This window comes from Myxocyprinus asiaticus, chromosome 5, assembly GCF_019703515.2.
Source record: "Myxocyprinus asiaticus isolate MX2 ecotype Aquarium Trade chromosome 5, UBuf_Myxa_2, whole genome shotgun sequence".
In the NCBI taxonomy this organism is placed as follows: Eukaryota; Metazoa; Chordata; class Actinopteri; order Cypriniformes; family Catostomidae; genus Myxocyprinus; species Myxocyprinus asiaticus.
In genome coordinates this window covers 21,730,076-21,802,164 of record NC_059348.1, presented here as the reverse complement: position 1 = coordinate 21,802,164, position 72,089 = coordinate 21,730,076, and the positions used below count along the sequence as shown (strand labels likewise).

At 38.4% G+C, this 72,089-nt stretch overlaps 3 protein-coding genes across 9 annotated transcripts in view; 2 read left to right on the top strand and 1 right to left on the bottom strand.

Annotated features, from left to right (window-relative positions):
* LOC127441404 (CMP-N-acetylneuraminate-beta-1,4-galactoside alpha-2,3-sialyltransferase-like) overlaps window positions 1-4,449 on the top strand; it is an 80,777-nt gene extending 76,328 nt beyond the window's left edge. For 3 of the 7 annotated variants that reach the window (XM_051698797.1, XM_051698796.1, XM_051698795.1), the window contains 2 exons: window positions 1-89; window positions 2,861-4,447. The exon at window positions 1-89 is cut by the window's left edge and continues 58 nt beyond it. In XM_051698797.1, the coding sequence (XP_051554757.1) occupies window positions 1-89; window positions 2,861-2,950 (179 nt within the window). In that variant the 3' untranslated portion in view covers window positions 2,951-4,447. Of the gene's footprint in view, window positions 90-2,860 lie in introns of all 7 variants that reach the window. The other 4 variants (XM_051698790.1, XM_051698791.1, XM_051698793.1 and 1 more) reach the window with 2 other exon arrangements.
* A 13,044-nt stretch (window positions 4,450-17,493) lies between these two features.
* Window positions 17,494-38,928, top strand: LOC127441144 (glial cell line-derived neurotrophic factor-like). The gene is made up of 5 exons (XM_051698356.1): window positions 17,494-17,524; window positions 19,136-19,279; window positions 36,047-36,135; window positions 36,270-36,456; window positions 36,586-38,928. Exons 1-5 carry the CDS (start codon window positions 17,494-17,496, stop codon window positions 37,056-37,058), a joined length of 924 nt encoding a protein of 307 aa, XP_051554316.1. The 3' UTR covers window positions 37,059-38,928.
* Window positions 38,929-48,729: 9,801 nt separating this feature from the next.
* Window positions 48,730-52,400, bottom strand: ptger4c (prostaglandin E receptor 4 (subtype EP4) c). Its single transcript, XM_051698786.1, has 2 exons — window positions 51,561-52,400; window positions 48,730-49,329 (listed from the first exon to the last, which is right to left on the bottom strand). Exons 1-2 carry the CDS (start codon window positions 52,398-52,400, stop codon window positions 48,730-48,732), a joined length of 1,440 nt encoding a protein of 479 aa, XP_051554746.1.
* Between the last annotated feature and the right edge of the window lie 19,689 nt (window positions 52,401-72,089).

Here is a 72,089-nt window from a genome sequence, read left to right as displayed (position 1 = left end):
TCGCTGTTGCTGGATTTGGCTATGACATGAACACGCCTCATGCACCCTTGCACTACTACGAAACAGTCAAAATGTCTGCCATTAAAGAGGTATAAGTTTTATATGTTTGCTTGTTGTTTGTTTGTTTGTGTCAGTTGAATTTCAAGATAGAAATGTTCATGAGCTTCTTGGAAGACTAATGTAAACTAATGTATTTTTTTTATGTTAAATTTTAAAGCAAGGACAAATAATTGTGTGCTACTGTATAAACAACTGGGAGCTCATTTCTCAGACCTGTTTGACCTATGTCTGTTTGTTTGTTCAATTTATGGAAAATTACAATGGCACAATATCATAAGCAGAATGTCCTGGGCTACTCGCTGTCCTGTTTTTTGTTCAGTCCTCTTGAAGATAACTTTGTTGTTATGTTTTTGAATGACTCTCTGCCTACATTTACCATGGCTGTAAAAGCACAATCATAAAGCAGAGCTGTTAATGCACAGTTAGCTCCTGAATGCTCTGGTACCCATCCATGTCAAATCACAGTCAGGTACTGTTGATGCACTACACAGTCACTTCCTCCTGACTAAGACCTGTGCGTTGTGTAATGTTGTTTTAACCGAATGGGATTTAAGCTGTTGGGCTTGTACAGTGAGTGGTTTACACGTACTGTAACAGAATAGGCTATTTATCTGAAGATTTTGACAGGAGTACACAGTCTTCAGCCCAATTGTGATGTGAGGGATTCATTCAAACGGCAGTTACAAGAGTAGATTGACTATACGGCTTTAAGTGGTAAATGCCAGGATTAGAGTAATAGGTTGTTCTACCAGCTTGTTGAGGAAAAATGGCTTGTTGGAAATTATTATATAGGTCATTTGAAGACCTTTCTAACACCCTTCTTAGTAGTTTTTTATATATTTTGTATGTAGATCACTCAATCACGTCTCCATGGCCTTGCGGTTGGTGCATATGCTCTGACAATTGAGCCATGGTGAGCATTGCATGCCGCTCAAGTTTGAGTTTGGTACGCAACAGTTTACCAGTCCCCGTTCTGCCCCTTAGAGCTGGGTATCGATGCAGATTTCCAGATTCCATTCGATTTCAGTTCACAAGCTCTCGATTTAATTAGATAATTTGATGTAATTAATTAAAACAAGTACACGTTCAGTAATAAATTGTGAACCAAGAAACAAATTACAAGCAATAGAACAAATGAAAACAAAAGAACAAAGATACTAAATTAAGAAAACTGTACTTCAAGTAAAGGTTAAGAAATAATAATTAAAAAAAAGTAATGTTACAACAATTCTTAAATTACTTGTTTTCACTGTATGATTATAAAAAATTAATACTTTTTAAATCTTCTCAAGTTATTAAGAGCAGTGAGTGGTTTTCTCCTTGTTGTTTAATTAATATTCACGACATGCTAGAAAACGAGGCATTTTTATGGAATTTTAAGGTGTATTTGTGTATTTTATTGCATTACCGCAACCCCGCGAGCAATCTCAGGGCACACTCGCACATAAGTCGCCTGTCAGTATGTCAAACAGTGCAGGAGTTACTGAAATTATGTCTTTAAGATTCTCAGTATTTATGTAGTTTCTCTCTCTACTCTCTTTTCATTTTGGCCTATTAACAAGATTAACCAATGGTTGTCTTGTTCAGTGCAATGAGCCCTGCTGGAATAGAGTAAAAGGTCAATCTTGTAATATAAAGAATCAATATTTGGATCATTCAAACGAAGATCACGATTAATCAGGAAAAAGGACTTTTACCAAGTCCTACTGTCCTAATTACCCCATAATTTCCTGTCCACTTATCTCTATTCTATTACTAAATGTGAAGGCAGAAACAAAAAAATACGAAAAAATAAATACATTTGTTTCATAGGTACTGTATTTAGCCTCACTGTTTCTGCTCATTTTCCCCTCCATGTGAAGAACTGTTTCTCTAAGCATAGAAACATAAGGAAGAGATTGTTTCAGGTCTTCTCTCCCTAAGGCAGATAGGCCCGAGGAGACTCTTAACCCACCATTCATTCTGGCCTGTGCCCTTTTCTCTCTTATGAAAACTGAAACCTTACTCCTGGATCTGCTGGACTGTTTGTGAATGTGATCTGTCACACAGGCTGACCAGGCTGAAGCAGACAGCTCAGAGACTCAGGCAAGAGGCTTGGCCCAGTATCCTGGCCTCAGCGGGCCCAGAACCTTCTGTCAGGGAACCACCCATTCAGACCCAGGGCCTCTCACAGGAACCTGAAGCTCTGGTTTCATCCAGCATTACCAGTCCCGTAGTTCCTCTGTGGTGAAGTTCAGCAAGGCACTTGGGCTGTATCTGAAAATCACATTGAAGAAAAATAGTATATTAAAAGAAAGCTGGAAAGGATGGTTTTCACAGGAGTCGGTAGAGTTCCAGCTCTCTGATCCCAGACCACACTCGGATCCGTCTCTTGTGAATCTGTGCTCTCAGTTATTGTTGTAATAAAATATAGTAGTAGATTCGAAGTGCTGTAGATGTAAGAATTAATGTAGCTTCACTCATTTTGAGCTCTTTGTGCTCCCTCATGGTGAATATTGGCATAAAATAAGAAAGATTGCCATAGCTTGCTTTGGAGAACCAGCAGATGTTTTGTGCATGGAAGGAGACTAAACAGCTTTTGAATGTACCCCAAATGTGTCCTGAAATGAACTGGTTCTCTGTGACTTCATGCTGTTTATGTTCATCAGTAATACATCACATCAATCACATTGTGTCAAACATATGCCAAAAAATCAGAATTGTAGAGCTTTAGCTGGCAGTGTAAACATAATTGTAAATGCAACATTAGCCCAATTCTACTGGAAATGACAGTTTTCTATTTATGTCCCCCCCCCTACAGTCATGGACTCACAACATCTCAAAGGAGAAGGAGTTTCTTCGCAAGTTGGTGAAGTCCAACGTCATCACAGACTTGACAAATGGGATTTGAACCTCCCTTTGAGGGTGACTTTCCCAGAGGACTAGATACAGAAAAGTCTTGGAAGACCCAACATGAGGACCAGGGTGGAAGCGATGCCTCAGTTATGATGCACATGTGCCTTCTAACCGGCAGGCTTCCTCTTAGCGGCACACTGAAGGGTTCTTGAATGTCTCAGGAGACAATCCTTGTTCCAGTCTGTCCCGTTCACGAACGGAAGATATCAAAGACGTTGAGGTGACAAACAGCACTTGAGGAACGAATCGCAACATTAACTGATTGTGCCAAATGTACCTCTAGAGGAGGAGATGACTCTTCTTTCCTGCCTGAATGTATTAATGGTGTAAATATCAAAGATTTTTACAGTGCATTTTAATGAAGTGCAATGACCCCCAGGGGTTCTGCCTTCACATGTGATTTTCCGTCCAGGTCACTCATTGCATATCCAGCCCCTGTGTTTGGAGGGGCAGAAGCATGTCTTAAATTCAGCCCTTCTCCTAAGCACAGGAGGCTTTTTATCTCCTGAATGTCAGGTTATTACGTTACAGCTTCTTTTATGTTGGAAAAGAGCTAAATCTCTTTAATTATGTTGGTACACAGTTGAAGGCCTTTGTTTCTTCGGAAACATTTTCACCCCCTTCCCAAACTGCTTGTGTTATAAATCCACACCACAATTTACTTTAGTAAAGATGGGAGACTGAGTACCTTTTCAGACAGGCCTCAAAATCACCTGACATTGTGGTACACTGCCATTCTGTATCCTGCCTCTGTACTTTTAGAGGCAGCATTTTGAGACATTTACACCAAGCAGAAATATTTTTACCTCTGTTACTTTTACAAGTTTAGCAAGATTACCTTTATTTCCAAAAATGAATTGAGTTTGTTTTGTACATTTTTTAGGAGGTACCGGTAAATTTAAGGAGTGCTTGTTTTAGTTCATAATATGTGAGCTTTCAGAGAAAAGCTGCTACATTGCCCTGACTCAGTCAAAGGTAAGGGTACTGGAAACATACCATTGCACTATCCATCTTGTGTTAAACATATTACTCTTCACAACAGAGATGTTTACTACACCAGGTACTCAGCTCATCAGATTACCAACACAGGAAGCAGTCATCATCCTGATTAATTGAAATGCAAAAATAAAAATACATTTGAAAAAAAAGTAATTTGCCTTCACAGAATGGTGCAATTATACTGTGCAGTATACCACCAATCAGCATTATTATGATGATCATTTGAATTAGAAGAAAATAAAGTATTATTGTTTCTTTATTTATATATATATATATATATATATATATATATATATATATATATATATATATATATATATATCTTAAAGTTGTAATAAAATAAATGTGTTGGGCAGTTTTGCCTAAATTGAAATCCTGCGTGTCTGATCTTTATCTCTTTACTGTACTCGAGAACAGGACACTGAATCCTGTTTTGAAGGTCTGTGTCCCATTTTCAGGAAGCAGTGATTTTGTACTTTAGCATAAAAAAAAATTAAAAAAAACTTACAATGATGTCATTGTTATTGTTTCATTTAAAAAAGTTTTTGTTGGACTTTCAAGAAATTAGAGTTTCCCATTTTCAGGGCAGAAACCTCCGAAGACGTTGAGGGGGACATATCCTCCAATTTTCAGATTAGAGTCCAATTAATATGGGGTTTTCAAAGGATGACTCTTAAATTATTACATTTGCTCTCAGCCAATGTCAAGACATGCAAATTGGCTGGTGTTAAGTGAAACAAACACTTGAAAATAAATGTAATGTTTATTTATTTGCATCACACACTAAACAGAGTTAAATCTGTGAAGTAAAGTGCAGTGTCTGATTTGTATTTATTTTTATTTTCCTTTTCTTGTTATCATTAGTGAGTCATGGGGATTCAAAGGGGGCAATATTTCCTGAGAATCTGCCTAGTATCTTGGTACGAGTATCTTCTGCTTGTGCTAAAGGTGCTCTCTACACATTTTTTGGCCGTCTAGTTGAACGCAACCCTCCCAATATATATAAACTCAGCAAAAAAAAAATGTCCTCATTTTCAACTGCTTTTATTTTCAGCAAACCTGTGTAAATATTTGTATGAACATAAAAAGATTCAACAACTAAGAAAACAAAATTAGAACAAGGAGGAGGGGAGGGGAGGGGGGGTCAAAATCAAAAGTTGTGGCCACCAGCTGCATTAAGTACTGCAGTGCATCTCCTCCTCATGGACTGCACCAGATTTGCCAGTTCTTGCTGTGAGATGTTACCCCACTCTTCCACCAAGGCACTTGCAAGTTCCTGGACATTTCTGGGGGGAATGGCCCTAGCCCTCCAGTCCAACAGGTCCCAGACGTGCTCAATGGGATTGAGATCCTGGCTTTTCGCTGGCCATGGCAGAACACTGACATTTCTGTCTTGCAGGAAATCACGCACAGAACGAGCAGTATGGCTGGTGGCATTGTCATGCTGGAGGGTCATGTCAGGATGAGCCTGCAGGAAGGGTATCACATGAGGGAGGAGTGACACACCGCCCCAGACCATGACGGACCCTCCACCTCCAAATCGATCCCACTCCAGAGTACAGGCCTCAGTGTAACGCTCATTCTTTCGACGATATCTTTCCCCTAGTGAGACAAAACCACGACTTATCAGTGAAGAGCACTATTTGCCAGTCCTGTCTGGTCCAGTGAAGGTGGGTTTGTGCCCATAGGCGACGTTGTTGCCGGTGATGTCTGGTAACGACCTGCCTTACAACAGGCCTACAAACCCTCAGTCCAGCTTCTCTCAGTGTACTGCAGACAGTCTAAGCACTGATGGAGGGATTGTGCATTTCTGGTGTAACTCGGGCAGTTGTTGTTGCCATCCTGTACATGTCCCGCAGGTGTTATATTCGAATGTACCGATCCTGTGCAGATGTTGTTACACGTGGTCTGCCACTGCGAAGACGATCAGCTGTCCTTCCTGTCTCCCTGTAGCACTGTCTTAGGCGTCTCACAGTACGGACATTGCAGTTTATTGCCCTGGCCACATCTGCAGTCCTCATGCCTCCATGCAGCATGCCTAAGGCACATTCATGCAGATGAGCAGGGACCATGGGCATATTTATTTTGGTGTTTTCAGAGTCAGTAGAAAGGTCTCTTTAGTGTCCTAAGTATTTATAACTGTGACCTTAATTGCCTACCGTCTGTAAGCTGTTAGTGTCTTAACGACTGTTCCACAGGTGCATGTTCATTCATTGTTTATGGTTCATTGAACAAGCATGGAAAACAAAGGGATGTTTCTTTTTTGCTGAGTTTATATATACAGTTGAAGTCAGAAGTTTTCGAACACCTTAGCCAAATACATTTAAACTCAGTTTTTCACAATTTCTGACATTTAATCATAGAAAACATTCCCTGTCTTAGGTCAGTTAGGATCACTATTTGAAGAATGTGAAATGTCAGAATAATAGTAGAGAGAATTATTTATTTAAGCTTGTCTTTCTTTCATCACATTCCCAGTGGGTCAGAAGTTTACATACACTTTGTTAGTATTTTGTAGCATTGCCTTTAAATTGTTTAACTTGGGTCAAATGTTTTGGGTAGCCTTCTACAAGCTTCTCACAATAAGTTGCTGGAATTTTGGCCCATTCCTCTAGACAGAACTGGTGTATCCGAGTCAGGTTTGTAGGCCTCCTTGCTGGCACATGCTTTTTCAGTTCTGCCCACAAATTTTCTATCGGATTGAGGTCAGAGCTTTGTGATGGCCACTCCAATACCTTGACTTTGTTGTCCTTAAGCCATTTTGCCACAACTTTGGAGGTATGCATGTGGTTATTGTCCATTTGGAAGACCCATTTGTGACTGAGCTTTAACTTCCTGGCTGATGTCTTGAGATATTGCTTCAATATATCCACAAGTTTCCTTCCTCATGATGCCATCTATTTTGTGAAGTGCACCAGTACCTCCTGCAGCAAAGCCCCCCACAACATGATGCTGCCACCCCCATGCTTCACGGTATGGATGGTGTTCTTTGGCTTGCAAGCCTCACCCTTTTTCCTTCAAACATAATGATGGTCATTATGGCCAAAAATTTCAATTTTTTTTGCATCAGACCAGAGGACATTTCTCCAAAAAGTTATATCTTTGTCCCCATGTGTACTTGCAAACTGTAGTCAGGCTTTTTAAGGAGCAGTGCCATCTTCCTTGCTGAGCGGCCTTTCAGGTTATGTCGATATAAGAATCGTTTTACTGTGGATATAGATACTTGTCCACTTGTTTCCTCCAGCATCTTCACAAGGTCCTTTGCTGTTGTTCTGGGATTGATTTGCACTTTCCGCACCAAACTATGTTCATCTCTAGGAGACAGAATGCGTCTCTTTCCTGAGCAGTATGATGACTGCGTGGTCCCATGGTGTTTATACTTGCATGCTATTGTTTATACAGATGAACGTGGTACCTTCAGGCATTTGGAAATTGCTCCCAAGGATGAACCACACTTGTGGAGGTCTACAGTTTTTTTTTCTGAGGTCTTGGCTGATTTCTTTTGGTTTTCCCATGATGTCAAGCAAAGAGGCGCTAAGTTTGAAGGTAGGCCTTAAAATACATCCACAGGTATTGTCTAAAGGCTTGACATAATTTTCTGGAATTTTCCAAGCTGCTTAAAGGTACAGTTAACTTAGTGCATGTAAACTTCTGACCCACTAGAATTGTGATATAGTCAATTAAAAGTGAAACAATCTATCTGTAAACAATTGTTGGAAAAATTACTTATGTCATGCACAAAGTAGATCCCCTAAACGACTTGCCAAAACTATAGTTTGCTAATATTAAATCTGTGGAGTGGTTAAAAAATTAGTTTTAATGACTTCAACCTAAGTGTATGTAAACTTCTGACTTCAACTGTATATATATATTTAACAGTGATTAATCACTGTATTATTTGTAGTGACTGCTATGTTGACATGTGTCTTTGGTGGTTAGTAGCCCTTATGATGATGGATTGGGATTTTCCAGAGGGAATGTAGATGTCCAGAGCTCAGCGTAGCATCATGAAGCAGCTGCACTTAGTGACCTGCTGTCAAAACCACAGCCAGATCACCAGTCAACCAGTATGCATACAGTGTTGTCTGATCTTATTCATAATTGTTTTCGCAAGCTTAGTACTGAAAACTAAATTTTTTATTCTGAATCAAGTTTGGGCTAACCTGTTTTGGAAGTAAGAAAAACATTCAGTCATCAAAGATTCAGATTCCTAGCATCATATCATAAAAAAATTTGGACCTTAAGAAACCTTAGGACTGTAGAAAGCTATACTTAATTGTGTTAGCATTCTAGTTACTGAATAAGTTGGCATACGTGTGATTTGATTATAGCTGAATTTATGTAAAATTGTGATCCAAAAGATGATCATGAGAGACCCAAAATAAATCAGAATTGGAAACTTATGTGCAATGATCTAAACCAGGGGTGGGGAATGTCAGGCCTCGGGGCCAGATAAGGCCCTCGAGACCATTTCAGAAATAATGTGAAAACCCAAAAAAATTCAATGAACTGTGTAAAAAAAAAAAAACAAAAAAAAAAACACAATTAGAATAATGATTAGAAATCATTTTAAATTATAACAACATAACATATTGTATAATAGACAGACCTTTCAGTGTTTTTGCTTGGTGCGTGAGCATGTAACGGAAAGCGCACTAATTTTAACCTACTATCAGAAATTGCAAGCAATTGTATGGCCCGCAAATAATTTTGTAAATACTCAAATGGCCCTTAACTGGAAAAAGGTTCCTCACCCCTGATCTAAACCCAAGATTTAGGCCTCTTAATTATATTTAGTTGATCATTGTCCAGGTCAGTCTTCTAAAAGTCTCTATTTTTAATTGATCATTACTCTTTTTTTTTTTTTTTTTACAAATTAATTCAGTTAAAATTCAGATCCATCAGGGCCTTCTGGAAATGGCAACCAGGAGGATATTCAATCAGTTCTTCCTTATCCTACCCGCAGAGAGGGACTGTGTGAAAGTAAAAAGAATGAAAAAAAGAAATAAGAAAAAAAAAAAAATATATATATATATATATATATATAATTATTTATTTTTTCTTGTAATACTCAAGTTGAATTTTGACAAGAATCTCATTTCATTTGAGTGGCTCTGGAAGCCCCCGCTGAAACAGTGGGACATGCTCGCAGCTGGGCTTGAGGCAGGAAGAGCACAGCAGCACAGCTGCTGGATGTTATAACTGTATTCTGATTGGGTGACACTCAGGCCCTTTAAAGTGGCTGCGGTAACGCCTGTCCTGCTGTAAATATGTATGCCAGTAATATAACCTTACACATTTTGGCATCAAAACTCAGTCTTGTTGTATTTTGGCAGCTCTGCTTGAGATGACTTAACAGTCCCATTGCAATCGTAAAGTATTGAATACAATACATATTCACACACATTTGTCCACATTTGGAAGTCTTTGTCCCAAGACTCACTGTTGGAGCTCAATAGCTCACTCAGATATTGCTTTTAAACTGTGAGCCACCCTAGAGAACATACTCCCATGATTTGATGGTGTGTTTATTGGTGTGGACAGACATAGTGTTCCTTCTTAGATAAGGAATCCTACCCATGATCTTCTGGCTGATACCTCACTGCCTCATAAACTCAGAAAGGTGAGAGATACAGCCCATAAATGTTCCACCCAAAATCACGTCAAGCAAAGAACGTCATCTGATCGGCAATTACATTGACTGAAGGGTCCGTTCGTTTAACATGACACATGAGAGTAGTGTAAATTGCTTGTCAGCCCAAAATCACTCATCTTGAATGTGTTCAGAGTCAAGAAAACACTAGCTGGAGTTATGGTGACCTCTTTCTAAATTTCCGAATTATCGTGCTGCAGTCTAAGCACAAACCTTGTGGGCACTCTGAAAGGATTAAACGCACTGTGAATTCGTCAACAGTAGGTCAAAGTTCTGCTGCTGAAATCGGTCTTTGCTCATTGAAATTTGAATCACTGCCCCACTGTGGCTGAAGCTGAAAGTTGTTAAACATACAGTTGTGCTCAAAATTTTGCATACCCTTGGAGAATTGGTAGTATATGTACCATTTTTAAAGAAAACATGAATGAGCAGGCAAAACACATTTCTTTTATTTCTAATGGGATTCATATTCAACTGTAGATTATAACAGAATGGCACAATCATAAAACAAAACATGGCAATAAAGCAAAAAATGAAATGACCCCTGTTCAAAAGTCTGCATACCCTTAGTTCTTAATAATGTGTATTGCCCCCTTTAGCATCAATGACAGCGTGCAGTCTTTTGTAATAGTTGTCTATGAGGCCCCAAATTCTTGCAGGTGGTATAGCTGCGCAATCATCTTGGCAAAATGCCTCCAGGTCATGCAAAGTCTTTGGTCGTCTTGCATGAACCGCACGTATGAGATCTCCCCAGAGTGGCTCGATGATATTAAGGTCAGGAGACTGTGGTGGCCACTCCAGAACCTTCACCTTTTTCTGCTGTAACCACTGGAGGGTCAACTTGGCCTTGTGCTTAGGGTCATTGTCATGTTGGAAAGCCCAAGAGTGTCCCATGCGCAGCTTTCGTGCAGAATAATGCAAATTGTCTGCCAGTATTTTCTGATAACATGCTGCATTCATCTTGCCATCAATTTTCACAAGATTCCCCATGCCTTCAGAGCTAACACACCCCCAAAACATCAGTGAGCCACCACCATGCTTCTCAGTGGGGATGGTATTCTTTTCACTATAGGACTTGCGTTACTTGGTTGTGACCATAAAGCTCTATTTTGGTCTCATCACACCAAATTACAGTGTGCCAGAACCAGTGAGGTGTGTCAAGGTGTTGTCGGGCACATCGCAACCGGGCTTTTTTGTGGCATTGGTGCAGTAAAGGCTTCTTTCTGGCAACTCGACCATGCAGCTCATTTTTTTTTTGTAGTATTGTGCTCCTTGAAACAACCACACCATCTTTTTCCAGAGCAGCCTGTATTTCTCCTGAGGTTACCTGTGGGTTTTTCTTTGAAACCTGAACAATTCTTCTGGCAGTTGTGGCTGAAATCTTTCTTTGTCTACCTGACCTTGGCTTGGAATGAAGAGATCCCTGAATTTTCCACTTCTTAATAAGTGATTGAACAGTACTGACTAGCATTTTCAAGGCTTTGGATATCTTTTTATATCCTTTACCATCTTTATAAAGTTCCATTACCTTGTTACGCAGGTTTATGACAGTTCTTTTCTGCTCCCCATGGCTCAATATCTAACCTGTTCAGTGCATCCACGTAAGAGCTAACATATTCTTTGACTATTTATACACATACACTAATTGCAATTTAAAAAGCCACAAGTGTGGGAAATTAACCTTTAATTGCCATTTAAACCTGTGTGTGTCACCTTGTGTGTCTGTAACAAGGCCAAACATTCAAGGGTATGTAAACTTTTGATCAGGGCCATTTGGGTGATTTCTGTTATCATTATGATTTAAAAAGGAGCCAAACAACTATGTGATAATAAATGGCCTCATGTGATCACTATCCTTAAAAGACAGTTTTTTTGCATGATCAGTCATATTTTCAAAATCAATGCCTAAATTTCTGCCAGGGTATGCAAACTTTTGAGCACAACTCTGTGCATGTGTGCTCTAGTTTCCAGGTGAAATGTCCACAGAGATACGCCAAAAACAAGTTGTATTTGTAGTTCTAATGATGTAATACATTCAATCAGAATGCATATTTTTTTTAACCATACCACCTAACCCAAACACCAACCTTAAACCGAACTGTCAGTGAAGTACAAATTATATTTTAGAGCAAATATAAAACTTATGAATCACGCTCACCAATGTTTCTTTGAATGTGATTACTTCCTGGATTCAACGTGTCTCGTCTAGGAGGTTGCTTGCGCAATGCGCTATCAGTAGTGCTGGGGGAAATCACATCACATTTGAACTGATGCAAAAATGGCGCTCGTCAGTAATTTGGCAGAATTTATGTGAATTTGGCCATTTATTATCACATAGTTGTTTGGCTCCTTTTTAAATCATAATAATAACAGAAATCACCCAAATGGCCCTGATCAAAAGTTTACATACCATTGAATGTTTGGCCTTGTTACAGACACACAAGGTGACACACACAGGTTTAAATGGCAATTTTAAGGTCTCGTCTAGGAGGTTGCTTGCGCAATGCGCTATCAGTAGTGCTGGGGGAAATAAGATCACATTTGAACTTATGCAAAAATGGCGCTCGTCAGTAATTTGGCAGAATGGGGTCGAATTCAGGGTACATGAACTTTTTTGGAAGCAACATGTTGATTTCCGTGTGATCATGTTGCTTTGAAGCAATACAGGGTCCTTCCTCTGGATAGCAAGAAAGCAACCTCATTCAGAGCTTTCTGCAGTTCACAATCAAATGTTCATGCTGCTGTTCTTATAATCTCCTTATATGACTCATTGCTCTTTTTATTGGAAATTGTTACCTTTTTAGTATGTCAAATTCCTTTTGGTTTTTGTGTCTCAGTAGTCAGCAAAAAAGTAAAAAATACGTTTTTAGTTTGTCTGCACCCAGTGAGCGAGTGTGTAAAGAAGAGGAGATCAGGACATAAACCAAGATGCTTATGAAATACTTTTAGCTGACCTACACATCTAGAATCATGTTCCTTGTACCATGCTCTTGAGAATTAGCTAAACAACTTCTGTGATAAATTGGAATAATCCTAATGGTTCATATTGTTAAAGGGTTTCTTTTACTGCTGGAATAAAAACTTAAAGAATAATAATACCCAGACATGCAAGTGATGATAAGCATTTTATAACTGGCGGATTAGCTAAGCTATCCTTTTCTCCCACTTTTAATGTGACTTTTTTAATGTGAATTTTTTGTTTATCTTGTTTTTAAAACATAATTAGAATAATCATGGTGCGGTTGAGTAAATAGATGGGTTAAAAAAAAGTTTTATGGTTAGAAAGCCCCATGTGCTCACCACTGTTGTGGACACATGCTTGCTGCTCCATTTGTTTTGCTTTGGGTATGCTTCTTCTGTTAGATGTGGCTATAAACAACTCCTGAGTTTAAATGTCTTCATGACATTTAAAACTTCAAATTGGGACTGCATGTTCTTACAATGCTTTGAGGGCTTAACACAAATTTACATAAACAAGGGAAGACTGAGAGAATCAATGCATTTTTGTCTCCTATTCTGTATTTCTCACACACATTGTTGATCAAGGGCTAAAAACTAGGTGTTTTTCATTTTAGTTCATTCTGAGCTGAAACTATTTTTATTTATTTTTTTGTTCTGGTTCTGGCATTCTGCTGACTCGTTTCCTATTGGTAACTGGTTAGAATGAAATTAGTCTGGAAACAAGCTCAAAATAAGGGATTTTCCTTAACCAAAATTAGTGGAAATAAGCAGTTCAATTTGTTTTCCATGTGGGGGAATTATCAGCATAGAAGTCAAAACTAGCCAAGTATACAGTAGCCTATATAAAATATAACGTCTGTTCAGTTAATTTATTCTTGATATTAAATATATCTCCAAATATATTTTGTAAAAAATTAAATGACATCTGGCCATTTTAAATAAATCAATAGCCAAAATCTCTCTCTCTTGCATGCATGCACAAACTGCTTGGGAGAGTTTGGACTCGTCATCTTATGCGGGCCAAATTATTTTATTTTAAACTTTTAATAACTATTTAATTTATTTTAATTATTTGTTTTAATGGGGGGCCTGGGTAGCTCAGCGAGTACTGACGCCGACTACCGCCACTGGAGTCGCGAGTTCGAATCCAGGGCGTGCTGAGTGACTCCAGCCAGGTGTCCTAAGCAACCAAATTGGCCCGGTTGCTAGGGAGGGTTGAGACACATGGGGTAACCTCCTCGTGGTCGCGATTAGGGGTTCTCGCTCTCAATGGGGTATGTGGTAAATTGTGCGTGGATTGCGGAGAGTAGCATGAGCCTCCATGTGCTATGAGTCTCCGCGGTGTCATGCACAGCGAGCCACGTGATAAGATGTGTGGATTGACGGTCTCAGAAGTGGAGGCAACTGAGACTTGTCCTCCGCCACCCGAATTGAGGTGAGTAACCGCGCCACCACGAGGATCTACTAAGTAGTGGGAATTGGGCATTCCAAACTGGGAGAAAAGGGGATAAAAAAAATTATTTGTTTTAATTACAGATCTGCTTCTCGGTCGGAACCCGGCAGCATGAAATCTGTGTTATTGCTGAGAAATGTACATTTTACCTCAATATTTTCTCTTGTATCTGGATTAAACGTGCTAGTATACATAGTAAATATATACAGTATAGTTGTCTAAAAGGTTTTCAGCATGTCACAGAAGGCTACATCCACAACGTACATCATGACAAAGAAATGTGTTATCCAGCGATGTGATTTTCTACTAAAAAGATAGAAGCCTAATTTTAACAGGAAGTGGTGTAATTCTGAAAATTTACTATGATAAAACCTTTAGACTTTGGTTTCATTAAAAAAGTTATCTAAACAAAATGAATTGGTTATTAACCAGTTCCCAACATTTAAAATAACGTTTTCACTCCGGAACAATTGAAAGGGACTTTGTTCCCATTTTTGGTTACGTTTTGCACGGTTTACAGTTTTACATTTTTCAGTTCTTGGGACCCTCTTTATATTAGGTGGCCTTAACCACTATGTACTTAACCATTTAATACAATGTACTTATTATGTACATACATGTTGTTGCATTGTAATTACATTTAAAGTACTTGCATTTAATTACATTTGTAGTTACACTTTTAACTTTACCCCTAACCCAACCTTTACCCCAAAACCTAACTCTTACCCCTAATCCTAACCCTAACCCTACCCTTACTCCTAATTTAGGTTTAGGGTTTGGATAAGGGGTTAAACTTTGTTGATTTTAGTCTTTGGTAGTAAAAGTCGTACATTTCTCACAATTTTGCCATCTTGTTGTAATTATTATGACTTTTCGTGAGACCGGGTTAAAAGCTAGTAAACCTGGTCATTTTTACATCTGCACAAGGATAACAGAAAGGGAAGTGGCATACAGTACCTGTAACATACAGTTTGCATGGAGCAAACTCCATTCACAGGAATTCCACCAGTAACGCATATCTTTAAGTTAATCCACAAAATAGTAGTCCCACCACTAAAAGGGTGATTTAGACAACTTTGCTGCTCAAACAAGAAAGAAGAATTAATTAAAAGTATTTTAACAAAAATAAGAGTTGCACATTTTTACTTTTAAAGCCACCGGAATGTCTTGCTGTATAGATTTCCATTGTGACTTCCAAAGTGTGTTACTGTAAACATGATTTTTGTTTGTTTTAACAAACTGAGGTACAATTCAAAATTTTTGTCTATGGTAATCATCGGCATGCCTCAGATGCTGTCAGTTAATTTGGTTTCAACCCAAAGCATTCCTTTGATATTTAATATAAAATTAGTTGATGTAGATTGGTTTGTTGAGATTTTTTTTTTTTAAGTGGCTTGCAGGTATGCTTCAAGAGGAAGTTTGGTAGGTGAACCTTCCAGTGTGGTGTTTTGACAGTGTAGTGATCCAAGTGCTAAAAACTGTGAGGTAAACAAACTGCAAGGGTTACTTGCAGAGCATTGACACTGTTGGGAGGGGATGCATGACAAGTGTCTGTTGTATTTGTCATGTATTAATCTCCCTTGATGGTGTTTGAGCTCTTTGTTTACTGGGTGCCTGTAACTGTTGTTCATGTGCTCACAGGCTTAGCCAAGAGTACACACTGGACGTGTTCTTCAACACTGCACAATAGTGCAAGTATACATTCATCACTTAAGTCGACAGCCACATATTATGTCAGAGAATGTGTATGGTTATGGCTCTTCTTATGAAAATCAATAAGCAATTTAGCTATATTATTTTATAGAGGTATTTTTAACTTTTTCATTCCCAGTTGCAAATTTGAGGGCTCACATTATGTGCGTGTTTTCTTTTATCAAGATATCTTGACATTTGGTGTACTGAAGCTATTTAACAGCTGATCACCCCTGTAATCAGCTATTAAAGTATATAAGATTGTCAATAAGAAATCTTTAAAATCCAAAGACTAAACAACAGCTGAGCCTGTGCTCAGGACATTAGCAAAACATAAATATTCTAGCTTGGAAAATACCTAGAGTGCACCTGGTTGGTGATACCCTGTGTGGGACATGCTGTGATGCTCCTGAAAAGGAGCTTGAAAATCATGACGGCTATATGTGATTTTATCTGTTTAAATCAAATTGTGATCCATTGTGGCTTAAGCAGGGTTACCTAAGGAGAAAGGCTGGTCACAATGAAAGATTTCCCAATCAATCTTTTTGATCTTGAACTTTACACTTTGTTTATGGATCCTCTGTAGTACCAGTGGTGAAGCTTGATTCACAATCCTCCATCCCTCACTCACTTGCATGTTTTGTTGGTTTGATCTATAAATAGGGCTCAGGGGAGCCTCCCAGAATTTCACTTTGTGTTTTGTGAAAGCCCAAAGTGAGCAAGGCCCTGTTTGCTCAGTCTTTGTGCTTCAAGCCCGGTTTTTGTCGTGGAAGGCGTGCCAAAGTTAGCGCATGTCTGTGGGAGTAGGGAACTCCACTGAAGAGTAAATGGAAGTTTGGGGAGGAGAGGGCAGACAAAAGAGATTAGTAGAACAAGGGCCAGGGCATTCTTCGTCTCAGAAGAATATTCTGTGAAAAACTGGAAGTCATTGGGGAACGCCATCTATGCAGACATACTAACTGTCAACAGCAGCAGAGTCTGCTTTTAGAAACGTGTTTTAGTTAAACTTGTGTATGCTTGAGTATGACTATGAAATTTTGTTTAAATAGTTAATAAGCACATGAAACACATACTGTAGGTATTAAGCCTTGGTTGCATTCAGCCTTGCACTGCAAATTTCGGCAAGAGAAGAAGAGTGTGTGTGAACCCGCACAAACTAAAAAGAAGCCCCTTTTTTATGCTCTTTTCTGCTTTATACCCTGGGAGAGTGAAGTAAAGAAACATGTCACTAACATGATTTCCTCACCCATTGTGAATATTCAGCATAGCTATGTGTGAAGCACTGCCCACACAGAGGTCAATGCCAAACCAAGCAACTTCTTATTGGTCAACACTGCAAATTTGCATGTTGATGTAAACCAGGCTTAAACCCCACACAAAATTTGCTTAGGGAAATTACCAGAACCCTTCTACCAATAGGATTAAGCGATGCATAACGTGGCGGTCCCATAGACATTCTACTGTATGGGCGGTACACTGGTGAGGAGACAAAAGGCCCTTTTTTTTAATGGATGTATATGGAGGAGATGCTTCAGTGTGCTGAATAAACTGCTTTTGTGAGAAAACAGCTCATCACTTAATGAACTGACCGCCGGTCCAGTAATCTTCAACATGTTGTACACTAAACAATCCTTTTGGAATGTACTATGTGTGGAGTTTACTATGATAAAATTGCTGTTTTATAAGCGAAGACACTGACAGTTTTGCGACAGGTAGGTGTCAGTTTACGGATCTCCATTAATTTGTATGGTGTCCGCAAATGGTTACTTACTGCCGTAACATGCTAACTGACCATTACGCTCTTTCCTACAGTAAAAGCATGGAGGTTATCTCAGTATAGAAGATTTCTGAAATTACTTCGCCACCGGAAGTCCATCAGGCACAATTCCTGAGCCTTAAAAGTGCACTCAGTAATTTTTTGTTCGTGTCATCTTGGACTTACAGTGACACCTAGTGGTGTGGAAGCAGCAACATTTAAAATAGTTTCAGTTACAGATGTCATTGTAGAAATTCACTGTTCACAATCAGCCATGATTAATCCAAGAGTGAAAGTGTCCAATAATGGTGTGGCTACTGAGATTAAGCAAGTAGTATTCAATTGGTCATGTGATTCTAAAATGGCAGCTCCCATGAGGGCGCCCCTGCCCCATGTAAAATAAAACAGCTTTTATAAGGCTACTGATATGACTAGAGTTCTCAACTCATGTGAGTGCTCGTGATTTTATACATATGTCTCGAAATTACAATTCATTTCTTTAGGAGTAAATCTTTTTTAATGGGGAAAAAATGACTGAGTGCACCTTTAATCAGACCTTAAAATTTAGCAATTTATTTTAAATGTTCCAAATAATAGTAATAATAATAGTATACACTAAAACATTTCAATTTAAATAAAAGATTGAAATTAAAAAACGTTTTTTTTGTTTTTGTTTTTAGTTTTACCGGAGAACGTCAGAACCTGGCTATTAAGTACCTGTTCAGTAGTTACATATGCCTTTTTGGTTTGAATGTCATGGAGTTGTGTTCGCGTTGTTATTATGAGTTTTGATTATTTATCTAATCTCATATTTGGCGAGAAACGTTTTAATGACTTTCCAGCGATTATGGGATGTTCTATGTCTCGTTAATAAATGGCATAATTTGGGTAAAAAAAAAAAAAAAAAAAAAAAGCTTTTCGGATACATTGTGCCACACTGATCACAGACGCAGAGCAAAAAAGTGTCGAAGTGCCGATGTAATGAAAGCAGGATGAAGAGGAGCCCGCTCACATCTCACATTCACTCTGAGTTTCTCTCTACAGAAGCATGAATACAGCACCAGATATAAAGCAATTGTGATTAAAACATAATCCCACTGAGGCTTTATTTTCCGACGGAACCACAGCACCATTTGGTGTGGTTTTTGTTGTCATTATAATAATTTTTAAATGGGAAATGGGCGTTTAATTTTTCCACTTTTGTTCTTTACGGTAAGTCAACAAAGACGGAGTTGAATTCATTGGCTGGCAAATGGAAAGTTAGTGTTCAATCCAGTATTTCGATTTTTTTCTATGGTATTACAGTATTTAATAGGGAGATTATTGCTGTGAATCGATATTTAAACTGTATGGCTTAACGAAACCTGCGTCTCTATATGTTTTAAATGTATATGTGTGTTTACAATTATAATGATCTGTGTAAAATGTATTATTGTTATCGCTGTTGTTGCCATTATTATTTTCATAATTGTCATTATTATTACTACCTCAGGTGGTAAGCCAGTTATAGTCAATGACTTTGATTTTCATTCCTCTCAGGATAATGTAACGAGGTGCACGCAAAATGAAGAAGAGAAAGGCTTGGCCACAGAGGGAGGCGCCTCTCCGTCTTTCTCGCCTTTGAAGAGTTTGTTCTCTCACTTTCAGAAGAGGACATACGCGTGAGAAAGTCAATTGCTCGAGAATTATGCTGCTTTAAAGAAGCGCGTGTGGATTTTACCCGCCAATACTCTCTCAGCTACCTACGTGAAGCGCGAGACGGTGAGGATTTGGCGCGCTCACACTCAACCAGTCGACCAGGGAACGTACGGTAAGGCGCGTAACATATTGAGATGTTGTCAGCTGAGTTTGAATTGATAGATTTCTAGAATGGTTCAACGGCTTTTGTTTCTAATTCAGACCTCTACAATATGTACCCCCTCAGGCAATAAATATTAGACGGTTGGTGTGTAATTGAAACTTTTACGGGGCTTGTGCCATCAGGTGTGATCGGTGGAGACAGTGTAACCTACCTGTCATTCTGTTCTCACAACAAAGATTAGCATAGTGAAATGCAGAGCCTGCTGAAGGTATTCTCGCAAATAAACACCGTTTAGTTTATCCATTGGTCATTTAGTGTGGAAATGGATAAGAAAAAGGGGTCAATTATTGTAAATGGAGAAGTCGAATTTGGATATTCTTGCCAACCCCATTATACCGTAACTTTAATGAAATCGTTCTGGTTTAAGTGAAAGTTGTCTTCATTCTAAGGCTGTTTTGAGCGTTAACTGTGTTTAAAGTAAAGCAAGCACCACTGCCTGAGCACAGACACTCAAACTGTGTCAATATTTTAGTTTTTCCTAAACATGGATGAGAATATATATATATGAATGAGAAAATAATTGGTATTAAAAACCCTTAACAAACATAAACATATCCATGTTGATGCTGCTGATGATTTGAGCTCATAAACTTACACACGCATAGTTTAACAGATTTTTTTATTTTATATTATTTTACGATTAACGTCAGAAAAGCTTGAAGTACAGTGAAACACTTGTTCCACATGTGAACTCAGTTTATTTAAATTTTTGCAAATTTCAGATTCCACTGAGGGCTTGATTTCATTTCTATTTGTCTTGATTTCCATTTTTAGGGTTGGCATTCTGGACGCTTTGCTTTCTTATAAGCCCTAGAGTCTTGTTGGACTACCACAGTTATTGACACCTACCACAATTACACATCTATGTGTGTGTGTGTTTTTACATGCTTACACTTTTTTTTTTCTCCCAGTTTGCTTCACAATAACATTGGCAATCAAAAGAGAAGCATACTTTCATCTGTTCTTACAGACAATACTATGGGTGACTTGAGGGACAGGATTTTCTTTTTCTTTCAAATTCTTTTTATGCGAACAGGTCAGTCTTGTGCTAGCTGACCTGGCTCTCATCTCTCAGGGCTTTTAAACCCTCTGTGTGAATGTAGATGTGGCTCTTTCAGCCTTCTGTTTTCATGTGCTCATTCCAGGTGAATGATAGGGCTTAAATGAAGAATTCACACACATGACAGTGCTACTGGCCTCCAGCACATGATCAAACCAATCAAAAGCAAAGATATTTAATTGGCATGTACAGTGAACCAGATGGGTTTAGAAAGTGTGTTGGCATGTATGTGGAGGACAGAGCTGAGATATCTCACAGTGTCCTGCAAATCCATCACAGGGTCCACTTCCCTTGCCCTTAACTGCCCTGAACTCCATTCTCTCTAAGGGTCAGTGCAACTATCTATACTCCATCTGAATTGGGCCTCTGTGTCACTTTCTTGAAAATGCAGAATGGTGCCAACAGGTCTGCTGTACTACACTGCACTAGACTGTCATCGATGTGATTATTGCTGTTGCAAAATATCAACAACTGTTTTTTGTATGCTGACTCTTAGCCTGGTCTAAGGGGGCTCTAGGGTAGGCATTGCCCTCCTTGATTTTCCTTGAGCCAGCTTTACCCAACATTCTGGAACGCCTTCCACACATTTTACTCCTTACAAAATAATAGATTTGACTTCCCCTTGTTGTTACCAAAATAATTAGCAAAACCCACGTTTTTTGATATAGCCCTCTCCATTTTTGCTTTCCTCATACATACTCTGCATTTTATAATCTATATCCATAAATTGTGTTTTTAATTATATCCTTTAGACAGAGCTTGTTAATTGGCCTTGATTGTGGCAATGAAAAATGCAGACCTTGTGATTGTTTAAATTTTGACCCAAGAACTCTGGTTAGTTAGATGTTTTTTCATTCAGTAATTCCGAATTTACAAATGCATGCGTGCATTTTTATTTTTTATTATTTTATTTTTTTACCAAGATTGACCCATGGTTGCATGTACACTTGGCTTTCACTTAATTGTTGGTGTTAGTTGTTTTGCCAGATTAAATCCATGTACGCTCAAGAGCATTCCTACTTCGCAAGAGGTTCATGACACTGATGAAGGACATTACCTTTTTCTCTTTATCTGAACATCTCTTACCAAACTTTTGATAGCAAAGAATGTTAAATGGACTTATTGTACACCCATGTTTGTGGCTGGAAGCAGTCTTTAATACAATAAGCTGTATTCTCCCGAAATTGCCAGGTCAGATACATTAATCATGGTGGCGTCGGTGCCTTTGAAAGAGCAGGCCAGGTCATTACTTGAAGCCTGTCTGGGGCTGAACTGGGCGACATGGAAACGCTTTGAATGTCGTTAGTTCATCCAGACACACTAATGGCTTGTTTTCCCCCCCTCCGTAAGCTTAATTTGAACAAATGAGACGTGAGCTACAGTATAAAGGCCTGTGAGGATGGACTGGCCTCTGCCTGAGTGCTGCCCCGATTGAAATAATTACCTGAGGATTCATTTGGAAACTGGGAAGATGTGAAAGCAACATGAACACACAAGAAATCGACATGTTGCTTCCGAAAGTTCATGTACACTTAAATCAACTCCTGAACAACTGACAAGCGCCATCCCCCATCAGACATTTTTGCATCAATTCAAGAATGAATACTTTCCCCTTTAGCACTACTGAGACACAGGTTCTGGTTCTATGGAAACCATGAAATAGTCACAAATAAACAATGGTGAGTGTGTTTCAGAGGTCTCATTTTCACTCTAAAATAAAAAATTAAAAAAATAGTCCACTGAAGGTTAGGTTAGGGTTTAGGTTAGGGGGTAGAGTTAATACAATATGCATTCCTGTTGACTGTATTATCATTTCAAACTAAAAATACAACTTGCTTTTGCCACCACTCTGGCTCCATTTATACCTTGCATTAAAATGTTTTTTTTTTTTTTTTTCGGTGATCAGATCGCTATTGCATAGTACTTGACCACATTCAATGACAGGTGTAAAAGCACCCAAGACACATTGTGATCGGATCATGATCGGATCATTGAATCCACATTCGGAGGTGGTCAGGAACAGATTCCTACCACATTCAAAGAAAGTGTAAATGTGAATGTGTTTTCATTATTCGGATACAACTGCGTAAGTAATTAATTATGTGATGAGGTTACATTACAGTTATCCTATGTTAAAGCGCTGTGCTGCTGTTTCTTGTCTTTTTCTGTTTATTCTGCCATCGCAATGTGAAGAACATATCAGAGAGCTAAACAATGAACAAAATCCCATGAATTATTCCATTGGAATACACTTGGAATATCTCGTCTCTCTCCTCAACTCCCTACCCGCTCTCATCTCTCTCCTGTTTACTAATCACTATTCAGCTCGCGTAATGCTCACGTGAAACCAGACTTCACTCATGCGTTTCAGATGAGAAGCATATTTAGCACCTACAAAGTGCCAAACGTGAGACGAATATCATTAAATACGCTACGGCAACCCAAAATGTAGCTTTGGCTGTCGGCAAAAAATGTTCAATGAAGGAAAAACCCTGACTGTCAAAGCGATGGAAAACATTTGAATTATCCATTAATGTTTTTAAAATTCACTAAAAGACTGTGAATTTTCAGTAAGCACAGCCTCTGGGCTAATTTGTAAGTAGCGTTTTACATTTTGCCCGGCTAACTTTGATTGGATCTCTATCTGAGACGTATTTGACTACAAGGTGTAAATGCAATCCAGCTATAGAATATCCAGATATTATCCGGATATGAACTGCATGTTAATGCAAGGTGTAAATGGGGCCTCTGTGGAAATTTTCATTCAGAAACTGGAGCGCACACATGCCCATACGTTCAACAGACTTCCGTTTTCAGACACTTGGGGGCAGTTATTTACATTTTAGTAAGCACAGACTGTTTTCAGCAGCACAACTTTCAAACAACTGTTGCCAAATGCACAGTGCGATCAGTCTGGTGAAAGTGGGTTTAACTTGATCCTTTGCCCTGGTGAACGGTTTAATACTAGACTATAGAGTGTCCTGGTCTTCCTCAGTGCAGAGCGCATGGGGTAGCTGAAGACTACCTGGTTTTTATGTGAAAGCAGTTTCAGTAATGAAGCTTCTCTGTTTTCAGCCACCAACTCTTATCTCAGTGTAACTCCTCTGGCTTCCTTTTATAGAATATTTGGTAGCTTAATGCATCTCTGTCTTTCTCTCTCTCTCTTTAGAGGTTGCTGTGACTATTCAGGCTATTCCTAAGGAGTGAAATATTATCTTCACCATTACCCTCATACCTAATTTATTCCCATTTAAGGACATGTTCATCCAAGTGTTCTTTCTCTCTCATTCCGTTTTAAAATGTATTTAATCTTTCTGTATTTGGTTAAAGCAAAAGGCAAGACATTTTAATGAAGAGGAGAGAAGGTAAAGCTGTTTGTCCAGGATGGAATTTGGAGAGGAAAGGACATTAACTACAGAGTCTGAATTACTCAACAAAGAGTTTAGCTTACATGAATCTGTAAGACTATACACTGTAAAGTATATAGTCTAAATCGTACAGCTCAAATGGATGTATTAGTGCCACTGTAAGCTGTCTACTTTAAGCATTTTCAGAGTTTCCTAATGCTGAACCTTTGTTAGACTGGTCCCTTGTGTTTTCACAAAAATCTGGCAGTTGGCAATGTTTTCCTGGTGAATGAATGGATTTTTCTTTAGATCAAGAGAAACATGAATAACATTTTTAGGTAATTTGTAAAGGGAATGGAGTGCGAGAGTGAATGTGGAAGACCGCTGATTATAAAACTGATTATAATGACGAAAACAGACACTAATCTTCATTGAGAAAGACATATTATTTCTGATCATCAATGTGAGGAAAACTGACTTAATACATTGCTAATCTTCTTTGAGGAAATGTTCAATCATCACTAATCATAAATTAGGAAAATAGATTATTTATTATTACTGATTATTAATGAGGCAAACAGATACTATCACAGATCATTACCCCAAAGTGGGTACGTACACTTTCACTTCACCTTCACACAAATTCCTCTAATTTATTTTGCAAAATATTCAAATAATTAAATAGAAGCTTCAAAGAAAGATGTAATAATTTGAGAGCAGGAATTTATTGCAAAGTTCAAGAGTCCCCATCAAACTACATGAGAGTGTTGGTAGTAAGAGGCCGAATGAGTTTATCAGTGAGGCATAAATGTAGTACATCCCCACCAGGTTTTCAAATAAGTTTTTGTTATTTGAAGTGGTACAATAAAGATAAAAAATAATTGAAATAGGCTTAATCTCAGCTTCACATTGCGTAATGAAGGATATGAGTGTGTGTGTGTGTGTGTGTGTGTGTGTGAATGTGCATGTATTCGCGCACAATTGTCATGCGCAAGCTGTTTGTGTGGTCCATGCCTGTGACTCAGTTGAGGGTATGGAATAGAAGGGAAGTGCTCTCGTGCTCTGTCCGACAGGCTCGTGAGGCAGCCATGTGGTGTGGAATGCAAACAGTGGCCACTGCATTTGCGTAGCAAAAATAAAGCCTGCCAGCCAACGTGCCTCTTTGGTCAAGGCTCACAGCCTCTAACCTGAACACAGCTGATTTCATTCCTGATGTACCGTGAACTCAGGCTTTTACTCCCGTAAGAAGTCAAAATGGAATGATCCAGGACGTGGGCACATCAGTGATGTTGATTTGACTGCGTCATTAGTGTTGACAAATCCTCTTATTTCAGATGGACCTGATTACATGAGAAGCAACAAACAGTATCAGTATTTTCTGACCTACTGATTGAATATGTTGGGGGCAATCCGTATGGAGGTACCCATATTGGGCCTCAGTTTTTTAATGTATTACATGCATCTTCTGTATTTGCTGCTCAGGTTTGTACTTTAAGGACATGCAACAGTCTATAACTATGAATTATTTCTAGGAACATCAGGGTCTAATTAACTTCTTTTTTTTTATTATTCTTAGAGAGAGATTGAAACCAGCAAAAACCTGAATTGGATGGATCTTTGCAATTAATGAGAAGTTGTTTTTGCTATCATATCCACTCAATGACATGAATGGTGGTCTGAAAACCACAACATGTGTTCACAATCCAATAATCAGCACTTTTTCTTCTTGGAAACTGTAGCAAAAGAGTCAGTTTCAAACTGTTAATACTGGTTTTCTTGGCAGAATACACTCTCTCTTCACCTCTTCAGTGGCTGGACTCTGACAGTAATGAGAACGTGGCTTTTGCCAGAGAAGGATTATTGAATTATATGCTTGGATGTCACACTCAGACATGCTGCTATTGAACTCAAGTTCTGGAGCATAAGCACATTAAACTTTAATAAAACCAGTGTCTTGAATGTCTGCAAATAGCTGAAATGTACATTGTGTAAGTTTCAGTAAGTTACAGTATATACCAGTGCAGAAATACCTAAAAACCTGAAGGGCATGCACAGTTCTTGAGGAGACAGGCTTTGTTCTTTGCATGTGCCAATTGTGGTTTGGAGGTTGAGGGTGAAGAAGTTTAGAAAGCTAGAAGAAACACTGATAGATATATTACATGCACATTACGGCTGAAGTTCACACCCCCATATAAAAGCATGTCTGGCAGTGATCAAGCAGGCCAGGCTGGTGGAGTGTACTTTGCATCTCCACTTTCGCCAGGTGTCTTTTATTGGCTGGCTGATTTAGTGTGGCCTATCCCACACCACTGCACCTCATCATTAATGACAGGTAGACCTGGCACATCAAACACCTCTAATGGTTCTGTCTGAGATGGAAGGGGGTAACAACCTGTGAGGAATGGGCGCTGAAATAACACAGGGGTCTCTCTTGAGAGTTATGCTTGATGTGGCATGTCTACTCCAGTACAGATAGGTTAATGTTGGACCTCCAACCATTATCAAACCTGTTGAAGAAATAAGCTTATATTTTGGATGCTGGTGTTCTGGTGTCCCTACCAGACTTAGTAACAAGCTTAAACAGCAAACTGGTCTTTTTTATTACCTGATCTCATAGAATCACGTTCCTATACCTACATTATTGCAAAATTATTTTTACATTGCTTGTTGTATTTATCATGGCAATTTCCTAGTGAAATGAACACGAGTCATTAAAACAACTTTTATTCCCTTTCAAACAAATCATGAGTGCAATGGCTGATTATCAGTTCATAAAGATGTACTTTTTGCACTGTTTCTCACAAAATGCTATCTAAAAGAGTTGGGGTACTCAAGTTCGAGTCCGGTCTCATCACAGACTCGGATTAATTTTTTATTTGGACTTGACTCGGACTCAAACCTTTGGAACTTGAAAAATCATGGAGTTCATGGCATTTGTGACACATTTAAAAAGAATATAAGCAAAAATAAAATAACGAAAACCAGAAAATAATAAACGCATCTCTGTCTGCATGCACCCCCTGATGTCGTAGCCTGAATTTGTTTCACCGTGTTAAGCACGCAGCACACTCATCAGTCAGCCAATATGCTTGAATAGCTAACTAGGGAGAATAATGCATAACATCGATTACGAGGTGGCTGGCACAACTGCTAGTGTATATCAAAATGTGGAAAGAAAACATAATGTAGCCCATCATATTATAAATTAAAATGCAGTATCTCACAGGACCCAACAAGTGGTAAAATCGCACACAGCTACTGCCTTCCCCTTTGGTACAAGCGTTTGTGCAGTCAAATCGATGTTCGCATTTCAGGACCGGAAGGTGTCATTGTTACAATCAAGAGCTTCACTGAGCCAAGTCACACACATGTCTCTCAATATTTACAGGACAACAAAGCCTATCGCAAAATAAAAATAGCAAAAAATGGTATTCATATTAGGCTATTAAGTCTTTAGATGGAATGTACACACACCTGTAGACTTATATTATTTTTAAGTCACTTTTGGTCCACGCAATGTTGCCAGCTTGAACTTGAAGCCCATCTCGGAGGTCCATAATCTTAAAGGGATATTCCAGGTTCAGTTCAAGTTAAGCTTAATTAACAGCATTTGTGGCATAATGTTGATTACCACAAAAATGTATTTCAAATTGTCCCTCCTTTTCTTAAAAAAAGCAAAAATATGGGTTACAGTGAGGCACTTACAATGGAAGTGAATGGGGCCAATCCTTAAAAGTTAATATACTCACTGTTTCAGAAGTATAGCCACAAGACTTAATATGCATGTTAACATGATTTTAGTGTGATAAAATTGCTTACTAACCTTTTCTGTGTAAAGTTAAATCCAATTTTACAACTTTGTTGCCATGACGATGTAACACCAGAAACCATTTAATCCTGGTAAATGACCGTTTAAACAACTTTACAGCTCAAACAACACAACTTTTAACAGAGAAATTAATGTAAGCTCTTTTAGAAAATTATCAGCTTCACATTTCTGCCTTTAAATACTCCAAAAAATTGGCCCCATTCACTTCCATTGCAAGTGCCTCACTGTAACCTTGATTTTTTATTTTTGTTTTAATATGGAATGCCCAATTCCCAATGTGCTCTAGGTCCTCATGGTGGCGTAGTGACCCGCCTCAATCCGGGTGGCAGAGGACAAATCTCAGTTGCCTCTGCATCTGAGACCATCAATCCGTGCATTTTATCATGTGGCTTGTTGAGCACATTACCGCGGAGATGTAGTGCGTGTGGAGGCTCATGCTATTCTCCGCGGCATCCACGCACAACTCACCACGCGCCCCACTGAGAGCGAGAACCATATTAGTGACCACGAGGAGGTTAACCCAACATGACTCTACCCACCCTAGCAACCGGGCCAATTGGTTGCTTAGGAAGCGTGACTGGAGACACTCAGCATGCCCTGGATTCGAACTTGTGACTCCAGGTGTGGTAGTCAGCATCTTTACTTGCTGAGCTACCCAGGCCCCCTTTATTTTAATTTTTTAAAGAAAAGAGGGATGAGTCGAACTTATTTTTGTGGTAATCAATATTATGCCACAAATGCTGTCGACTGAGCTTAACTTGTATTGAGCCTGGAATATTCCTTTAATGGACTTTTTAAATAGTCTATAAATCATTATTGCTAAAGCAGACAACAGCTCTAAACTGATTAAATAAAAAGCAGCACCTATTTATTATTGATTGACTATATCTTCAACGCATTGATGAGCTGCTTAAAATAAGTCCTATTCCAGCATTTTTCCACTATTCATTCAACCATGTACAATAAAATATAAAAATTTATGGTGGACCGAAATGTTGTATTTTTAAATTAATTATAGACTATGAAATGTATTATTCAATGGCAGAGGATGTGTATGAAGCTAAACTTCATGTAACGAGTTGCATTTAATTGGTTGGGCCTTTTTTTCTTCATTTTATTTATTTTAAAATGGGGGGGGGGGGGTGTTTAAGTTTATGGTTTATGGTTGGGATGTAGGTTTTGTTGATTTAAAACTCAATAGAGCATTAACCTTAACCACATCTGTTTGGGAGAAAATGTAACTTGCTTTTAGCTCCACAAGAGTAGAAGGAAGCAAGTTTTGTTCCAGGATAACATTGTACATGGCTTGATGTACCCCCAGATCATCACCGATCCTCCACCAAATTTCACAGTGGGTGCGAGATACTATGGCTTGAAGGCCTCTCCAGGTCTTCGTCTAACCATTAGATGACCAGGTGGAGGATCAGTGATGATCTGGGGGTGCTTCAGCAAGGCTGGAATTGGGCAGATTTGTCTTAGTGAAGGATGCATGAATCAAGCCATGTACAAGGTTATCCTGGAAGAAAACTTGTACCTTGGAACTGCCGTGATATGTGAAAGGAACCATGTAGTATAATTTACAAAAATGTTGCCACAGTACAGTCACAACTTTTTAACAGGGATGGCTCACCATGAAACTCACCATTAGAATAAACACACCCTCTATTTTTGTATTGTGTCATTTTGTGGCAGATTTCCCACCAAATATGACAAGAAAATCAATACACTCACACCCTTGACAGTGCACAATAACAGCCGGTCCCTCATTTGCATTCACTGTCATGACTGAATAGGTTGCATCCATGTTATTCACAATGACACCACTGTGATACTCTCCTATTCTTTAATGGTGGCATGTATGTGCCTGAGGGCAGGTTGCTCTGCTTTTGAAGCATGCCTTTAATCAATGAGTCCCAGCACTGAGGTCGTCAGCACCGCTCTGCCTCTTGCTCTGCAGTTCCTCAAGAGTGCAGCCGCATGGTTCTGTCCCTCAGGCACCCTCAGCTTGCATGTTAACAGCCATGTTGCAGGACACGCAGAGTGACTGGCCAACACAGACACTGCTCAGGGCACTTAAACACAACCAGCTGCACCACTGGAGGTGAACAAGAGAAAAATGTGAGACTTGATACCATATTTGTATGCGGGCTGTATGTGGTTTGTGTTGTGGACTTTTTACTTTCTCTCCACACTCCTCTGCTCTTTTTATTGACGGGGTATCACTGTGGCTTCCCCGTGTGTGCTTCCTCACAGGACTTGCTCGACCCTGTGACCAGACAGAGTTCATGTGGTTCCAGGAACGTGTGGGTTTCCCTACCCAAATATGAAACCAAATGAAGAGGGTTCTCATGTTTCAGTTGCATTTAGGTAAATTTAAGTTAGCCTTTAAGCAAATCAGATTCTCTGGTTGAGGCCATTTTATTTAGAAATAAAGGCTGCTAATTACATTCACTGATTTGTTTTTTTTTTTTTTTTTTTTTTTTTTTCATAGATTGTTTCCAGAGTGTATGCAAAGCCAGTCTTACGATTGATCTGTTCACTGATCTGGGATGAAGAACATTTCCAAGAAAGGTTTTTTTTTTTTTTGAAGAAAATTTGAGTGGTGCTTGCTCATGCAGAACTCACTTCCACAATGCTAGGATGATCTGGGTGGTTCTGGGTGGTTGCTAAGGTGTTCATTTCATACAACTTTATTATCACCGCAGGGGCAATTCAGTTTGGGCACAAAACAAAAACAACAGACAATCCAAACAATAACAACGATATAATTTAGTGATGTGATTATGTGACAATTTGTACTTAAAAATTATAATAATTTCTATATTAAGGATCTATGTAATGGGTAAGATGGATAAAAAATCAAAAACAAATTGTAAATACGTGACCTTTCCAAAATAACACAGTTCTCAATTCCACATGGCTATTTTTAATAAACGGATAGCCCCCAGAACAAAAGATGCTCTATACTGGTACCCGTATCTTGGTACCCGTAGCCTATGCTTAAGAGGAAGCAACTAAAACTGGTGATAGAAAACCATAAAATACTCTCGATATAGGAACTATAAAATTACACCAAACTAATTCAGTTTCCTTAAGAAATATTGTCATTGATGTTCTTTATTAATATTGGCTTCTGTATTCTGCTCAAATTTCAGTGAATCATCAAAAATGGTACTTAAATATTTGTCCTGGTCTACAATCTCCACCACCTCACTATGGATACTCGTGGGATAATTCAACGGAGTCTTTCTTCTAATATCTAAAATCTACTTCGTCTTGGAGATGTTCAGTTCCAGCTGTTCACTATCACACCTCTCAATGAACCTATGAAGAGCAAGGCCATGCTCTTGCTCAGACTCTGACTCTGAGAGGGTTGTTAATGATATGCTTTGTGGTTGCTAGGGTGTTTTGGATGGCTGCTAGGTGGTTGCTTCCTGCAAAACTCACTGCCACAGTGTTAGGGTGGTCCGGGTGGTTGCCAGGGCATTGCTATACAGTTGCTATGGGGTTCTGAGTGGTTGTTTATGAGTTGCTTGCTATGCCTTTGCTAAGGTGTTCTGTGTGGCTGCTAGATGATTGATTCCAGAATCCAGGCCCAGTTCAAAACAGACGAACAAGTCACTATGATATTCTGGTTCCTTCTTCAAAATCTATTGGATTTTATTTTTTTATTTTTTTTTTGCCATTTTAATGTTGGGCAGGTGTGAATCTGATCACTTAGAACAGTAATAGCACACCTCTCCTCAACAGAGCGCAATACTCTGGTTCTCGAAGTAAAAACCCATTCATTTTCTCCATAGACAAATAGATTTTTTAACAAAAGCTTATACATCTTTAATGACCAACCTACTGTGAGCTCTGATGTTCTTTATTGGTCAGTGCTACTGTTGAAAGCCATCAGTCTGTTATTTCAACTTAATTTTTAAAATATGTGTTTAAAAGCAGAGAATGATCCACAAATCAAAGAATCATGGCAAACAAAGCAAAAGAGCTCTGCTGCGACCGCCCATTCCCATGACACATGGGAATGCTGCAGTCGAGTCGGTCTCCCTACACTCAAACTATTTATATATTATAAATGGTAGGCGTATATGGTAGGCGGAAGGTTGTTGGTTCAATCCCCACAGCCACCACCATTGTGTCCTTGAGCAAGGCACTTAACTCCAGGGGGATTGTCCCTGTAATAAGGGCACTGTAAGTTGCTTTGGATAAAAGCGTCTGCCAAATGCACAAATGTAAATGTAAATATTAGTATATATCTGAATATTTTGCAATACATTTATAACATATTTTTTATACTTATAATCAACATAGTCAATAGTTTTATATTTTTCCATTTTTTTTTAATTGTTCCATTTGATTATGTCATTCGCAGTGCTTTATGGGATTGTATTTCATTTTCTCATTAAAGACGTAAAGTACATAGTCTTGTACCTTTGACTTTTTGTCCGATTTTCAAATACTTCCCCACTCCCTGTTCAAAGTTTGTAAAGTTGTGATTCATCTCAGAGCTGACTGGCTTGGTTCATGGCTTAGAAGTCTTTTATGAAGGATTTTATGAAATCTCTATGGAAAAATACTTTCAGAAGCAAGACCGCTAAAAAAAGTGGGCGGGCACTGTTACGCTCCCTAAGCTGCATGATTTTAGGTATTATTCATGTCTGTAGCACAAATGGTGTGGTATAGGTTATTTTTTTAAATAAATTTAGAACAAACCCCTAACCCCATATATGAGCAATAGTAGTAGTGATTGTTGCATTACAAGCATCCCTAATTAATAATTCACTTAATAAGTGTGAAATATTGTATTATAAACCATTTTGATAGCTGATAACATTCTTACAGCCTGCTGTGTGTTTAAGAGGCAGGTAGTGCTCTTATCATAACCTCTGGCCTGAACCCCCAGCATGCCAGCTCAGCTTACAGGAAGCAGTGAGGTGGGGGGTCGTCAGGGAACGAGAGGCCAAAGGGCTTATTTAGAAGCTGACAGCACGAAATTAGTTGCACAGAGTCCAAATGCTGGCCAACCTATTAGCCAGATTGCACTTCCATAGCCTATAATAGTTTTCCACATTCTTGTGGTGGAGCTGGTTTTGTTTTTCAGTTGGTGTCTGATATTGATTTGTTTCGTACGGTCAGTCTGGTTTTTCTGCAATAGGTTTATACATTCTGCTGGATAGGAGCTGAAGAGTGAATGAGGGCATCCGGCCAGACTGTAAGAATGATTCTTGTGGTCAGGAACACAGATGTGTACAGTCCCAGCCATAACACGGATACACATGCACAACTTATAAACAAACAATCACACATATGCAGCTCAGGGCGTATGCTTTTATGTCACCCATGATCAAAGCAATTATGGAAGTTTAGATTAAGTGCCACATATTTAAAAAAATTCAGAAATGTGTACAATTAGAATTAGAAAATCATCAGAATGCAATAAATCTTTGCAGATAAACATTTCAATTTTAATGCAACACATGCAAAAGTTGTAGGGTGGAAGACACATTTAAATAGGACTCCATGCTGTAAACCCTCTTCACAGAATGTCCACATTCATCTCTGGTCATATGTGGTCTCTGTCAGCTGAACCCATCCTCCAGAGATGCCATAAATATGTCTTGAAGCTGCTGAAACCAGGCTCACATTTATTTGGCTGGATTTAGCAGACATAAATTCTAATTTTGCCTTAAGCAGCCAATAAACCAAGATGACTGAAGATCTTAAGGTCCAGCATTAGACATTTTTAATGCTCCTGAGGAGTACATGAGATACTTTTTTTTTTTTGTTTTTTTTGTTTTTGACCGTAAAAATTATTCAGCATATCGTTCAAGTGTGCTCGAGTCTGGTGAACTTAAGAATAGATCAGGAGTTGTGGCCCAGTGGTGTTGGATCCATCATCTGACACCTCCTACTGCATGAGCAAAGCATAGCTAAACATCCTTGACCCTTAAAAATTTCCTTGATTACAAGAGTTGATCCAGAATGAAAAGAGCAGGAAAAGTGGGTTATCAGTCTCCAACTAAAAGGCAACTAAATACAAATGTAATTAAAAAAAAAAAAAAAAAACTCAAAACTAAAGTGTGAATTATGGAGGTCTGAACTAGAGGTCGACCGTTGTATCATTTTGTTTATTAATCGTCACTTATAGCAGCTTTTGGAACAGTCGGTTATTGGGAAAAATGAGGGATGATAGTTTTTTCAGCAGTGCTGGAGGGTTCTGAAGTACGACTGCAGCAGTTGGAGGTGAAGTAAGAATCACTGACTATTTGTGGGGATTTGCTGTGTCTAAATGCACTTATTGAGCACTTAATTAGGAACACTATGGTCCTAATAAAGTGCCTGACGTGTTCTGCTGTTGTAGCCCTTCCGCCTCAAGGTTCAACGTATTGTGCATTCTGAGATGCTATAACTGTGGCTCACTGGATGAGTAAACTCGAGATTGTTGTGTGTGAAAATCCAGGAGATCAGCAGTTACAGAAATACTCAAACCAGCGCGTCTTGCAATGGTGCACGTCACTGAGACTACATTTTTTTTCCCCATTCTGATGGTTGATGTGAACATTAACTGAAGCTCCTGACCCGTATCTGTATGATTTTATGCATTGCACTGCTGCCATACAATTGGCTGATTAGATAATCGCATGAATAAGTTGGTGTAGAGGTGTTCCTAATAAACTGCTCGTTGAGTGTATGTTGTCTTCATTGACAACATATCCATATTTTTATTCTCATTTTATTGCATATTTTGTTATTGTGATTAGATAATCTTGAAGTGTTCCTTTTTCTTAGGCCCATTTGCACCTGGTATGGATCTTATTCACAGAAGCAACATATTTGATTTTTGAGGTGAATGAAAACAAGGCTGTGAGGGACAGACTTACAATCTCTTCAATTGTATCCACAGTTACTCCCGGTCCGACGCCCCTGGATATTTGTTCACTGCGACCACATTCACAGAGAATATTGTAAAAGTGTAGTGTAAAAGCTCATCCGTTCAAATGCATTCGAACAGCAGTGAAGCACCACCTACTCACCTGTCTATCAATCACTGCACTAAAACAAGACTTTTAAACTTGCCGGTTATGTGTGCTTTTGAAAGGAAATACCCGTCTAATCTAAACAAAATTTAAAAAGCTCATACATATACATGCATAAGAATTTTATGTAGCTGGACACAGATGAGAAACACAATCTCAAGCATGATTAAAACAGATATTCCACTTAAATAACAGAATTCTGCTGGAATTGTTGCATTTGAGCTTAGATTAAATATAATACAATAACAATTTAGTAAAATGAGGAGGAATAGTGCACCAGTTTTTTCATACTTTTTCTTCTTTCATTTGTGCTTTAATATTGTTCAGTAACACACTCACAGAGTGACTGGTGTGTGCTCTCCCTCAACATTTGAACACAAATGGACAGAAGAGACACATTTAGATGTATATTACGACCAGGTGTATATGGTGATGTCTCGTTTGTCCACTTGTGATCAGATCGCCCAAAACGCAGTTTAAAACCAGATAAAAACAGGGCCTTAGAAACTAATTTCAGGTTTGTTTAAAAAAAAAAGAAAAAAGAAAATCAAATCGCTAAGATGAACATGTGCCTAACAACATCCCGTAACCATGCTAAAATCACTGTAATGCACAGTCTCTTGTAGCTTAGGCTTTTATTTTCACCTATTTTGAGTTAATTCTTGTGAATTAGATAAATTGAGTGTGCCATCGAGTTCAGTTTCTTTTGAAACAGACCTCTCAGAGGTGAGCAAGAGAAAGGATTCCATCCTCAGTCAATTCCACACAACTGGAACACAATAAAACGATGTCTAAATACAGAAACGGCACGATCCGCTGTGTTGCTTGCTATTCCTTCTCCCCTAGCAAATAAATGGCCTGTCCTCATCAATCATTTTTGCATTGCCATGTTTGACTGAGTCCTGCTGTTTGAATGGTGTTAACTGAGACACGGTGCCCCGTTCCTGACCCTGATATAAATCAGAGCCCCCAGCACAGGTTACACAGTCACAAACTGCAATGAGTCAATAAACATCTGCGTTGCTCAGAGCCCTTATCACCCTCTCTGTATCTCCGTGGCTTGTAAGACCCCTTGAGAGCAACAAAGCTTCTTCTACACATTCTAATCTAACCACGTCAAGAATGCTTTTCACAGTGTTTACTTCAAGGCTGTTTATTTGATGGACAACGGCTCTTTTTAACACTGTAGCTTTGTCCGCCGGCAAGTCAGCACCGGCCATGCTCAGAGATTGCACTAGTCTCTGCCTCTGACATCAATAAGCATGATTTCAAAAGGCATTATGCCCATGATGAATGGGACACCTTTGATTATAAGTTTGTATGTATGTGTACGTGTCACCCGCATGTTGCTCCCTCGAGTTTACATTACCTGCCTTGGTATGTTCTTGTAAGACTGTAAGTCGGTGTATAATAGAGCCATCCCTTGTTCTTTTTATGCAGGTGGGAGTTGGTGGCCAAGGAATCGGTTCAGAGCAATGTCTGCTATGCCATCAGTCACCGATGCACCATGTCACAGGAAAAGCTGGCAGGTGTGTAGAAATGGGCAAATTCTTTGCTTGGACATCTGTTGATTCAAGTAACTAGCTGTCTGGAGATGCTCTAATTACTGTGAAAAACTGTCCTTACATTCATTTACCCATCAACCTCTGTTTTGTTTGCTCAGGTGTGTGTATGGGTTGTGATGTCTCTGCTGCCACTTGTGGCAGGAGGCAGGTCAGGTTTCCGAGCAGAATCCGAAACTGCAGTGGGACTACTTAGTGCTGGAATGGAGGAGCCGCCTTTAGAGACTCTTCCAGACATTGAGGAGGAGATAGAAGAGGGCAGTGACTCTCCATGGCATGATCTGTTTGGTAAGTAGGGTGCCTGGAAATGATTTCTCAATGAATGAATCAACAATGAATTATTCAACCCTGAAAAGAAGAAAGGTGGTAGGTCTTACTCACTCCATTTCTCTGCGTCCATTTCCGTCCCTCCTGTAGAACCATCTGTGTTTGTTGAGGAGGACCAGCAGCCAGCACGATGGGAACGTTCACCCCGCTCACCAGACACCACTGACATACAGACCAAAGGAGCTCGCAAGAAAAAGAAGAAAAAAGATAAGGAAGAAAAGAAAAAGAAAGACAAGAATAGCAGGCGACGGCACAGCAGCCGGGATTGCCGTGTGGAAAAACAGGAGATGCGCGTTCGAGACCTGGGCATGGGCTTTGACTCAGATGAGATCGTCCTCTTCAAGTTCTGTGTCGGTTCCTGCCAAAGGTCACGTGAAAACTACGACTTAGCTCTGCGCGTTCTGCTGGCAAATGGCAGCCTGCCCAAGCGCACTGCCAGAAAGATTAGCGCACACCCTTGCTGCCGCCCCACGAGTTATGAACCAGTTTCCTTCATGGATGCTACCACAACCTGGAGAACCATCAAGTCCCTCTCAGCCGCAGACTGTGAGTGCATAGGATGAGGCTGGAAGAGGGAGCATGACCTAAAGAAAAGGTGCAACGGTCAAAGAAAGGAGGAAGCGGGAAGCCTCCTGGGCCATGGCTACAAAACAAGGTCAGGCAGTGTTGGCCCTGTTTGAAAAGCTGTGAGGGAATTTGGTTGGTCTTTGGGGGTTGTGGGTGATTCATAAGAACAGCCTATGTATACAAACTTTTATCACACCAAACCTCAGCAGAAAGAATTGGATGCGATTAGACCAAGTCAGAGAAGAGGAGAGACTCTGGAGCAACATCACTGAGGATGCAAGAACAGCTACTTTGTATTGTCCAATTGAGATGCTCTATAAACAGAAAACTAAATGTATAACTTGACGAGCGTTTGCTTACCAGGAGTTTCATCGGACATGGATACAGCACGAAATCCTGATTGATTCGTTAGACTCATTTGTTGATCCTGGATGTCAGTGCCCTTTTTCCTGGCCTTCCATCTGGCATGTAATATTTCAGCCAGAATAGCAAAGTTTGGATCACTCATTATTAACAGCACATTATTGTTGTAATTACAATGTAATTGCACAATCATATGTGCAGTATTATTAAAAGTTTAGCCCATAGAAAACACATAGGCCAGTTAGTATTACCCTTTTAGCTGGAAGCGCTGAAGGTTGATTGTATTTGCCACAGGTCTTTCATTTCTCAGGATTTTACCAGACTGATATAAACAGTTTTTCTGGTACATTTTAATGCTTATTAAAACTTATCCCGTTCCATGAGGTCGGTTTTTAAGATTAAAATTGTATAGTAAGTTGATGACATATATATAAGTGAAAATAGGTAAATATATAACAAAAAACTAGTATTTGATGCTTTACTGTCTAGAGCCGGTTATAGGACGATGCAATATCTTTCCTTTGAATTAATTGATGCTGGTGCATCAAATATTAATATACAAAGTACATATAATGTTAAAAAATATTAACAAATACATTAGGTAAGCATTATATATGTCTAAATTAAATTAAACTATTCTTAGAAGTTTGAAGCAGTGAGAAGCTAGTTGGTTTTAGCAACATACCAAACTAAAAGTCAAGCCCTGGTTCATCTTGCTTGACATTCTAAAATTGTTCATGTATTACTTTAGTAATAAAAAATTTGCAAGTGATAGAGGTTGCACCCTAGTTTTTCATTTGTACAGGGTTTTCCCCATTATAATTTTATAAATATAGCATAATTTAATCGGGTCCAACTGACAGTGCTTATCCAGACCCATTAGTGTTTTCTTTTTTCAACACAGATGACGACCACAATGCATTTGTCATTGTTTATCTTATTGTTACCAGATGGATGCCATGCATCCCTTAACACTTACTGTACACCTAACAGATATCATATTTATTTTTTTCATTTAAGTTATTTATTTATTGCTATGTCTACAGATGTCTTTTGGATGTTTATATTTATTCTTGTTAGTACCTTGGCCTCTGTTCTGCAATCCCTGTCATCTCATAATGAACCAGCATGAATAACAACAAGGCTTTGAACAGGGTCAGCTGCAAAATATCACAGTTGGGGTAAAAAACTGAGATATTTATTCCAAATATTTTGATGGGATGAGAAGGACTTGTATATATCATGTCAGATCATGACAAATGCTTCATTGGATTCTTTTTTTTTTTTTTTTTTTTTTTTTTTTTGAGTCCTCCAAGAGTTATAAAACTCTCAGTACACCTACAGGGAAGTCTCAGCTTCAATTTATGAAAAGGAAATTAAAATAGTTTTCTTCCAAAACTCTACGGATGAGGGGGAGATGGATATTGTTCTGACTAGGCCATCTGTCTGCCCAACTTGCTGACCTTAATAGCCTTGATGTTGTATTCAGTTTCAACATTTGAAAGCTGCTCCAAAAAGACTTTTAAAAATATAAACTTCTCAATAACAGTAAATTGCTTTGCTTCAGTATTTTACATGTTTTAGTTATCTAATATTATTGTTGTTGTCATTGACAAAGTTACTCTTTATTTTTTTATTTCATATTTTCTATATAGGAATAAAGCTGTTTATACAAAATGTGAATTAAGATTCTTGTCCTTGAATTTTAATCTAGACATAGCAACAAATAGAGTACATCGTATGTAACATCTTTCTCTGGCAACCATCCATTTCTAGAGAAAATTTGTCTTTTTAAATTCCAAGCATAAATGTGTTTGTACATTGCCATGTCTTGCATTTTAGGTCTGAAGAAAAGCCTAATTTACAAACAAATGAAAATGAGGAATAAGTATGTGTACATTAAACACTTTTAAATTGTAAAAAATTTAATCTGCAGCACAAGAGCTTTTTCCTCCATTGACCTCTCGTCTCAGTTCAGCTAATGACAATCATCAGGTAGTCAGGTAGACTGCTTGGAGACATGTATGTACATTATAGCACCATTAGGCCCTAGGTGAACCTCTCATCTGCTAAAGTGCAAAGAACGTTTCCATCTGTTGTTGGGCTGCTAATGAGCACACCCCTCACGGACCAGCCTGGCTGTGGCTCAGGGGCCTCTGTGCAGTGAGTTTGCACCTCTCACACAGTGGGTGAACTTAATTAACAGGAGATTGGAGCCTCTTCTACATTTTAAAGGGATAACTGCACTACTAGGACCAGATGCCTACGAGGACATTATAACAATGTTTAGTACTCTTCAGTGGTCTAGCTAAAGGGTTAGTTCACAAAAAAAAAAAAAAAATTCTGTTATTTACGCACCCTCATGTAATTCCAAACTGATGTGATTTTCTTTCTTCCATGGAACACAAAAGGTGAATTTAAGTTGGGAGGAGATGTAAACCTTCAACATGGCAGAGGAGAGTATGGTTTCTTTAGTGAATGATAGCTTCTATGAATTTTTATTGATACAGCTAGTTGTTTACGCTTGCCGTTTTGGTTATATTCTGTACATTTATGTATACTGGCAACCATTTGATGCATATTGTACATTTTTACCCCAAGAAAATAGCATGTTTTTGCCCAAAATACCATTATTGTCAGCAAGCTGCATGAGTAATGCTTATCAGGCTGGCAACCGACAACAAAACACATGAATGTGACATACTCGTAATTACCACTTCAGAAGTGGGAAGTGGGATACATTCGATGGCACATGAATGCAGCATTAGGATAATTCATTCACTAAATGGTCTCGGCTTGCCCTGCATGGCAGTAGGGGCAGAGTCAGGGCTCAAGTTGAGGAGGGAGTGGGGATGCCATCCCTCATTACCATCTCCTTTAGATCAACTCTGTCATGTATTACTTAGAACTGATCATGCAAAAAAATAATAATAATAATAATAATGATTTATTCTCTACGCATGATAAATAACAGACTTCACCCTCTTCAACGCTGTGGACCCAGTGGGCAGGGCCAGGAGCTTTTGTGATTACAAGATTGCATTGTAAAAAAACAAATCCCATTGTTTTTACAAAAAACTAAAAAATTGGCAGCTGTGGTTGCCAGAATAATTATGTAAAAAATACAGTAAAAATATAAACATCTTTACAGAACAACCTGTACATTTTACAATTTAAAACTGTTGTTTTTACAGCATATTTTACGGTGCAGTATTGTTAATCACCACAGAAGGGCACATGATGACATGAAGTTCATCAATAGTGGCCCTTCCATGAGCAATGACCAATAAACATACAGAGACAGTGCTCAGTGTCACTCACACAAACACTTACCACCATCAGGATAACACGTGTGATGAGGAGGAGGGCGTGGCCGGGCCGTGAGGGTGCACAGCCGGCGCTGAGTCAATTGCTCAGCGGGAGAGTGAGATAAAGGGGAGCCGAAGGTGCCAGTTCAAGAGAGAGAGAGACGCACATGGCCGCTGTGTGTGTGTCTTATGTTTTATGTTGGTTTAAGTTGAGTTTGTCATTAAAAGTTTAGTTGACTGCTCAGCCGGTTCCCGCCTCCTCCTTGCCCATCCCCTACTCGTTACAATATGAAATAAAAATTATGCAATAAACATGAACTAAACTACATCAAATATAACACAGAACACCCCAAAGTACATAACTGATATTAAAAATAAGAAACATAACTATTCCCATAAAATATAATGAAATGTAATGGGTCACGCAGGGAATTCTGGGAATGCTCAAATACTGTTTTTTTTTACCGTAATTTTAACAATAATTTACCATAAAAAGTGCATGTACCCTCTTGTTAAACATATAAATTTTAACCGTTAATTATATGGAAAAATCATACTTTTTACAATTTAAAAAAAAAATGTTTTACCATAACATTTACCATAAAACTACATGTATTGTATTTTTAAACATATTACAATTTATTTACGTGTATTTCACGGTAACTACTCATTAACCAATTTACGTTTTTGTTTTTTACGTTCAAATTAAGGACGTTTTTTACAGTGTGTGATAACAAAAAAGTCCCTGGATACACATGTCGCTCATGTGTGGTACTATTTGAAAGCTTAGAATCTGACATTTTCATAGAATGCCATCACTTTTGCATTTATGTAACATAAAATAAGATAAGACCTGACAACCTTTGTGGTGCAAATGAGCAAAGAAATGTAAATATGAAAGTGTTTCATATATCACTTAAATAGACATGTCATATATCAACAGGGTTGGGAGGGTTACTTTTGAAATGTATTCCACTACAGATTACAGAATACATGCTGTAAAATGTAATTTGTAACGTGTTCCGTTAGATTACTCAAGGTCAGTAACATATTCTAAATACTTTGGATTACTTCTTCAGCACTGGTAGATTTTTTCACTTGTTTTGACTATAAAAACTCTGCCAGTACAGTAAGACAAAATACACATTAAAAATATATTATCTGAAAAACCTAAATATCTCATGCAGTGTTGTTTCTAAAACAAGATAAATCTAATTGATTTTGTTTTAAAGATTTTTAGATATTTTTACAGGAAAACAATACAAAAATGATTATCAAGAATGCGATTTTTGCTCTAATATTGAAGGTCTTACTAGAAAAAAAGAAATTATGATCTAATGTGAATTTTCTTGATAAAAAATATGATCGTTCCTGGTAACATGTGCATGTAAAATGGCTAGAAATAGCATTTTAGCTTAGCGTAAAGCTGACAATTTACACAAGGTTTATTTCTATTTCTTCTGCTCCAAACTTACTTCAAACTTACTTCTCTGTCTGCTCGTATGAATGTAACACATCATAAGAAAGTGTTTCACCGCTGTTCAAATGCACTTTGGATCACATCATTTATATGTATAAATGTTTTCCATCTGAAGGGACTAAATATTAAATGAAACAAATGACAATAAAATACAAAGTAATCTCTTCAGTAATCAAAATACTTTTTGAATGTAACTGTATTATAATTACTAATGATTTAAATTGTAACTGTAGTGGAATACAGTTACTTATATTTTGTATTTTAAATACGTAATCCCTTTACATGTATTCAGTTACTCCCCAACCCTGTATATCAATGAAAGCTCTCGGTCATAGGAATGTGACTATGTGGTTCCACAGTTTGAATGTTTATCAAAAGAATCACAATGTTAAATATGATCTCTGTAAGACATCAAAGATAAATGTTTCAAGTCTGCCCTTATTACTGCTTCTGTAAGCCCTAAATAGCCACAAGCTCTATACCTACTCTTACCTTAGGCTGTTTTATTTAAAATTTGCCATTGTTTACTTCTCTGTGAGCTTGTTTGGGTAAATTACTCAATGTTATGTCTCAGAAGTTCAGAACAAAATATGCAGTCCAGTTGCATGATAACCAGATAAAATGTATGATAAACAAATCATCAGCAAAATAGGTTTATGATTAAATGTTATACATCATCAAAACTGAGGATCTCAGCTTTTCAGCTACCCCTAGATTGTGCTTCTAGTCAACTCAGCGGCTGAGAAATTTGATGTAACAGTGAGGAAGGTCTATACGCTCTAAATATACACTTGTTGTCTATGGACGAGTGCATATGTGAGTGCTCAGCTGCATTAGGGAGATAAAGCAAACCGAACCAGAATTACATGCTTATGAAGTTAGGACAACAACAGTTGTCAGTTTGTAATTATGTTCATCATAGGATTGTAAAAATATACAATATTATTTATGAATTAGTGGAATCTTTTTTTTTTTATATGTAAGGTGAGCTTTTAAATTTTGATCAAAATGGAATATTCCCAAGAGTCATGGGCCATCTTTACACTGCAAAGGTGGCACAGAAGCTGCATCAAAAGTGGCATTTAGGTGCATTTACACAGACTGTTTAATGCTGCTCAGAGCAGGCATAAATGTATTTACACAGCAATAACAACTGCATCAATAATGTCATGAGATTAAAGTTTTAAATATAAAATTATGAAAACAGAAACATGGAACGACTGAAAATATGAAGTTATTCTTTCAAATATGAATCTAAATTATGAAATATATGCTCTATCATAACAACAACAACAAAGTTTATGTCTGCTCTGATTCCACATTTCATTTACACAGAATTTAAGCAGCCTCAGAACTGCCTTTGATTCTAGGGGCTGAGGTGGGTCAGAGCAGGCTTAATTTTGTCTGGCTTTTGCATCTTTACACAGAATTTTGAGCAGGCTCAGAGCAGGCTTAACTCTGCTGTGTGAAGACGCCTATGTAGATTTAACATGTTTGGGGTTGCCCGGTATCAAGAGATGTAATACCCCAATCAGAGCTTTAGCCTACACTTATACAGTCTGGAAATTTCTGCCAGATTTCCACTTAATTTGCACAATCTGGCAAACATGAGCGTGCGTGCTCTCTTTACCCTGCCAAAAAGCACCTTCAAAAGTGGCCAAGAAAACAGTTCAAGGGAATATTTTGGACATTATTTAAAAAGAAGAGAACGGAAGGTAAGATTTTGCTATGACTAGTATTTCAGAACATTTCCAGTGACTTAATAACGCTTTGTGTAGCCTATCTACTTTCTTTTGCAATTGCTTAAGCATGCTGCATAGAAAAACCTCCATTAGTTTGGTAACTGGAATAGAAAAGATCAATAAAAGATCAAAAGAAAACAAACTTCATAATAAAATACAATAGCAGAGGATAACAGGTGAATATTATGACCACCTTTACTGCAGCATTTAGCTTTGCATTAGTGCCATGAATGAAAAATGTAAAGATTATAAAAGTCTAAGGCGCATTATATTTTTCACAAAAACATTTGTCTTCAAATAGTTAGATAAAAGATCTGTGGTGAGTTCTCCAAGAAGCTTGGAACATCCTATCTGCCAACAACCAAGAAAAACTGTGTCCAGGTGTAGCTACATAGGAGAATTGGGGCTGTTTTGAAGGCAAAGGTTGTCGCACCAAATATTGATTTAGATTTTTTTGTTTACCGGACTTTGTATGATAAAAACTGTTTATGGCATTAATTTGGAAGACATCCTCACTATGAACATTTTTTCACAAGTGCCTAAAACTTTTGCACAGTAGGCTACATAGGTATACATCACTTTAAATAATCATTGAGTGGTTATGACAGCTTCTTTTACTGATCTAATGTGATTTCCATTTACATTCAAGGGTATGTAAACTTTTGATCAGGGCCATTTGGGTGATTTCTGTTATCATTATGATTTAAAAAGGAGCCAAAAACTATGTGATAATAAATGGCTTCATATGATCACTATCCTTAAATAAAAGACAGTTTTTTTGCATGATCAGTCATATTTTCAAAATCAATGCCAAAATTTCGCAATTTCTGCCAGGGTATGCAAACTTTTGAGCACAACTGTACAAGACTACTTGAACAATTTAGACAAACCATTTGTTTCTGTAATCATTTATTTATTTACTATATGTTCCATCAGTCAAAACTTTATTTTTTATTTTATTTTTTACATTTAATATGAAGGTTTTAAGGATAGTACCATAATATGGCATTGTATGCAGAAGTCCCTGTCATGTGGCCTTTGAGGTAGGTATGCATGATGTAATAACTTCTTCTAATGTACATTTTTGCAATGACAAATTGTAACAGCAGCCTCCCCAATTCTGGATATACTGTAGGCCTATGTTAACACATGCAATTTGAAATATAGCAATTTAGTCTTTCAGATTGCATAATTTAGTGGAAAAAGACATGAATAAAAATTATTTTTAAAGAAATTTTAAATAAACAAATGACCCATCAATATTTCTCTGAATGTGAACACTTTTGTGTTAAGTGTTGAACTGGGTTTGGCTAACTTGCTAAAGCTAGTAGCAATGCATCGCGTGCGTTTGAGACGACACTTCCTTCAGCCAAAAAACAGCAAATACTTATTCTTAATAAAAGTAATAAAAAAATATTCTTGTTCCATTTGGGATGGTATTGGCTCATGAATTGGACTTCGTTTCATCATGAACACTTCAAGGGGATATATAAATGTCATTTTTGGATAATTTTAGCAACAAACTACATACATATTTATCTGTTTATCACACAATGTTATCGTATGGCTTCATCAGACTTATAACGCCCGAACTGAACGGTCCTTTTATGATACTTTTCAGATTTATTTATGCCCATTAAGCCTTCATTCTTGAAATTTTCCCCTTTTGTGTACCACAGAAGAAAGAAAGACGAGTAGGCTAAATTATGTGAGTTTTTTTCCTTTTTGGGTTCATTATTATTTTAAGTTTGAACATGGTGTGTCTTTAAGGACTGGCTATATTTTAATGATGATTTTTAAGTAGTCCATTAATTCTTTGGGCGAACAGTCAGATTAGCCATCTTTGTGTAATGTAATTTCTGCAAGAATAGAAGTGTCTGTACATGGCTTTTCTTACCCTAACTGGTGCTAAATTTAACAGTTTAATTAAGTAACTTTAATTGACTTTTAGCCAGCTCAATAGGGAACCTAAACTAGTTTAAAAAAAAAATTCAAAGTGTTCAAATTAATAACTGTGTGATATTGACATCTGCTGGTCAATATAAGCTAAGGCAATGCTTAATGGTCAAGAGAGTTAAGTCTATGTGCACACACTAAGGTAAATATTGCATTTGAACAGGGCTGCAAAAATAGTTCAAGACAATTCCACATTTACCTGATGAACTGCCAACCAACAATTTCAATGGTTTTAACATTAAAAGTATTTACTACAATAGGCCTACTCTACATATCAGACAACAAAGCCACAAGTAATGTCGAGGACAAGTAATCTCAGTAGCCTGTGTGACTTTCAGCTTTGACTATTCTTTGTGCCTCAGTTAATTAGATGGTAATTCCACAATGTTGCAGATAGACTTACCATGAGAGACGTGTTTGATCACATGGTAGCTCTGAAATCAATAGACAATTCAGTTCCAAGGCCTCCCATTGTGTGAATGAAGGTCTGGACCTGTAGCGTGAGAGCTGGAATTCCATGCTGTGTACACCAACATGATATTTATGAGGCAGATATTTGACTCCAGAAGTCTTTAAACAAGTTTGTGTAGATAAGTATTTAAAGAAATAATTTGTATAAATAATAATATTTTTATATTTATTATAATATGTCCTGTGGTATGACAATCTATAGTATGAATACCATCTGAAACTATTTTTTATGTATTCATGTGAGAAGAGAAGAGAAGAGAAGAGAAGAGAAGAGAAGAAGAATGTCTCTTTAATATTACATTTTAGAACTAGGCGTGCTAGTTCCATGAGGATCTTGTGTAAACATCCCTTAGATAAGACACACTAATGGAAATTCAATAGTACCAAAGGGTCATTTCACACCTTGTTGGTATTTATCAAACACATTTCATTTTTCACCGTTAAAATATTTAAGAATTGATTAGCTTAATTTGTACAGTGGCAGTTACATTTATGTCAAGATAAATTTGTTTTACTCTGCCCACCTGCTGGCTTGTGACAACCTCAGAGTGAAATAGTCGAGATCTAAATAACTCTAGATTTTGATTGTCTTGTAGACTAATATATATATATATACTGTATACATATACTATATATGTATGTACCCGAATACAGTCTGCAAGACAATCTGACTAAAAGTTTGGATAGAAGTTGGATAGAAGTATTGTGTGTGTGTTTGTGTGTGTGTGTGTGTGTAGACCATTATATTAAGAATTAGTGGAATTTAAATTAAAATGCTGACATCATAAGCGCATATGAATAATGTCTGTCACAAAAACAATAGGATAGGATTTTATTATTTGATTTGAAATAATGGAATTACAAGACAAGTAGATTGTTTTTTGTTTTGTTTTTTAATAATGCAAGCAGTCATTGTTTAGTTGTGTAGTATTTGTTGGTCAATTGTACTCTTGCATATTCTAATGAAAATTGCACCTTTAATAAATTATTCACAGTTTTACAAGTCACAGTCAAGTACAGCCCAACATACAAAATGGCACATAATCCTAAAAATGGTTCATTCCAGGTCAGAATTAAGCAAATTCACAGAATTATTTGTGGAAATAAACTGTCACAGAAAAGAGAAAAAGTTAATAGGTGGTCCCAAACCACACACTTCTGCACTATTCTACCTCATTTTGTAGTGTAAGTAGTGTGAGCAGTATGTTAATACTGAAGGTGCAGCATAAAGAAGTGTACTATAAGTACCCGGATGATGCACTTTTTCAACCGTCAAAATGGAGTGTGGAATCTTGGACACTTTGTGCACTCATCGCTCTCGGCTTGCCATACGTAGCGGAAGGGGTGGAGTTACCATGCTGCGTTGCTGGTCTGACAAAACAATTGTAAATAATGGAGAATGTACAAACTAGTGAAACTTCAGTGAAGACAGCACCTTATAAATGTAAGCTGAATGCTTTACCATCATTCCACACTGTTTGAATACGTACTTTGTTTGAGATAGAAGTGTTGAACTGAGGCTGGCTTGTGCTAGCGTTTAACGTGCTAAAGCTAGCAGCAACCTATCCACAGTTTCCCTGAGGAACCACTGGGTGGCGCCATGATAATTCTAATGGCCTGTTTTCTGTTTCTGGTCTGGAGAAGCAATGTAAACACTGCCAAAACGAGCATTAGTTGGAGTGAAAATGAATTTCTGGCTCAACTTATGCAGTTGTTGCGGTCATAACAACTTAAAATAGTTAATGCTATTAACTTAACTAACCTCAGACCATTGCTTCATGTCATCTACACACTTAATGCACTGTCAAAAAAAACAAAAACAAAAAAACAAACAAACAAACAGTTATTTCGACTTTCTGAAGTATTGGCACTATAGAGCAATGTTTTAACAAATGTAATACTTTAAACATCACATTACCTGCTAAGAATATACATGAGTGAAAACACTGGAGACCGGAAACTGAAAACAGGCATATTGTGGAACACTTCTGCGTTCAGGAAAAAGGTGGATTTCATGGGTTTGAAACGTCATTTCTGTCAGCTGTTAAATGGTGAATGCCTCATGTAGTAAAAAAAAAAAAATTACGTGTTCCATTTGGAGCAAAACTACACTTTTAAAATTCATACACTACATGGCTGAGTGCATAGTGTATATTTTTAGTGTATAGTGCGTCAATTGGGACACAGCTAATTTATTTTTCTCACAGTGCGAAGATACGTAGCTCTGAAAAAAACTAGCATGGGATCATATAAAATCACAAACTTTTATGGTTGTGCCATTAAATGTACTGTAAAAAAAAACAACAAAAAAAAAAACACACACACATTAAAGCCTAAACTCTTTAGGTCACTGTCTCATGTCCTTTTCTGATACACATGAACTTGGTGTACTGAAGGTGCAGGTCACTACTTCAGCTTTATTCTCTAATATATTAGCAGCTGGTAGCCCCTTGCATCCAACTGTTCTGGCGAGGTCCAGTTTGGAGTCTGATGCTCCATCTTCATCAAAACCCATGATACCATTCTGCTCGACGCTGAAAGGATGAAAGTTAGCCAGGGCTGTATCAAAGTCCCATGCCTGACGAAGGGTCAAGCCCACATAGGATTTATTGATCCTGCAGGTTTGTTTCCCAGCCTCGTTTCTACAGGTGGCTGTGTGCAATGACGCGTAACTTGTGCAATTACTGTGCACAAATGATGGAGGTGAGTGCCGACTATCCATCCAACCAAAACCACGACTATGATCCCCTTTCCTCAGACCAATCGTGCATTTGAGTCGCGCACATCCCTTAATCAATAGGTTTTTCCTACACAAAATATAAACCCATGGATCCAAGATGGGGTTGAAGGAGGCGAATCGAATGGCCAAGAGATCACTGCGGTAATCTGGCTTTCCACCTGATGAGATGTATGCAGGATCATACAGCTGGTTTACAAAGATGCGCACCTGTTAAGTTGAACGAAATAAATTGAATCAAAATAGAACAAATCACAATAATAATTATCATATGTCAATGATGTGATGCTATTTTTTGTTTTGTTTTTGCTAGTTATTCAAAATACATGAAAAATGCAATTCACACAAAACAATTACTTGAATAGGCTACACCTCTACTATGATGAAAATGTTTTTAATTTCAGTCATTTTGATAGTTTTTTAATGGGCCTAAATATGGCGTCATTTTTATATCACAAGAACTTGAATTTGAAAAAGCCTCCGGATTCATGATCTTGAAAAAAGACTGAGTGTAATTTGATGTTATTGAAAACTTTAGCAGTTCATTTTAAATATTTGAAAACATTTTTTGTGAATTCACCTAAAAAAAAATGTAAAATTAAAAAAAAAATTTTTAAATCAGGTCGTGAAATTCAGGTCTCGGTATTCAAGTTTTTAATACGGGTTGAGAAATTCAGGTGGCAAAATTCGAGGATGACATCCGGGAATGCAAGGAAGAGCAAACGAACGTCGATGTAATCCATCTCTCTCTTGGACAATCACAAAGCAATGGAAACAGCTCAAAAAAAGTAATTTTAAACAACTGTGACAACAACATTGTGAAAACACAAAAAGTTACACTTTAGGGATACTTATTATAATGTTTCATCAATGTGTTTTGAAGATCAACTTAATCAGTAAATTGGATGCTTCACCTAACAGCATGTTTCATCAGGAACCTTATTTCGTAATGATATGGCCAAGGACATTTACCAGTGGAAACGAATAATCAAACTACCTCTTTTTAACTACAAGTCTGCAAAAAATAACTAATTCAAATTTTAGAACACACATTGTATACCTAATTGTTTACATTACCAGTCTGGATTTGCTTGAGTTAGCATGCCATCTTGCTTTTTAATATTTGTATCAAAATTCTGGATAGTCTAACCTCATATGTATTACATATGTAGACTACTGATGATTTGTCAGTGTTTTATATTTTATGTTTATTTTCAGGCAGACCATGTTACCTTCATGATAATACACATCTGGGCTCCATATACTTTAGAGAAGTGTTCTGTAATATGTGCATTTGCAATGTACCCCTTATTAAAATTAGACAGCAGTATTCCATTATAGTTGTATGCGTCAAAGATCAAAATAGAAAAGTGATCATTACGCGAGTCATTTAACCTTAAATGTCAGTGTTTTTTTCCCCACACATTTTAAGTATTAACACACACAAACAAACACAAACACACAGACACACACACAATAATACAGAGGCCTGGGGGGCCTGGGTAGCTCAGCGAGTATTGATGCTGACTACCACCCCTGGACTGATGAGTTCAAATCCATGGTGTGTTGAGTGACTCCAGCCAGGTCTCCTAAGCAACCAAATTGGCCCGGTTGCTAGGGAGGGTATAGAGTCACATGGGGTAACCTCCTTGTGGTCACAATTAGTGGTTTTCGCTCTCAGTGGGGCACGTGGTAAGTTGTGTGTGGATCGCAGAGAGTAGCATGAGCCTCCACATGCTGTGAGTCTCTGCGGTGTCATGCACAACGAGCCATGTGATAAGACGCCTGTAAAGTTTTTTTTTTTTTTTTGTCATCTCCTGTAGCTATTATTAATCGGGTATTATTATATTAATTTCCTTTATAAGACACTCAATTCGTGCATATACCAAAATAATAATAATAATAATAATAATAATTCACGGTAATGTATGAGCAAATTTACCTGTTTCATGTGACATCACTGTATGACCATGCTGGGGATCGTGTTATCATGTAGGCTATGCGTGCACGTGAATAATTTTACTTGCCTTTTCAGCAGATTTGTTCAATGTGAATTGCCAAAGAGCAAAGAAAAGACGTTTTAATAATGTGCAAAACGTCTTTTCTTTGCTCCTTGGCAATCCTTTGATATAGGCTATATACTGTGTGTGTGTGTGTGTGTGTGTGTGTGTGTGTGTGTGTATATATATATATATATATATATATATAATATAATCGTCCGTAGACAGTAGAGATAAAAATAAAAGTAGATCTATCATTAACAGCTGGAATTCTTGAAAAAATATAATTAATTATAATTGATTCATTTTGTTATAAATATTACAAATATTTAAAAACATTTTTTTTTTCTCTCCACCAAATCAAAGTCAACTGGTGTATAGGCTACAGTGACAAGATGTAATATGAACATTGTGTTATAAAGTGTGACTGAAAAAACTTACCACTAAAGGGATGGAGCATGTCAGGAACACGATAGTCATAAATATTAACAGCCAGAACATCTGAATCTCTGCCGCAGATGTGACGGATGTTAATGTCGGGAACCTGCGTCTGGACCCTGTGTGTCCGGAGACTTCTGTCCTGACCATGCGAGTCATCTTACTCATCCCAACCAGCGAACGACACACGGCGAAATTACACAGCACCGTAACGGCGATCAAAACCAACATAAACCCTCCGTATAGAAATGTATACGAGGCACCGACAGAGTCCATGGCGCGCCAGTCTAAGAAGCACCAAGTTCCCGGAAAGTGTCTCTTGTGCTTTCCAAAACCAAAACTAGGCATGATGCACAGCACGATATTCGCCAGATATGTCGCCATCAACGCAAACCGTGCCATGGTCCTGTCCACATGTTGGGAGTAAAAGTATGCGTGGTTTATGGCCAGATATCTCTCCACTGACATGGCGCACAGAATAGACATCCCAGCCGAGCCGAAGAAGAGCATGGAGAAGGAGAAGAAATGGCATAAGAGCGCTCCGCCCGGCCACCTGCCCGCAATGTATGTGGCGATGACCACTGGACTGGTGAAACAGGTGCCCAGCAGGTCCGTGATTGCCATTCCGCACACCAGGGTGTAGAAGGTGGTCTCTTTCTGCTCCTTCTTGGAGATGCAAAGCACCACGATCGCTACGAGGTTTCCGAGGACTCCGACGCCGAACATTGTGGCTGAAGTGATGAGAGAGCGATAGTCGAGGCTCAAGGCACGCGATGAGCTGTTGGTGAAAGGCACAATAACTTCTGACATATTGAAGCCCACGTTCAAAAACGAATCATTCATATCTGGTTGAAAAGTTTGAGTTCAAAAACGGAGAGTCAACGCTCAATTTATCCATAGGAACGCAATAGTTCGTTTGTTTGCATCCACTTGATATTAAGTGATGGTGAGTAAAGTTAACAAACGAGACAGAGAACAAAGCTTTTGCTTGCATCCCTCTATGTTGTGGCCTCGATTGGACTCATAGGTGTCACTGCTTATATAGGACCCCACAGCTTCTCTTCCCTTGTGATGCCAGCAGTGAGTATGACGCTACAGTCCATATCACTAACGTGAGCTGATGCACATGCATCCATATATCATTTTAAAGGCAGGTGTGTGTGGCTCATGAAACAGTAATAGTCCAGTTCACTGAGGAATTGCAATAGTGTCAAGCTTTACAGCAACCCCAACTCATTGTCCTCATACCTAGTACTTTCTTTTGCAGAGCTTCATCTTTCTATGCCTTTCTCTGTTGCTCACTTTTATTGTGATTGTACATTTATCTGCATATAATGTATTTTATATTGTTGAGAATTTGTTGGTTTAGGCATAGGGGTGGGGTTAGGTGCTCAAACATATCTATTTAATAGTGTAAAAACTATTGTGACTGTAAATGTATCTGCCCGTTACACGTTTTATATGGTTGAAAAGGGGTTCGGTGTAGAGTTGGGGTTGGGTTAGGGGACGTAAAATATTGATATGATATCTATAGTTTTAAAAAAAAAATAGAAATGCTGTACTACAATGGAACTGCACTAAAATTTATTTTATAATTAGTAATTTGTATAGATAGTGGCATCTGTTTTATTATAGCATTTATTTAGAAATGTTTACCATAATGTAATTGCAGCTATGCATAGATAACATATCCACAATTTGTATTTTTATGAAGGGGCAAGAAGAATGCACAGTTAGTTCTTCTGACTGACAACAGTGAGAATGAGTTGGCTTAAGTGACAGTGAAAATGCCATTGATAATAAACAATATTAAAGAATTATAATGATTCACTCAATTTTAGTTTCCAAGTGTATAAACTATTCGCTTCCTGACTCCTCCTCCACGTGACTCGTGACTTTACCAACAAGCTTACGTCATCCCTCTCATGAGCTCAGGTCACAGAGATGTACGGAAGCGAACATTTGTAGTTAAAAAGTATATAAGTATTGTTTTGTTTCTAAAAATAATCAACCGTTTGGGTTCAGAAGAACTTTATTTGTCGACTGGAGTCGTGTGGATTATTTTGATGCACCCTAAATATGCATTTTGGACCGTCAAAGAAATGGAGTACATTCACTTGCATTGTTTAGAGGAGGAGACCTGAAATGAAATCCTAAAAGTCTTAAATTCTGTTTTGATGAAGAAAGAAACTCAGATACATCTTGGATGGCCTGAGGGTGAGTAAATTATCAGCAAATTTTCATTTTTGGGTGAACTATTCCTTTAAGCCCGAGAGGGATAAGACCAACCGGAGACGGCAGTGCGAGAGAGTTACGGACAGCTGTCTGACACCTGTGTGTGTTTGTGCTTTTGGTTAAGTTTATTATTAAACCTTTATTTATATTATCAAGCCGGTTCTCGCCTCCTCCTTTCCATTTACCTTGTTACAGTGACTTCACCAAGTGTTTTAGTGATCTCCGATCACGATCATTCAAGATTTTTTTTCTGCCAAATTTCTTCCGCGAAACTGACGGTTCACCACTATCCTTCCAGGTTTTAAAAATGCGTTGGACAGTTCTAAACCCAATTCCAGTGATTTCAGAAATCTCCTCAGATGATTTCTTTGCTTGATACAGGTCAATAATTTGCCCCTTCTGAAACACAGTAACATCTTTTCCACGACCACGGGGTACGTCGTCCGACATGGTTGTTTAAGAAATGAGAAGCTACACACTGCATCAGTTAGAGTTAAAAGAATTGTTCCAGCTGAAACATATTAATCACTGTAATAATGATCCAATCATGTGCTCTTAAGTATTTGCTTATTTAAATTCTAAGGGCCACTTTTTTTTTGGCCAAGCAGTGCATAAAACCAGGGTCAGATGATCAGGAAGAGAAAGGTTCGGATTCGGATCTTCTCAGGGTCAAGGTGTTTTGTCAAACAGATCTATTGTCTGTCCCTCTCATCTCTTTTGTTTTTTCCCCATCAGCGAATGCCTTAAATTAATTATGAATCTCTTTGATAGCTCCCTGATTGTTTGGAAATGGCACAAATGACAATGCTGTTGTTTTAATATGACATCCATCACTGCACCTGTACATGTTTATGGAGTACTAAAACAGACTTCATTGTTTGAGCAAAACATTTAGGCTCAGGAAGGGTTATGAATCTGCAGAAATTATATGAAGCCGTACCAATGGGAGAACATGTGGAACCTTGCTATCACGATTTCTCTCAGAACAGAATCTCGTTAAAGCTCTCACTCTCTCCACCACAGGTATCTGAGAGCAGTCATGAGCACAGGGGTTAAAATCTAATTTGAGATAATGAAAGAATTCATCATCCCTTGGATGTTCAGGAGCGATGCTACCGTGTGTAGTGGGGGATCTGCTCAGCCCCTGTCTTTGTAAATAGATTCTGCTTTAATGCAGGCTGGATTCAGTGGTGAGTGCCAGCACCCCAGGTGACAATCTCACTCATAGTGTTATACAATAACCTTTTGGCCAAAGACACCAGCACTCTCACGCCCATGTCACACACTGAGGGGAAGCTTTTTCTACCCTGCTTTTCTGTGCTTGGGTGTGTGTGTGTGTTATGCATATATACTGTACCTACAGTTGGGTTGAAATCATTAAAACTATTAAAACTATTTTTTAACCACTCCGCAGATTTCATTTTAGCAAACTATAGTTTTGGCAAGTCATTTAGGATATCTACTTTGTGCATGACATGAGTAATTTTTACAACAATTGTTTACAGACAGATTGTTTCACTTTTAATTGACTATATCACAATTCCAGTGGGTCAGAAGTTTACATACACTATGTTAACTGTGCCTTTAAGCAGCTTGGAAAATTTCAGAAAATGATGTCAAGCATCATTTTAGGCAATTAGCCAGTTAGCTTCTGATAGGCTAATTGGCTAACTGGAGTCAATTGGAGGTGTACCTCTGGATGTATTTTAAGGCCTACCTTCAAACTCAGTGCTTCTTTCTTGACATCATGGGAAAATCAAAAGAAATCAGCCAAGAACAAAAATTGTGGACCTCCACAAGTATGGTTCACCCTTGGGATCAATTTACAAATGCCTGAAGATACCATGTTCATCTGTACAAACAATAGTATGCAAGCATAAACACCATGGGACCAGGCAGCCATCATACTGCTCAGGAAGGAGACGCATTCTGTCTCCTAGAGATGAATGTAGTTTGGGGCGAAAAGTGCAAATCAATCCCAAAACAACAGCAAAGGACCTTGTGAAGGTGCTGGAGAAAACAGGTAGACAAGTATCTATATCCACAGTAAAACGAGTCCTATATCGACATAACCTGAAAGGCTGCTCAGCAAGGAAGAAGCCACTGCTCCAAAACCGCCTTAAAAAAGCAAGTGCAGACTGGGACAAAGATCTTACTTTTTGGAGAAATGTTCTCTGATCTGATGAAACAAAAATTGAACTGTTTGGCCATAATGACCATCGTTATGTTTGGAGGACAAAGGGTGATGCTTGCAAGCTGAAGAACACCATCCCAACCGTGAAGCATGGGGTGGCAGCATCATTTTGTGGTGCACTTCACAAAATAGATGGCATAATGAAGAAGGAAATTGATGTGGATATATTGAAGCAACATTTCAAGACATCAGCCAGGAAGTTAAAGCTCGGTCGCAAATGGGTCTTCCAAATGGACAATGACCCCAAGCATACCTCCAAAGTTGTGGCAAAATGGCTTAAGTGTATCAAAGTCAAGGTATTGGAGTGGCCATCACAAAGCCCTGACCTCAATCCGATAGAAAATTTGTGGGCAGAACTGAAAAAGCATGTGCGAGCAAGGATGCCTACAAACCTGATTCGGATACACCAGTTCTGTCTGGATAAATGGGCAAAAATTCCAGCAACTTATTGTGATAAGCTTGTGGAAGGCTACCCAAAACGTTTGACCCAAGTTAAACAATTTAAAGGCAATGCTACCAAATACTAACTAAGTGTATGTAAACTTCTGACCCACTGGGTATGTGATGAAGGAAATAAAAGCAGAAATAAATCATTCTCTCTACTATTTTTCTGACATTTCACATTCTTAAAATAAAGTAGTGATCTTAACTGACCTAAGACAGGGAATGTTTTCTATGATTAAATGTCAGTAATTGTGAAAAACTGAGTTTAAATGTATTTGGCTAAGGTGTATGTAAACTTCTGACTTCAACTGTATTTTATGAGCTAACACATAAATGTCTCATAAAATATTTCACTCTTCTAATCACCCAATTACTTGATTCAAGTAAGAGTGTGAGGTCAGACAGGAAGCTGTTTTATTATTTTCATATTTATTATATTTACAAACAGTATCGTAAGAATGGAATCTTTGACTGGATTTGTGTGACTGAAGGCATTTGATGGCCTTTTTACGAGGGAAAATAAAATCTTTAATCTTTTAAATGGTCCATGTCAGGTGAATTATTATTGCTCTTAAAACTTCTCAATTGCCCCCCTGTTTGTGATGGCACACCCTTGAGAGAGAAAAACATAAGGGATCGTTACACACACTCAATGAAAAATCGATAGGAAATCAATTGCATGTTTCAATAAATGACAAGATTAGCTGTTACTATAGAAATGTAACACAAACAATTGAGCATGGCTGCATTTTCACTGTTACTCAATATAGTTTTAGTGATACCCAAAGGACCTTTGCTGAAATTAAGATGACCTCTGACTGAGTTATGACACATATATCTGTATAGCTATTCCCACCCTAATAGACACTTATACCACTTATTTCTTTCCACTAAAAATGGGCCTCCTAATATGTTCCCATGCACACTGAAACCCAGCAACATCAGAAAACATTATGATGTACCCCTACAGTGTAAACTGTATGTATTAAATATATTTCTGCATACTTTACCACTTCTGATATACATTGTGTGCTTGAGGCTCAGATGTGTCTTGGTATTTTATATTCTATATGATCAAAATTAAGTGTGTATCATGACTTCAGTGTGTGGGTTGGAGATACTTCCTCCCTAGTGGGCTGCTACACATATTAGCTTATTAAGTGGCTCTCATGCACTTTGATTTTTTTTACTGGATTATAAGAGAAGCGTATTGAACATCACATCAGTTATTGGGTGTGCTGTGCTAGAGTGCACCACTCCACATTTGTTTACCTCAAACACTACAGACATTTGAGTGATGTCTCTAGTGAACAATGATCTTGATGTATTTGCCTCATGATGAACCTTCAATATCCTGAACCTTCAGTTCATTAATTGTGCCATCTATTTCTGTGCCGACTGGACATTTTTCTAAACTAACAATGGCTTTATTTTGTGTACCAGTGAAATTATGTTTCAGTGATTAACTGCTGGGAGTCCATTTCTAATTAAAACACATATGCACAATTGCTTTAGATATTGACTATAGTTTAAAACCTTCAGCTGTTGTATTGTTCTCATTATGTTAACTTGGATTTAGAGATTTGTTGATTTAGGATTATGATATACACTACCGGTCAAAAGTTTGAACACACCTAATTGAATTAATGTTTCTCATCTTAAAAACCCTTTGATCTAAAGACTTATGCATAAATGAGTTTTTTAGACAAATATGAACTTATAAACAAATATAAACTACGTTGACAACATGATCACACAGGATATTGTCATGCTTCAGAAAGTTTGTGTCCTGAAATTGACCCTATACTACCGAATACTCACAAGCATTTGCATAAATTTAATCGTGATCACCTTTCCCTGTGGTTTTACAGAATCTGAGTCATGGGCTTTGGTCCCATGGAAACCAGGATGTATCACGTTCACATAAACAATCGTGAATACGATTCAGAGGTTGCATTTTCACACTAAAATGAAATTGTTACTCTATTGACGTTTAGGATTAGGGTGTAGGTTAGGGCATAGGATTATTAAAATATTCATTCCTGTTGACTGCATGACTTATGTTATTTACTAGAGATGTGCACAGTAACATTTGTAATATATTCACGAATGGTTATTTGGTTATTTGTTGGGAGTTGGGACTCAGGAATTGAGATTGTTTATTGTAATGGATATGCATCAAACACTCCTCAAAATAGCAGAGAATAAAATCCACAGTGAGCTATGAGCCTAAATAGTAAAATACATAGATTTTCAAATAATAAAATCACACATTAAAGTCAAATGGAGTTTTATAAACAAGGTTTGGGAGGAGCAAGGTAATTTAATCTGACCAATCTCATCACCTGAGTGAGCGTATATAAACAGCAGTTTACCTCTACATGGCATCAAGTCTTCTGGCATCACGCCTCACCCATACTTGAAGATGTCTCAGGAACTCGACCTGTTCCCCTCAGATGACGAATTCTCCATCGCTCTGGACTCCAACAGCTCGTTGAACCCAGGATCATCTCTGCTTCCCCCAATGCCATTCCTCAACCTCCAGCAGCGAATCGAGGCCGTCAAACCTCAAGCTCGGAGGCCTCTTCTCCCAGATGCCGCTGCAGAATAACTTCTCCCCATCGTGGTAGCAGCATCCCTCTGGAGTTCGGGATAGATGTCTAAAAGCATCCTAGTCCACTACGATAACCAAGCCACTGTCCAGTGCATTAATAAAGGCAGATCCCATTCTCCAGAATTGTCATCCCTTTTTAGGCGTCTAACCTGGATTTCCATCCATAACCAATTTATTATTAAAGCCGAGCACATTCCAGACAAAAAAAAAAAACAGATCGCTGACTCCCTCTTGGCCCCAGAAGCAAACCCGACACCAACCCCAGTTCCTCCCTGTTCAGTACTGAAATTTCCTTATGAAATTCCCTTATACCATCATCTCAGACACTCCATTCTCCAAGCCGTTTCCCCCCGAATCCTATAGACATACCAGACAGCCTGAAAATGTTTATAACCTGCCATTTCCCAATTTTTCTCTCCTCTCTGTATCCTCCTCCTCACACCTCAACAAAACCAAAAGCTTCCATCCCCAAGTCGCGTGGTGCCATGCGAGGTTCGGATGTGTGAACGGCGAGCTCTGCGCACTTTGCTAGTTTTAATACTTTTTGTGTAATAAACCAGTAAGATTCGATACACCCTGTTCCATAACTGTTCTATGAAGACAATATGTCAAACAATTCAAAATCCTCGGTTTCTGGAGACATTAAAAGACACTTACGTGCTCAAGCGGAAGCCCCTGAGCAACAGGCCCTGGACCAGGGACTCAATTTGGATGGTGCGGTGAAAGAGATTCAGCGTCAACTTTCGAACATGTCGGTAATACTGATGAAGGTCATTGCTGATTTGGAGGATCTTGCTGTAATATGTCGACTGATCACTGCCATGGAGACGAAATTCACTGAGATGGTTACAAGAGTGTCGGATGTTGAGAAACGGATCGATTATCTGGAGTCATCGGAGAGGGAATTAACAGCTAATCCGCTAGTGTCCAAGGCGGACTTGGAACATGTTTGGGAAAAGTTGGAAGACCTTGAGAATCGTAACCGGCGAAACAATGTCCAAACTGTTGGAATTCCTGAGCGAGCAGAGGGTCAGAATATGTTGGAATTTCTGGCTGGGCTCTTTCCGAGTCTGCTCGACATAACAGGCCATAAGCTGGAAATCGAGTGAGCTCACAGGGTTCTGGCTCGGTGATCCACTGAGGGAGACAGGCCCCGATCAATTCTGGTAAAATTTCTGAGATTATCCGATAAAGATCTTGTGTTACGCAAGGCGAGGAGTAAAAGAAGGAACCACAACATTTTCTTGCTCCCAGACTTTGCGAATTCGACGAGAGAAACATGATCATTTCAAGGTATGCAAGAAACTCTTACATCAACGGAAGGTCGCTTTTGCACTGATGTTCCGGGCCAAATTGAGAATAGATGCTAAGGATGGCCGCAAAGTATTTACTTGTCCCCATCAAGCATTGTCCTTCATAAAGGCAATGTACTGAGTAAGTCTTTGTGTGGTGCTCGCGTTGCAGCCGAGTGGGCCTGACTCACTGAACGTTCACTTGACCGTCCGATGAAACTGGCACCTTTTTTGTTTCTTTTTGTGCTGGTTCCACCTAGTGGCTGGAGTTTGTTTTGTGTAGTAACATTCCTTCGGGACAGTGTTGTGGATGAATCTGCATATTCTTTGTGCTTATTCCTCCTGTTGGCTGGAGTTTGTTTGATGGCATATTTTTTGCAGGGCATTGGAGGGATTAGGTCATCTGCTGCACTCATGTAACAGCCAGCTCACTGAACATTCGTTTGACTGCCCGAGGAAACTGAACGGGCTTCTTTTTTTTTCTGCTTGTTCCGCTAGTGGCTGAAGCTTGTTTTGTGGAGGAACACACCTTCAGGACAGTTATGTGGATGAATCTACATGTTCTTTGTGTTTATTCTGCCTATTGGCTGGAGTTTGTTTTATAGATTTTCTTCTGTTGTGTAATTCCATCTCACAAAATTTGTATAGAAACACCAGACTTGAGCAATTCGATGGTAAAGTTGTCACGGTGGTTCTCATAGGCATACATGGACTGTTTGAGTTTAGAGGGATGGACGCTGGTTGGTGCTGTCATGCGGGGGGTTAATGTGCACATTTTTCTTTTTCTCTTTGTTTGGTTCTGGGGGAAGTTCTGGGTTTGATTGTTGCACTAATGTTGGAATGTGGTCTTTATAATTTTGTTTTTGACACTAATATTTTTTCTAATATGTCAAAATGTCAAATGTTAATATGAGTGGATTGTCTCTCTCCACATGGAATGTGAATGGGTTGGAGCACCCCATAAAAAGAAGGGTTATTTCTTTTCTTAAACGTAAGAAATATGATATAGTGTTTCTTCAAGAAACGCATCTTTGCCCGCAGGAAGCTGAAAAGTTTGGGAAGATATGGCGTGGGCATGTTTTCTTTAGTGCTGGCTCAAATAAGAGCAGGGGAGTCATTACGTTGATAAATAAACATTCAACTATTCAAATGTCTCAAACAGAGTAAAGATCAATTAGGAAGAGTCATTATTGTTTTAGCAGAAATTCAGGGGCAAAGGTTGATTTTGGCTAATATTTACGCATCTAACGCTGATGATCAGGGCTTTTTTATAGATCTTGAAGGGATGTTGCAAGCCGCTGGCACCCTTCATGATATAATATTGGGAAGAGACTTTAATCTATTGATATACTCAGTCCTTGATCATAGTGAAGCAAAAGTGTGTAAACCCCTTAGAGCAACATTGACGCTTCACAGAATGTGTAAAAAAGAGACTTTTGAACCCATCTAGTGGGACTATACATTCTTTTCATCAGTCCATAAGATTTATTCTGAATAGATTTTTTTTTATACCTAAGTCCCTCATTTCATCTGTTGTTGACTGCTCAATTGGAAACATCTTAGTCTCAGATCACACCCTGGTGAGTTTAGAGGTGTTGCCACATACGGAGAAAAATAAATCATATAGTTGCCACTTTAATGTATCCCTTTTGCAAAATCCTGAATTCCAAAAATGTTAAAGGCTGAAATCAATGTTTATATGGAGACCAGCTGGTCCTCAGTATACTCTGTGAGCGTGGCTTGGGAGGCACTTAAGGTGGTTCTTAGGGATCAGATCATACAGTATGCCTCTTTCATCAAAAAATCCAAAGCACGAGAACTCGTGGAGTTGGAAGGGAATATTAAAAGTGCCAAAGCAGAGCTGAAGCGCTGAATGTCGTCTGATGGCCTCAGTGAATTGACTCGATTGAAATACAGATATAATACTATTTTGTCACAGAAGGTGGAGTTTTGGCTATTCAGGGCAAGACAGTCATACTTTGAGTCGGGAGACAAAGCAGGGAAGCTTTTGGCTAGATATATAAAGCAGAGATTCTTTTTCTACTATTCCCTCAGTTAAATAATATTCAATAATAATTGATATTACTAATGCTTTTAAAGAATTCTATCTTGATCTCTATAGTTCCATGTCTTTGTCTACTGATGAAGATATTAGAAACCATTAGAACCATGTGGAACCATTAGAACTCCTTAAACTGACGACTGAGCAAAAAAATTCTCTTTATCTCACTTGATGCCGAAAAGGCGTTTGATATGGTAGAATGGTATTATCTTTTTAAGATTTTGGAAATGTATGAGTTTGGGAGTACGTTTATTGGATGGATTAATTACTTTATAGACATCCGTTAGCGGCAGTATAAACAAATGGATTAATTTCAGATTATTTTACTCTGGATAGGGGAACCCAGCAGGGTTGCCCTCTTTCCCCATTATTGTTCTGTCTTGCCTTGGAACCATTATCAGCCGCGATAAGAAAGGAGGATGATTTTCCAGGGGTGATGGTGGGAGGTGTGGCACACACGCGTCTGCTTTACGCAGATGATAATATCATTCGTCTCCGACCCTTCTAGATCTATGCCTTGCCTCCACAAAATTATTAATTCCTTTTCTAAGTTCTCAGGATACAGAGTCAATTGGTCTAAATCCAAAGCTTTGGCTCAGACAGCGTACTGCCCAGTAACGACTTTTCAGCCAGGTGCTTTCTAGTGGCCCCAACAGGGCATTAAGTATTTGGGCATTTTATTCCCAGCAAATTTGTCTGATTTAGTTAGTTAATTTTGACCCCTTAATAAAAAGGTTTTCAAGCGATGAGTGCAGGTTTGCTTCATTACATTTATCTATGATTGGGAAGGTTAATGTAATTAAAATGAATTGTATTCCAAAATTTAACTAACTGCTACATTCTCTCCCTGTAGATGTCCCCCTCTCTTATTTCAAGCAATTTGATAGCATAGCAAAGTCCTTTATTTGGAATGGTAAGCGTCCCAGATTACATTTCAATAAGTTACATAGGCCGATTGACAAAGGTGGGCTAGGCCTTCCCAAGAATTTGTTTTATTATTATGCATTCGGTCTCAGACATTTGGCTCATTGGTCACTTCCACCTGAGAGAGCCCCTCCCTGGTTTTGTATCGAACAGGAAGTTCTTGCCCCTATTCTGCCATTGAAAAGCCTTTCTATCAAACTAATCAGAGAAGTTAAGTTACACCCTGTTATCTCGTATTTGCACTCGGTATGGACAAAAGTGTCCAGAGTGTTTAATTCGGACATTTATTTAAATGTTGCCTCGAGCATATGGCAGAACCTATAATTATGTATTAATATGTCCCCTTTCTGCTGGTCAGAGTGGATTGTGAGGGAGGTTAATACGCACAGTGGCCTATATGAGAGTGGAGTGTTGAGATCTTTTGAAAATTTGGTTCAACATTTTGGGATTCCCAGATCTCAGTTTTATATGTATTTACAGCTGTGCCACCTGCTCTGTACTATTTTTGGGAGTAGCATTCACCCCCCTAAAGTGGCAGATACTCTGGGAATGGTGATTACTGCTTTTGGAAAAGGTCATGAGGCATCAGTGTATTCCTCCCTGCTAAGAGTCTGGGGGACGGAGCTTTAACTTCTATCAAGAGATTATGGGAGAAAGATTTAAAATTGGTATTGGAGGAAGGAGTGTGAGTTAGGATTCTAAAAAATGTCAAGTCTGCTTCCATAGATGCAAGGGTGCGCCTTATGCAAGTCATGATTTTACATAGATTTTATTGGACCCCCTCTAGATTGTATAGGCTTGGTCTTAAAGAAACACCCACCTGCTGGCGATGCCAATCGGAGGATGGAAATACAGCCCATGTGTTTTGGTGGTGTGTTGAGGTCCAGGAATTCTGGTTGAAGGTTCAGAGTTTTGTGTGTGACATGTTGGGCACTCGGGTTTCATTTTGCCCCAGACTCTGTGCTTTGGGTGATGGGGCGGTCATCGATGTGGGGAATAGACACATTGGGAGTTGGTTTCTGACCAGTGTGATGATTGCCAGGCAGATTATTTTGAGAGGCTGGAGGTCAGCTGGAGTGCCCCCATTTCGGGAGTGGTGCACGGAGATGGGGAGGGTGGCAGCTTTTTAGGAGGTATCATTTGGAAGACGGGATAACTTGGATTTGTTTGTTGGGAAATGGGGCAACTATTTGGAGTTTTTAGAGGGCTCTCGGGGTGGGGCGTTGAAGAGAGTAGTATAGTTGTGTGTATATACTCATGTGTGACCACAGGGATGTTTGTTGGGGGTCAGGGCGGGGTTAGGGATTGGGAGGGGGAGGGGTGGTTGTGGGGTTTAAATGTTGATTCAATGTATGTATGTTCTGCTTTTCTTTATTTATTGTAAGAATCAATAAAAAATGTTAATTACAAAAAAAAAACAAAAAAAAAAAACTCCATCCCGGTACTATCAGAGGGTACAAATTAATTTTCTGAAAAAATTCTGCACAATAAACCATCCCCAGATCTCACTCCTCATCAAGGGCATCCACAAAGCCCAACCCCCCAGATACCAGACAACCACTCACCATCGATTTACTAACTCGTTGCCTAAACACTCTTCGTCAAGGTTACATTTCCCTAAACACTTCAAAGACCCTAGACGCCATGTGCATCCTTGCATTCTTCAGCTTTCTTCGTTGCTCCAAACTCACCACTATGTCAAAATTCAACCCCAAAATCCATCCTGCCATTTCAGACCTCCAGATCCTAGAAGACGACACAATTAGATATTTCATCAAACAAAGCAAAACAGATCAAACCCAAAAGGTCATTCAGTTTTCATTTTCAACCACCCTACTCCCGTCCAGCCCTTTCAATCACTAGCACACAATATACACTATAGAGGATCCCAAACAAGAAACCCTCTCGATCCCCTCTTCGTCAATGACAAAAACCAAGCAGTATCCCGATTCTGGTTCCAAAAACACATCAAACCTGTCCTGCTCAAATCCGGTATCCTAGATAAACCATACTCAAGCCATTCTTTTCGAATCGGTGCCACAACCACAGCAGCACACCAAGGCCTACCCGATCACCTAATAAGACTACTGGGCCGCTGGTCATCCGACGCATTCCTCGGTTACATGTGTACCAACCACCTTCATATTAGGAAGGCCCATCAAGCCCTGATTAACTAGCCACAAGTTCTCATCCGAGGTCAGTGGAATGTTTGCTTCATCGTCAAATTTCCAACAGCAACAGCCTTATACCTGAAAAAGTTTGAGGCCAGTTTGTTGGGTCTCGTCTGGCTTGGGTCGGGATGCAGACCACTATTTCACGTGTAGAATAATCGTATAGTGATTTTAGTATTCAAAAACAGGCATGTAGAATGGTTAACCAAATAACGACTACCCGTGAAAATCCTTTTAAGTTTATCCTTTTAAGTTTATCCTTTTAGTTATATTTATTATTTTATAACTAAAAATACAACTCACACAGAACACCATTCTGTGGACATTTAACCACAACAACACTTCCAGCTTTGGCAATTAGGCACACAGTTTTCTGTGATTAATCGTGATAAAATGTTGGTAATTTGATACATTACAACAAACATAAAAAAAATAATCATAAATATAATTTACTTTATGCAAGAAATTGTTTAGTCATAATTTATTGTAATTATTTAAATATGTACACGTTAAAATGTTCAGGGTTTTATTTATTTAATTATGAGTTAATTAGACAAATTTTTACAGGTATTAGTCTTTAATACAAGTATATGTATACATGCCAAAAAAATCAGTGGACATGTTGAAATTACAATTTGGGTAAAACCTTCTGGTGTTTTCCAGTGGACTTTTTTTTTAAATAGGATCAAATGGGCAGATTCTATTCATATTAAACTTTATTGACAAGAGAAACTTAAGTGTACAGTGCCAATACATTATTAGACTCTGTACATACAGATATAAAATATATTGAATGCTGAAGTTTAAAATCTCAAAACTATTATTTTCTTTGGCTGCTGTTCATTCTCTCAAAGTATGCCTGACTGCAGCTTGCTGAATGGCCAGGTCCTTCACAGTCTTTATCCCACACATGCTGTGTCTCACTTGGGCGGTTTTGTTTTTGACAGTGGTTCAGATGAAAGTGAGTGTTTTCTGGTGATCCAAAGAGACAGAGCAGCTTGCCCGTATCTCTTGCATGCCTGGTTCACCTCTTGCGGGTGAAGTCTCCATTCTCCATACAGTAAATCCAATCCCGTGTTTATTATGCCCAGGACATGCGCTTAATGAACAAGCGTGCACTGCTCCACACAATCAGTTTCTGTGTTAGAATGTGCAGTTGAGTCGAGCATGTACATCCTAAAAATGTATGTATGCCAACTGTAGCCACTGAAAGTGGGGGAAACAGTGAAGTTTCGCCCATTGTACAAAGGTGCCTGGATTTGTTCCTGGCAGGCAGCAGATGCCCTAATCCCACCCCCACCCTATTAGGTGTTAAATTTCCCAGCCCTAATAAACAGAAATAATAAAGAGTGAAACGGTGTGTCTAAACTTTTGACTAGTAGTGTACTAAATTAAAACTTACAGCTTCATTTACAGCAAACTCTGATGATGTGATATTGGTGGGAGTATGACGCAATCTGTGCTCTGCAGCGAGGGAAGAGCAATTCGCTCATCACCTCATACCTTGACGTAAATGTTGTTGTAATGATCTAATGACCTGTCAGAGCGCTTGGCTCTTAATGGAGGGCAGAAGTGTTTTTTTTTCTCTCTCTCTCTTCTCTGTCGTTTTCCTTCCCGCAGCTCATTAAGCCTCTTTCTGTCTTTCACCCTTACATGCTTTTTCATGCTCTCTCTCTCTCTCTCTCTCTCTCTCTATATATATATATATTCTCTTCTCCCCATCCTACTGTTGCTGTTGAGATGCAACAATCACGATAAACCATCTTTGTCTCAGAGATTACATTAGAGCACAAGAGAGTGAAAATGAAAGACAGATAATGTTTCCCAGTAGAGTGAAGAATTTGGATCGTGTGTTGTATCCAATTTGTGATGGAGGAGCTTTATTGCAGTTTCATGTGTTATCTGAGGTCTGAACATGATTCTGTGCTCTTTTCAGGAGCTCAACAGAAAAGTATTAATTGAAAGTGGCAAAAAAAAAAAAAAGGGCACAGGTGTTCATGGGCTTGATTTCTGTCAGCTCACTTGCATTCACCCACACAGTTTCTGTATTTTCTTTATATGACAATGGGCAAAGTGAACTTTGGGGCAACCCACACTCTAACCGTCTAGTATGAAATATGCTAGCCTTCCTTCCCCTAAGCTCAAGGAATAGGACCGTATCTAATTCGAGCACCAGCACATAAAGCCATTCTGTCTTTATTAATCTATATTGGGTCTAGGCTACCTCTTACAGTAGCAAAGCATTACTATTTTCAATACAATACAGTATATCTCTATTGTTGTATACTTCTATTGTCTCTTGGCCACTATTAGGTGAATCAATATAATTTAGAGATAGCATGAATTATTTAAAGATGTGTTGTGAATAGTGGGTTTGGGTGACTAACAACATGCTTGTAGCAATATTGCTCCTCTGAGGAATGTGTGGTTTTGTTAGCATCTGGTCAGAAGGAGATATTAGAATTGTTCATCTTCTGCCTCAGCTGGCTAGATTGAGGAATAATATCAGATACCCAAAAGGACTGCCATTTTACGGAGCCCCTTATAGGACAGGGAGGGTGTAGAGCCGAGGAGGGCGGGGCCGGGCTGGAATGAGACACACCCGGTCCCCAATCAGCCTGATGGGGCGCGCGAGGGTTAAAGGCGGCCGGGGACGACAGTTCGAGAGAGAGAGAGAATTGCAGGCAGCTGTACTGTGTGTGTTTTTGGTTGTGTGTTTTGTTTAAATTGTTTATTAAATTATTATTTATATTATTAAGCCGGTTCTCGCCTCCTCCTTTCCACTGAACTCCCTTTACAGAGGGAATTTATTTTCTGAAATAGTCTGCATTCCCTCGAGATACATTTTACGTACCCTTGCAATAGTTTGCATTCCTCACCATATGTTTTGTGGTCCCTCAAAATAGTTTGCATTACTCACAATATGTTTTACGTTGCCTCGTAATAGCTTGCATTCCTTGCAATAAGTTTTGTTTCCTCACAATAGTTTGCGTTTCCTCGCAATAAGTTGTGTTCCTTTACAATAGTTTGCCTACCTCATAAAACGTTTTGCCTTCCTTCGCAAACGTTTGTGTTCCTCGCAATACGTTTTTGTGTTTCCTTGCAATAGTTTACGTTCCCTTACAATACATTTTTGCATTCCCTTGCAATAGTTTGCATTACTCACAATACGTTTTACGTTCCCTCACAGTATTTTACATTCCTCGCAATAAGTTTTACGTTCCTTCAAAATAGTTTGCATTCCTCGCAATGCATTTTGCATTCCTTTACAAACGTTTGCGTTCCTTGCAATACGTTTTTGAGCCCCTTAGAGGACTGGGAGGGAATTTATTTTCTGAAATGGTTTGCATTCCCTCAATTTACGTATATACCTTTACGTACCCTCACAATACGTTTTGCTTTACCTCGCAATAGTTTGCATTTCTCACAATACATTTTATGTTCCCTCACAATAGTTTGCATTCCTCACAATTCATTTTTCATACACTTGCACTATGTTTCGTGTTCCCTCACAATAGTTTGCATTACTTGCTATATTTTTTTACATTTCCTTGCAATAGTTTGCATTTATTGCAATAAGTTTTGTTCCCTCGCAATAGTTTGTGCTCCCACACGATAAGTTTTGCATTCCCTCACAGTAGTTTGCATTCCTAGCAATAAGTTTTACGTTCCTTCACAATAGTTTGCATTCCTTTGCAAACGTTTGCATTCCTCATAAGTTTTTGTTTCCTCACAATAGTTTGTGTTCCTCGCAATAAGTTTTGCATTCCCTCACAATAGTTTTTGTTCTTCACAATACGTTTTGTGTTCACTCATAATAGTTTGCGTTCCTCACAATAACTTTTAAGTTCCTTTGCAATAGTTTGTATTCCTCACAATGCATTTTGGATTCCTTTGCAAACATTTGTATTCCTCGCAATAATTTTTTGTTTCCTTGCAATAGTTTGCATTCCTTACAATATGTTTTGCCTTTCACTCACAATTGTTTGCGTTCCCTTGCAATAAGTTTTGCGTTCCCTCGCAATAGTTTACGTTCCTCTAAATAAGTTTTGCGTTTTTCGCAATACATTTTGCTTTCCCTCGCAGTAGTTTGCATTCCACGCAACTATGTTTTATATTCTTTTGCACACGTTTGCATTCCTGGAAATAAGTTTTGCATTCCCTCACAGTATTTTCCATTCCTTGGAATAACTTTTACATTCCCTTGCAATAGTTTGCATTCCTCGCAATACATTTCACATTCCTTTGCAAATGTTTGCATTCCTCGCAATACGTTTTTGTTTCATCGCAATAGTTTGCATTCCTTACAATACGTTTTGCATTCCCTCACAATTAGTTGCGTTCCCTTGCAATGAGTTTTGTGTTTCCTCAAAATAGTTTTCATTACTCACAATATGTATTACATTGCCTCATAGTAGCTTACATTCCTTGTAATAAGTTTTGTTCCCTCGCAATAGTTTGCATTCCTTCGCAATAGTTTGCGTTCCCTCGCAATAGTTTGCATTACTCACAATATGTTTTACGTTCCCTCGCAATAGTTTGCCTTCCTTTGCAAACGTTTGCATTTCTCGCAAAAAGTTTTTGTTTCCTTGCAATAGTTTGTGTTCCCTAACAATACGTTTCACGTTCTCTCGCAATAGTTTGCATTCCCTCGCAATAAGTTTTGCATTCCTCACAGTATTTTGCATTCCTCGCGATGAGTTTACGTTCCTTCGCAATAGTTTGCGTTCCTCGCAATACATTTTGAATTATTTTGCAAACGTTTGTGTTCCTCGCAATACGTTTTTGTGTTTCCTCACAATAGTTTGTGTTCCTCACAATACGTTTTGCGTTCACTCACAATAGTTTGCGTTCCTTCGCAAAACGTTTTGCATTCGCTCACAGTATTTTGCATTCCTCGCAATAACTTTTAAGTTCCTTTGCAATAGTTTGCATTCCTCACAATGCATTTTGGATTCCTTTGCAAACATTTGTATGCCTCGCAATAATTTTTTGTTTCCTCGCAATAGTTTGCATTCCTTACAATATATTTTGCCTTTCACTCACAATTGTTTGTGTTCCCTTGCAATAAGTTTTGCGTTCCCTCGCAATAGTTTGCGTTCCTCTAAATAAGTTTTGCGTTTTTCGCAATACATTTTGCTTTCCCTCGCAGTAGTTTGCATTCCACGCAACTATGTTTTGTATTCCCTTGCACACGTTTGCATTCCTGGAAATAAGTTTTGCATTCCCTCATAGTATTTTCCATTCCTTGGAATAACTTTTACATTCCCTTGCAATAGTTTGCATTCCTCGCAATACATTTCACATTCCTTTGCAAATGTTTGCATTCCTCGCAATACGTTTTTGTTTCATCGCAATAGTTTGCATTCCTCACAATACGTTTTGCATTCTCTCGCAGTTGTTTGTGTTCCCTTGCAATAAGTTTTGCATTCCCTCGCAATAGTTTGCAATCACTCGCAATAAGTTTTGTCGCAATTTAGTCTGCGTTTCCTCTCAATAACTTTGCGATCCCTCATGATAAGTTTTGTTTCGTTGCAATAGTTTGCGTTTCCTCAAAATAAATTTTACGTTCCAACACAATAAGTTTTGCGTTCCTTCACAATAGTTTGCGTTCCTAGCAATACATTTTGCGTTCCCTCGCAGTAGTTTGCATTCCACGCAATACGTTTTGCATTCCCTTGCAAACGTTTGCATTCCTGGAAGTAAGTTTTGCATTCCCTTGCAATTGTTTGCATTCCTTTGCAATACCTTTTGTATTCCTTCAGAAAAGTTTACGATCCCTCACATTAAGTTTTGTGTTTTGTCATATAAGTTCGCATTCCCTCGCAATAAATGTTGTGTTCTCTCGCAATAGTTTGTGTTCCCCCGCAATAAGTTTTGTTTTGTTGCAATAGTTTGTATTCCTTCTAAATAGGTTTTGCATCTCCTCACAATATGTTTTACATTCCCTTACAATAGTTTGCATTCCCTTGCAATCGTTTGCATTCCTCGCAACAAGTTTTTCATTCATTCGCAATTGTTTATGTACCCTTGCAATACGTTATATGTTCCCTTTAGTGCATTTTGTTGGTTATTTTGTGGTTACGGTTTTATTACAATTATTGTAGTTTAACCAACAATTGACAACTGTTACTGTGGTAAAGCCATGGTAAATTTGGTGGTTACTATGGTTTTATTACAAATACCATAATTCAGCTATGGTTACTGTAGTAAAACCATGGTTAGGCACATTTTCGTAAGGGATGGACAAAGGTATTGTGAGGGAATGCTAAATGTATTATGAGGGAACACAAGACGTTTTGTGAGGGGACTTAAAACTATTGCAAGGGATTATTACAGTTTAAAATCCACAGTGCTAAATATAGTATGTCTGGTAGATAGATACATGTGCTTAGAATTGAGTAAAGCTCTTTGTCTCTCAGGTGTCTAGCTGATTTTAGAAATAGCTGTGTGTGCGTAAATGGCTGTGAATGTAATTTTATTAGACTTTAATGAAGAGAAAATTGCATTACCTCTACAGTTTGTTTTACTTCTAATATTGAGTTTCAAAAGGATTCTGTGAATCTTAGCTGACTGAAGTTTAAATATCACATTTC

Coding starts and splice junctions, on each gene's coding strand:
- LOC127441144 (XM_051698356.1), top strand. CDS start 17,494: ATGCTAACTGACCATTACGCTCTTTCCTACA. Junction 17,525..19,135: donor CCATTACGCTCTTTCCTACA/GTAAAAGCATGG, acceptor CATACGCGTGAG/AAAGTCAATTGCTCGAGAAT. Junction 19,280..36,046: donor AGTCGACCAGGGAACGTACG/GTAAGGCGCGTA, acceptor CTTTTTATGCAG/GTGGGAGTTGGTGGCCAAGG.
- ptger4c (XM_051698786.1), bottom strand. CDS start 52,400: ATGAATGATTCGTTTTTGAACGTGGGCTTCAATATGTCAGAAGTTATT. Junction 49,330..51,560: donor CATGCTCCATCCCTTTAGTG/GTAAGTTTTTTC, acceptor TCAACTTAACAG/GTGCGCATCTTTGTAAACCA.